Source organism: Cavia porcellus, unplaced genomic scaffold, assembly GCF_034190915.1.
Source record: "Cavia porcellus strain 051 isolate PalLab524CR breed Dunkin Hartley unplaced genomic scaffold, mCavPor4.1 scaffold_3, whole genome shotgun sequence".
Classification (NCBI taxonomy): domain Eukaryota; kingdom Metazoa; phylum Chordata; class Mammalia; order Rodentia; family Caviidae; genus Cavia; species Cavia porcellus.
Window position 1 is genome coordinate 34,719,177 of NW_026947486.1, and position 71,494 is coordinate 34,790,670.

Genomic DNA, 71,494 nt, shown 5'->3' on the forward strand with positions numbered 1-71,494 from the left:
CAAAACATAACAATGAAAATAACCTTTGCCTTGAAACAGAACATAAAAGGAAATCCCCCTTATTTGCTATATTGCATATGGTCATCCTCCCAAGAGATGCTCAGACCTCTGTCCCCAGTTGCTGACAGGAGTGGGGGGGATGTTTGATTCTCAGCCCATGCACTGGTAGGCTCACAGGAACAGTGATTTGTTCTCCTCCCAGCCAGTGTCAGGGGTGCTTACCAAGAGTGTGGGCCAATAGCCTTCTTGTGCAGCCACCTATGTCCGAACATGGAGGGGTCTCAGGTAGTTTCCATAATTTTCTTAAGCTCATCTATTTTTTTGTCTGTATTTGCTCTAGCATCACTAAACATGGTCTTCATCTGAGAGATTATTTATGATTTCATTTTTTCCAGAGCCTCATTCAGTTGTTTTGCTGTTACCACTTCAGGGAGACCAGATGGGAGGTTTTTGGATTGTTCCACCTCATTGACCCCTGTATTTGACTTTGAAGAACTTGATGTCTGGGGTAACATTTTGTTTAAGTATCTTTTCATTTTTTCTTTCTTTTTAAAATTTAATTCCTAGGGTTATGCTTGTAAATTGCTTATGGTGCGTTGCTTTACTGCTAGTATTTAGGATCCTGAGGTGATGGATACTTCTCTGAGGTATCATCCAGGTGTAATTGGTTGTTGGGTTTGAGTCTGTTGGAAGATCTTACCTCTTCAGTTTGTTGCAAATGAGAAGTTGTTGCTTGTTTGGCCCAGTCCTTGGTTCTTTTGTACTGTACCACGATATTTTCTGTGAACTTTGGGTAATCTCAATCATGGAGATTAACCAGGATAGGACAAACAGCACCTACCGGTGTAGTCCCTCCTATCTGCTGCTCCCTTCCACTACCAGGTCTCTTTGCAGAGACCTCTAGAGTCTCTAGCCATCACTGTCTCTCTGAGTCTGCAGGTTTGAACAGCTCCTCTCATATAGTAAGTCCTCTGTCAGAGAGAAGGTACCACCAGGTACCTCCTTTTTTTGTTGGAGCTTCTCTCTTTACTCTATGGGCTTCAATTCACACTTCAGATTCTCCCTGGGTCCAGTGGGCCCACTTCTCTCCTTCTTGTTTTCCTCATGATGCTATATTCTAGTGTTTGAATGAAGGCTGCTGTCGCTGCTGCTTATTGCTCCACTTATTGAAAATGTCTTTAAATTTAATCTCAAAATTGGTCTATGGATTTAATATAATCCCTCATCAAAATTACAATTAGTTTTTAAAAGGAAGATTTTATATTCTAAAATGCATATGAAATCACAGGGGATCATGAGCAGACAAACTTTGAGATAAAAAAACATTAGAATTAATATATCCTAAATTCAAAATTTACTTCAAAGACACAAGAATCAAAATAGTGTCACATAAGCATAAAGATAGTTATATAGTTCAATGGAATACAACTGAGATTCCAGAAACAAACCTTTGTATTTATGAGCAATTGATTTTTAACAAGGATGCAAGACAATTCAAAGGGAAATAAAAGTCTTTTCAACAAAGCTATGAGACATCTGCATTTCTTATGTTTGTCTTAATTAAAGAAAAAATTCAAAAAAATTAGGATATATAAATAGTAACTCTTTTCGATTTCCTATTAACTTGTTTTGAAGTCCTGTAGTACTCCCACGATCTTGTTTTGACTGATTAGACTCTGTTCCATTCTATATGATAGTATCAAGTTTGAAGAAATAGGCAACTACTTTGAAGACAATAAGATTCACTAAGATACCCATTCTGGTTTGACTATTGTCTTCTTTGGAAGTCCTGTAATGTTTACAATGCCTAAGTTTTATTGGTCTTGTTCTCTACTGTTTTGTTCAACTTTATAATATCTAATAAGATAGACAATTCTTTTTAAGGAAACAAGGGACAACGTTGATAACCATTGTTGATAAACTTGTACTCTGTTCTACACCATGTGCTATGTCTATCCTTGGTATTGACTGACAGCTTTGTTTTGCCATATTTGACTGTATTCTTCCCCCCCCCCAAAGAAAGTAATAAACACTAAGGAGTAATAAAATCCAAAATGTGTAAATTCTGTTGTAAAAAAGAGAGGGAAAAAAAAAAGAAAAAGAGCTCTAACGGATATAACAGCAAGTGTGTTTGGGGGTGTTAAATAGCTGACTTTATCAATGTTTTTGGAACATTGAACACAGCTGTTTGCAGTCTCCCTGTTTGAATGTCCACCTTGTGTTCTTTGATACTGTGATTTGAGGAACTATTTTCAAGAAGATAGTGTGTAATCTACTAGCAGGTGATTTCTTACTGTTATGTTTTTTTGTTTTGTTTTGTTTTGTTTTGTAGTTCTGTATTGCGTGTACCCTTACGCCGCTTTGGTTTGTTTTGTGTTTTTCTCTTTTTCCTCTTAAAAAAAAAAAAAAAAAAAAAAAAGCTATGAGACATCTGTCTGTCCATGTGGGAAAAAATGACATTAGACCTCCCTCTCACTCCAGATACAAAAAATCAACTAAAAATGGATCAAATCCATAAATGTAAGAGTTTAAAATATAAAATCCTTAGACAAAAATATACATAAATTCATATGACCTCAGATTTGGCAATAGATGTATATACAACCCCAAAGTGCAATAAATAAATAAATTTGATTAATCAAATTAAAAACTTCCTTAAACTGGTAGGGGAAAAATTGTGTCAACAGTACCCAGGAGCTCAGGAGAAGAAAGTGAATTTTTTGACATTAGCAGACCACAGAGGAGTAATATCCAGTCTGAGCCAGTGATTACAGAACTTGTCTTATGTCTAGAATGGTAAACAGAAATTACAAGAATGTGATAAGCTTTTAGCTGAAGGGTGTAGTACAATGGGTATCTTCTGGTGGGCATAGTTGTATTTAGCAAGTTTTGTTAGCATATTCACAGAAGTTTCAGTTTGATGACAAATCATATGTTTTAGCTGAGTTCGATGGCAGAGAGCAGAATGACCACAATTTTAATGAACAAAATACCTTCAGTTAGGTCAGGATTTCTGCTTCAAAATGACACTATCAAGAAACTGTAAATAGGACCCAGAGAATGAGAAAAAGTATTTGCAAGTCATTCACTTTGGGTCAGGGATATAGCTCAGTGGCACAGTGACTGCCTGGCAAGTGCAAGGTCCTGAGTTTGATTCTCAGTATCAAAAAGCTCATATACCTTATAAAAGACTTCTATACATAATTTATTCAGAATATGTATAAGTCAACAACATAACAACTATCTCAATTAAAAATGAGTGAATTATCTGAGTAGACACTTTTTTTAAGGAAGATATACAAATGGCCACTAGGCATATGAAAATTCTCTTAACATCATCAACCACAAGGAAATACAAACCTACACCATAGTGCAATACCAGTTGACATCCACTAGAATAACTATAATCATAGTTATAAAAATAGAAAATCAAGAGAAATGTAAACATCTCTACACAAAAATTGTTTCATGAATTTTCATAGCAATCTCATTCAAAATAGCAAAAATAGATGATTACAAAATGTTCATCAAAAAGATAAATGCATAAAACTATGTGGTATATATGTCTATACAATAGAATATTATGCAGCAATAAAAAGGAAGAAACTACTGACACACACTACAATGTGGATGAAACTCACAAATAAACACTATATGATAGAAACTAGTCACTAGGACACTAAATATTGTCTAATTCTACTTATATGGTATGCTCAGAATAGGTAAATCCCTTGAGAAAGAAAGTAGATTTGTAGTCAGCAGGGAATGGGGGAGGAATGAATGGAATGGGTAGTGTTATGGTTTATATATGAATGTCCCTTTAGAGCCTCATGAATCTATAAACTTCCATTTGGAAGGCAAATACACCATGGTAGCACTGTAGCTAACTTGTTGTAGGAGCTAATTCTGGTCAGAAGAAGCAGGAAGCATGACCTGGAAGGGTAGATCTCCCTTCCCAATTCCTCCCTTCTCTCCCTGCTTTCTGGTCACCACACTGTGAGCAGCTCTTTCTCTGCTATTTCCCTCTGCCATTCAGCCTGCCTTGCAGCCAGCAGACTATGGACTGAAAAGGTGAGCCAAAATAAATCTCTCCTCTAAATTGTGGGTGTTGCATATCATGTCCCAGTAATGAGAAATTGCCTAAGATAGATTTTGATATCGAAGACGAACGATCATTGCACTGATGCTATCTGACTAAGTGATTCAGAAGCCTTTGGAACGGATTCATGGAGGAGTCTGGGAAGCTTCAGAGATATCAGCTAGAGAAGTAGCCCAAGAATGCTGTCAGCCAAGCATGATGGGAAAATCAGATCTCAGGAGACCAGAATGCCAATAAAAAGGCAGACAGAAAAGAACAGGCTAAGAGGTTATATTTGGGAACAGGACTATTGGCAACTAGACTCCAGGTCAAATGTGTTTTGCTCTAACAGAAGAATCATCTGCATTTTGCTCATGCCTGAGACTTCAAGATGACTTAGATTAAGGATAGCAGACAAATTAATCTCATGAAGGAATTTCAAGGTTGCCTAATGTCTATGTTGTAGCATGCATACTGTTCATTATTTTCAGCAAGATTTACACTGAGAGGAACAAAAAGCCCATTTAATTTTTTTTTTAGCTTTTCCAGCAAGAAAAGGCCTAAAGGTTGGAGCATAGGAGAGCTTGGTTCCTAAAAAGATTAGCATTAAAAAGAAGGCAAGTATTCTGTATCAAGATGCATGTTAGGGTTCACAAAGTAGCCTTCAATGGCTGCCTGCAGAGTTAGGGGTGGCAGAATGCAAAAAGGACAGCCTGCATGCTGGAGAGTTGGAGGATCCAGGCAAAGGTTGAAGACCTGGAGCTCACTTTGGAGTCCCATGCAAGTCTATATTAGGGAGTCAGAGGGTCAGTACTGGAAGGCTGACAGTCTACACTAGAAGCTTGGAGACAGAGGTCCAAAGGTAATGGTGAGGACTGGCTTCCTCTGAAGAAGCAGAAAAAAAGACTTTTTTCTTTTCCTTTTTATTCCATCCAGGCTAAAAGCCTGTTGGTTGGTGCCACCCACGCTCAGTGTGAGTCTTCCTTCATCATTAAGTTCATCATTCAGACATACCCAGACTGTGGGTGAACCAACTGAATAGGCTTTTATCATTTAAATTGACAGTTAACCATCACACAAGAGGATAGAAAACAAATGTCTTGTAAGCATCTGCATGGCTAGCACCAGTAAGACCCCTCACTCTTCACAGACCCAAAGTTTCAAAAATAAAAGATTTTCCTTTGAGGAGAGAGCCCCAGGGCACCATGCTCCCAAAGGGCCAACTTGGGCATTGATTCCTCATGATTTGGTTCACAGTGTTAAGCTACCCAGACACTTAGAGACCTCTTCAGCCAGGATCCTCAAGGAGGATCCTGCTTAAGCTGGTGGCAGACCTTGGTGTCACATACTTATAATCCCAGTTACTTAGGAGGCAGAGGCAGGAGGATTACAAGTTCAAGACCAGTTTGGGCATTAGGGAAGCTTTAAAAATCAAAGTGGATATGGTGAGGCATGTCAGCACTCTGAGTGATTGAATTAGAAGGATCAGAAAAGCGAGCCTAATGGGCTGGGGATGTAGCTCAGTGGCACAAGCACCTGCCTGGCAAGTGCAAGGCCCTGAGTTTGATTCTCAGTTACAAAAATTCAAGCCTAGCCTAGGTGAATTAGATCCTATAATGAAATGAAATGAAATGATTGGGGAATGTACGAAGGCCCTGAGTATGAGTCCCCAATATAATTTTTAAAAAGAATAAGAAAAAAAGACCACTAACACTCTTCTGGCAATTATTACAGTATACAAATTATTCATATAACTCATTTTACTTGCACAGTGTCTCTAGGAAGTTGGCTCCCAGCCTTCACAGTGGACACCACTGGCTTTCCAGGCCTGGGTGACACCCCTGCTCCATTCATCTCTGCTGACCTGTGTGAGCTGGCATGACCCCCACAATACCCATCTGGGTACAGTGACTACAGTTGTCTGACTTTACCCAAGGGAGTCATGAAGGTGTCAGGAGAGCTTGCTGGCCTATATGTCTCCTAGCACAGCTGCTGGGAACATTCCTGTTCAAGGGCAGATTTTGCTGTATGCAGGGTGGCAGCATGAGAACCCAACATCTCTAATGAGCTCCCAGAGTACAGATACTCTTGTGTGGCAAGTATGTGCACAGTGGTCAGCTTTAGCAATCAGCTTACCTGGGAGGGAGTCTCAGGTACTGGGAACCGAGTCACCCAATGTGGGCTTAAAGGCTTGTAGGAGGAAGACCACTGCATCCCTCACCATCAGTGGCCCTGGGAAGCCCTTCTGCTGGGGTCATGATTCCTCTAAGAGAGCAAGTTTGTTCTGCATTGAGCAAAGGAAAAGTAAGGAATCACAGGCACAGTCTTGGGCCTTAGTGGCTGGTGGTGATAATTTCAGCTTGGAAATTTTAAAAAGCAAATTTCACTAATCATTCATTTTGGTCATAAAACTCCTTAATAAAGTAACTGTGGAGAATCCAAAGGCAAACCTGTGAGCTACTTGCCTTGTGGAATATGCCTGGGACATAGACTTGGCTGTGCTTTTTCAGGGCTTTTTCAGAGTTTTAAGTAGAACCATATTAAACTTCAGGGGAAAGGGCAGGCAAGGAAAGCAGAGGGCAGGTCCACCACCTGGGGCCTCACCCTGGGCTCTTAGCCAACCTGAGCACACACTCTTCACATTAACGTTGAGTGACTGAAAAAGTCTCAGGTGAGTGGCTTCCTTGGGGAAGAAGAGAGGGCAAGAGTTCCAAGGTTACCAGGTTATAGAGAGGGGAAATTTCTCAGACAAGGAAAAGACCAGCGTTAGGATCTGATTGGGGTACTCTCCTTTCATAGGTGCTTGCTGGCCTGGGTATGATGGCTAACTGGACATGCATGGTGTGAGAGAAGTTGTGCAGCTGTCTCTGTTGCCTCTTTAAACCTCTGGACCAAGAACATGCCCGGCTCCCAGGGGAGGTCCCACAGCATTTGTGAACATTATTTCCTGGGAGAGACTGGGGGGGATTTCTGATGGAATATCCTTCTTTAGCCCCAGATTCTTGACTTTCACATGAGTCCATTGCCCGTAGGAGTCTTCTGCTTGGCCACTTATGGGACAGGACCTGGGAATGTGCCCAGTTAGGAGAGGCAATCTGTCCTGCAGAGTGATTAAACTAGAGAAGACTTGCTGTGGGATAAGAAGAGGAGGCAGGATGCATCGCAAGTTCCTCCTCATTCTATGGACCACATGTGTTTCTGATGCAACTCAAATCAAACCCATTTGTCAAAATCTGTATTATAATCATCCTTGTGATGTCACGTTTGAGAAAGGCCACTGCCTTTCTGGTACATACTGTAGGTAATGAGATACTTGTGGTTGAATACGAAAAGATCTGTATTAAATCTCAGGTTCTGGCTTTTCCTGGACAGGAGAGGTCATTTAAGTTCCATAACTTCTGAGAGCTCTAGTTTTCTCATGTATATATAAAATTAACTTTGTCCAAGAGAATGCACTTGGACAGTAGTAGGTGCCTAATAAATGGTAGCCATCACTGCCGTCAACCTTAGCATTTGTTGAGTACCTCCTGTATTCCTTTTCCCATGCTTGGCTGGTATACAGAAGATGAAATCTCCTTCATCTCCTGGGGCTTTCATCTCCTGGAGTAGTGCTTTCTGCTCTAGGTTAGTATATCATGAGAGAGTTAAGGTGCACACAAATAATAAAAAATGCAAGTGACAGGCAGTACTGTCGGAATATGGAGCTCAAAGGAGGGAACAGAACCTGTGGTCTAGGGCTTTCGAGGAAAGCCACCCAGAAATAGGTGCTTAAATATTGCCTGGAAAGACTGATTCCAGTTTGAGGAGAGAGGGTGGAGAAAAAGGAGAACTTTCCTGGCTGTGTTCAGCCCAAGTCAGCACTGGAAACTGTGGATATCCTGGCCTCTTGTTGGACTCTGGGATGAAGCAGGCTCAGTCAAATCAGTTTAGGGGCTGCAGGTCCTGAGTTAGCCACTGGAGGGCAACAGAGCTTGAGAAATAGAGAAGCCACTAGAGAAAGGAACCGACTTCCTGGACTGTTCCAAGACCTAAAGGGAGGAGGGAAGAAAGGGAGGGAAAGAGAAGAGAAAGCAAAAGAATTAAGATGTGTTATGTGCAAGTACTAATTCCCTATGAGAAATACAATCATTATGCACTGCAAACATGTACTAATAAAAATATTAAGAGAGAGAGAGAGAGAGAGAGAGAGCACAAACTGGCCCTGGTGGTGCACACCTGCATTCCCAGCTCAGGCAGGCAGGAGGATTGCAATGAGCTTGAGACCAGCCAGCGCTCCATAGTGAGTTCAAAGCCAGCCTGAAATATATAATGAGAGTTTGTCTCAAAAAACCTAAAGAAAAGTTCCCTGAACCCTTCTTTTCTCCACCTCAAGACCCTATAACCTCTGCTCCCAAACCCTAAGCCTTCCTCAGAAACTCCAAAACTTCTTGCCTTACCTCTGCCCTGGCCAGGACATCAATCTTGAGAAGAAAGTCCATTTTCTACACTCTCACACTTCTAAGTGAGGCAGAGAGGGCCATGGCTTCTACTTTGTGTACTGGAGAGGTGCTGCGAGAGACAAATGTGAAGGTCTGGGCAGGGCCTGGAAAGGCAGACTAAGGGTTTAGGAAGAAACGAAGAAATCAGGCTGTTGCAGGGAAGTGCTCTGAGCCTAGGCCCTGGGGCCTTGCTGATGTAGGTGGAAAGGCAGATTGCCACACCAAAATGAAGGAAGTTGTGAGGGTGAGCCCTGGGGGAGGTCTTGATGTCAGTGATCTCAGCTGAGTTGGCTCAAGGCAGTGGGAAGATGGTGTGCCTGGGTGCTGTACACAGAATCTGCCAGTAGTTATCCTTCCAGCTGGATCCAGCCCCTTATCTTCAGGATATCCCCAAGGGCTCTCCAGCCCTCTCCCAACAGATTGGGGTTATCAGTGGAAAATACCCAGAACCTGACCCTTTAGCCTTAGAAGGGTAGTGCTTCTCCTCCATGTATTCCTGGTGTTTAGGATTGCCTGTGGTGTCCAGTGTGTTCACTAAGGAGCCACAAGTAGGTCTAGAAAACGATACTTTTCCCCATTGTCATCATCCTCCCTCAGATCTACCAGACTTCTGAGACAGGGAGCTAGGCTAAGGTCAGTGACCGATGGGCCCAGCTGCTGCTCCTCACACTCAAATTCCTAAGCACCTGGCAGTGATGAATGGCCAGGTGCCTCCTTGCACATTCCCGCAGATAATCAGAGTGAGGGAGCAACAGGTGGACTGAGTCAGATGCAGCAGCCTTCCCTTTTGCTGGGCCACAGAGACCAGATGGGGAACTGCTAGATGAGCTTGAGCCCCTATCAGTGAAACACAGGAGGACAGGGCTGTCTGATGATAAGTCTAGGGTCCAGTGTCAGTTCAAGCCTTGTCCACCTACTATATCCAGGGAGCCATTCTCTGGCTCTCAAGATGCTGTTACAGGCACTTTTCAAGGGTAGGGGTAGGTCATTCACCTGTACAGAGCCTGCAGGCTTTGGACAGATGTCTAGCAGTCCAGAGATAGGGTACAGGAGCATGAGGTAGGGATAAAAGAGGCACACCTATAGTCCCAGCACTTAGGAAGCTGAGGCAGGAAGATTGCCACAAGTTTGAGGCCAGCCTGGATTACACAGTGAGTTCAAGGCCAGCCTGAGATTCTATCAAGACCCTGTTGAGAGAGACAGAGATAGAAACAGACAGACTAGGCACATCTTAAAGAGCAGGGCCTCCTCTGCATTACTGGCATTTCCTTGCCATCAATCTGATCCAGAGCCAGGCTGGCACCTGGAAGATTAAGATGATCTCAGGGCAAACACCCATAAAGCAGGAATGCAGCTGGGGCAGAGACAGGCAGGGGCGGGGTAGTATGTGCTTGGACCTTTGACCTTTAGGACCATCCCTTATTTCCCCAGTCATGGTAATGGAACCAGATTTACAGACCTTACCAACCTGGGTTGATTAGACCTAGTTCTAGGGGCACAGCACAGTCAGCATGAAGAGTAGAAAGTGTTGCCCCCTCCCTGAGCTTGCCCTGGGACTGACCTGGAGATCGAGCTATTTGAGGAAAGCAAGGTATTTATGAAAGGAGGTAGGCAGCCTGGTCCCAACAGGGAGCCCGGCTGGTCACAGCTAGGAGGCAAGTTGGGGTAGAGGGTAGAATAAGAGGGAAACAGGGATTCAGATAGGGTGTGGGATGGGGTGAGAAGCTAACTGGGTAATAGGCATTTGCAAGCTGAGGTTGGTGGGTGTGGGACGCAACCATACTGTGCCTAGAGCCTGGCATTTCTCATCTCTAAAGTTGGTCTATCAATAATAACCTCAAGGATGCTGTGAAGATTAAGCAAAGGTAACATAGCTTCAGGTAAAATCACCCAATCACAATGTCTGACTCTGGGTTCAAGATGTGGAAGCTCTTCCTCTCCCTAATGGGAATGAATGCGTATATCTATGAGGCACATACAGGCAAAGGCAGTAGGTATTCTAGGAGACAGACAAAAGGCATGGGGTGACCAGAGATGAATGTTGCTAGGCTTTTTTGGGTGGTTCCAGCTGGCATTACCCTACCCCTTGGGTTAGGATTGTTTTTGTTTTGTTTTGAGTTAGGATTCTTGCTCCCTGACTCTTCAGTGTAGAGTTAGAACTAAAACTTCCTAGCTGTGTAAACTTGGGTGTATTACCTTACCACTCTGTGTCTCAGAGGATGAAGCAGGAGAGGTCAAGGACAAAAGCCACCAGAATAGAAAGGAAGTGTGCATATATATTCAGGCACCTGCATGGATGACAGTGCACATAACAGAATGTGGGGGATGAATCTCTGAATTCCAAGAGGGCAAACCCAGGTTTACTACTTGGAAGTGAAAAAGAATGAGAGTTCAGTGTGTATTCACACATGTGTGTGGGAATATACAAGAGGAGCTGAGGAATATGTGTGTGGCACACAAAGCTTGTAGGAACAGGTAAAAACATGTGTGACTGGGGAAAAGAGCGCTCTGTATGAGGCACTGTGGAAGAATAAGGGTTTCCATGTAGTAAGCTCTGCTGTGGGCTAGGTATGATGGCAGGCCCTTTATGGGCATTAGCTCATTTCCCCCTCACCACAGCTCTGTGGACAAGGAGCATCTCTAGCTTACAGAAAAGTTACCGATACACACTGAGATGAAATGACTCACCCTAGAAGACTCAGCTGGGCATTAGTGACACGCTGGTTCTGAAGTTTAATATACCTTTATTCCCCCTTAGTGTGGGCAGCTGAGCTGGGAAGGAGCTACTTGTAGCTAGGGGTGGGGTGGGGTATTGCTTCTTGCAAGCTACAGATGTTCTACATTCCTGGGCCCACAAGGTCCAAAATACTAATTTTGCAGTTGGTTTTCCTGCAGGCAAGGCTTGTTGGGGCTTCTCATTAGATCACCAACACTGATCCAGCTCATAGGCCAGCAGAGAGGCAGAGCTCAGGAAATGTTCATGGACTTGAATTTTGAGGAGGGTAGTATGTGGTGATAACAGTGACTTGAGAGTCTTAGAGGGCAGGAGTAACAGCCAGTAGGGTAGGAAAAGCTTGAATAAGAGAGGTTTCCATCTCCTCCCACTGATCCTGCCATCCTCTCAGGATGTCCCTTGGAAGATTATTTTTCCCTACCTTGGAGGCCTAACTTACTACACCTGAGGCCTGGCTAGGGTGGGTCAGGAGGTGGGAATTTAGACTTATGGGCCTGGCTGTGGCAGGAAGTAGGGCTGGCCTTGTTCCTAAGCGTCCTGTATCTAATGTGGGAAAACTGAGACAGAGGCTGTGCCAGGACTGACTGGGGTAACCAGCATGTGTCGTAGGTCTGGACATAGTAAGTCCCCTCTTCCTTTCCTCTGCTACCTAACACCCCTTCCTAGTTTGAGCTTTTGGCACATTCAGGAATTACTACTGTCTTCCCAGGTTCCAAGCCTCTTCTCCTTCATCTGGGCTGGGGCTGTCCTCCCCAAGGACAATGGACATGTTGGCCATGAAGAGGGAGAATCTGAGGCTGAATATGCAGTTGGCAAGAATGGCCCTCGCTGGTAAGGACTTTGGGCTATAGCCAGGAGCACAGATGACCTCTTCTAGATCTAGTAGCTTCTTGAAGGACTGAATGAAGCAGAGTCCTGGCCACTCTGAAAGCTGCTACTTTCTAGGCATGAGCCAGGTTTTAACCAGGAATGAATCAAATAAGCAGGTAAATAGTAGGGACTGGAAATGTTACAAATTGGTATAATATGGGGAATGAGCAAATACTTTGAGGACAGACACAACAGATGTAAGATCCTGCGTCTCAAATTAAACAGCTCAGTGACCTCACATATGTCATTTCTTCCCTCTGAGCCTTAGTTTCCTCCTTAAGTAAAATGGGCATAGAAGAACTCATCTTAAATAGTGGTGCAAAGAAAAACGTCTAACATGGTCCTCGACACATACTAGATTTCAATAAGCAGCAGATATTCAGGTTTTGATATTCTGGCATGCATGTCAGGGATTCCAGTCTGCTAACTGAACTACTCAAGCAGCCTTTTACTTTTCTTCTGTGATGCTACAGATTTAACTCAGGGCATCTTGCATGGCAGGAGTTCACTGTGCTACCAAGCTACACTCAAAGCACCCTTGTACCTTGTTCTTATATCTCCTTGCATAGCCCCCAGAGCAAGTGCAGCTGGGAGCAGAGAGGCCTGCACAGGTCTTGTTCCTCCCTATCTACACAAAGCCACCTCATTCTCAAACCCCTGTCTTTGAAGTAGGAGTGACTCAGCATATTCCTGTCTACTTTCTCCCAAATACAATCACAGAGATCATTAGAAGAAGCAGTGGAAACTCAGTAGTGCAACCTCCCCACTAAATGATAGAATGGATATGAAACTGCACATATAGTAGATCACTTAGGGAAGGTTGCTCACCTAATTATCATCATAAAGAAGCAACAGGAAAACTTTCTAAGCTTGGTCATTCCAAAGTCAATCCAAAACCCAGTTTTGTCTCTTAGTTATTTCCTATCCTCTGCACAACGGGCAAGGCTATGCCTGCTCCAACTCTCAGGGTCAAAGGTTTGTGCCAGGTTTGCGTGGGCCATGCCTTCCAATAGGAGCTCCGGATTTGTCCCAGGCTCTCGTAATGTTATGAAGCACCAGCAGAGGGAGACATTAGCACATGTGTACATTGGACCACGGAGAGTATGGGTCTGTGCTGTGGGGTAGAGCAAATTATAAGCAAAGAGGAAAGGAAGGAAGGGCAAAGAGAATGGGCTAAGGCTGAAAGACAAAGACCCAGATGGAGAGGCCAAGAGAGGCTGGAATCGGGCAATGTAGGGCCAGGATGCCCGTTTTTTTATTTTTTCGAAAGGCTCCTGTGCTGCACCTTTTCCTACCTGTGTTCTCTCATACCCATTTGCCTATCCCGGGGCCCTGCACAGGAAAAGACTAAATCTGTGTTCCCAGGGGTACCATAAAGCTCAAAGATGAGATGCTGAAGGCTTCGGTCTCTGGTGCAACTCACTTCCCCTTTGGAGGAGTACTTCTCCTGAGTCTCCACCATCCACTGTTACCGCTTTGGTTTTGAAATACTGAAGGCTCATTTTGAAGGTGAAAAGAGGAAATCTCAGCAGGGTCCTAGTGAGGCAAGACAGGGAGCAAACAGGCTTTCCTTACCCACCCAGTTCTGGAGGCTGCTGAGCCCCAACCACACACTGCTAACCATATTTATTCTGAAATGTAGAAAACGCATTTCGAAAGCGAAAGACAAAAAGCCCATCAGAGGCCTACTTGTGATGGGACAAGGAGCAGGCAGGTTGCCCTTATCCATCCAGCATAAGCCTTCTGAGTCATAGCCACCCACTGCTACTCCTGTTCTGTTCAGTGCAAATCGACAGAGCGTTTTGACACCCAAAGAAGAAAAGTCCATCAAAGCCCTAAGTGACTGGACTAAAAAAAGGCTGCCCTTGCCATGGAGGTGGGCATAGAGCAGGACTTCAGAGCTGCTCTTTGTATCGGCGCTTATGTGTAAGAGAATGGAAGTACTGTGCTTTCTTGGAGATACTTGGGACAAGGCTAGTCTGGCCCAGGTCACTGGACCAGGGTGCTGACCAGGCGTTCGGGGAGGAGAGGAGGCATCTCTTCAGAAATGCCAACTTCCCACGGGATGAGCGCTCTGGGAGCAGCACCAAGCGGGATCCAATCCTAACCGCAGGAGCCGCACTCTCAGATTGGTTCCCTTGCAAGAGCGGCGTCCTTAAGAGCTCCCTGAAACTCCTCCTCCTTCCTGCTGTGGGGGAGTGGTACGGGGCAAGGACCCCGTCACGGAGCTCGCTATTGGCTAGGAGAAGCAGGGTTGGCTTTGCGTTCGCCTGAACAGGGGAGTAGATAGCTTAGAGGTATCAGAGGGAGTCTATGCGTGCTGGACAGCAGTGGGAGGTGTGTGAGGTTTGTGCTGGCCACAGACCCTGGGGCTCAACCGCCAGGGAGCCGAGACTCGGCGACGTGACTGCCAGGCTACCGGGCCGAGACTTCAGAGACTTCGCAAACGAATGGGACTGGCTCGTTCAGCAGCGCCTCACCCCTCTTTTAAGTACACTGAACGGGGCCCGCGCTGAAGTAGAAGCTGCCGGGGAGAGGGGGGGCGGGGGGCACGCAGCCCGAAGTGCCAGTGTGGTCCGAAGGAACAGAGCCCGTGCCAGGGAGATCCAATCGGGAGCCTGGGGACCGAGCTCGCATTGTGGGGAGACCCCCACTTCTTCTCAGGGGCGCCAGTCCCAGGACGGTTGAGGCGTCGGGGCAGCCATCGTGTCCCCCGAGAGGAGACCCTGTTGGGGAGAGGGCGCGCAGTCCCAAGCAGTCTGGTGAGCCGAACGGAATCAGGCAGGTCACCCGGGGGCGCAGAGCCCCCGTCACGCTTCGTGCAGCGGTGAGGCCAGAGGAGCGAGCCCTCGGAGGCCGCAGCCCATGCCCAGGTTGGGGGCGCCTGCCCAGTGAATCCTCCTGGCCGGCCGGGCGGAGAAGAACGACACCGAAGCCGGCTGGAGGGGAGCACTTCAAGGCCAGCAGCTGCGGAGGATGGGCGCCTGAGTGGCTCCGAGCGCAGCGCGGCACTGGAAGGCGAGGCGAGCTTTGCTGAGTAGGCGCCAGGGGATCCCTAAGTGCAGCCAGCCCCCAGGAAGATGGCCCGGCCTGGGCAACGTTGGCTTGGCAAGTGGTTTGTGGCGATGGTCGTGTTGGCGCTGTGCCGGCTCGCCACGCCGCTGGCCAAGAACCTGGAGCCCGTGTCCTGGAGCTCCCTCAACCCGAAGTGAGTAACTTATCTGTTCCGGTCCCTAGGGGTGGGAGCCACTTCTTGGGGTGAGGCTGTGCGCCCCCCAAGTGCGAGTGGGGAGGTGTCGAAGGAGCGGCGCCCCATTTTGTCTCCTGCTTTTTCTACTGTTTTCTTCTAGGCAGGCGAGGTAGGGTGCGGCGGGGTCGGTGGGAGTACTTGGCTGGGTTGTGACCCCTTAGCTTCCCGGCCCTAGCCTCTGCACGTCTCAGATCAACTCGAGATGGTCGCACCAGGCAGAGCTAGGGAGTCCGGGTGCTCCAGAGCCCACCCAAATACTGGGCGGGGTCGAGAACACAGCCCCCTCCCGGGCCCCCAGGAACGTGGTGGTTTTGGTCTGAAGCAGCTCAGGGGTCGAGCTTGACCTGGGTGGGGGACGAGGTCGGAAAACTGGTTCTTCATTTGCTTAACTGTGCGGGGAACGTGGCGCGGGACCCGACGCCTTTGGGCGAGTAGCAGAGCCTGCATCTTTACTTCTGCTTCTCCTATTTTCATTTCTTTCTTCCCTGTTTGCTTCCCTGGCTTTGCTGTCTCTTCTTGCCACCACCCCCCTCCTTGCCGGGGCGGTGGAAAGGCGGGCGCCGCTCCCAGGCTCACAAAGGCGGCGGGTGGAGAGGGGCGGAGTGGGAGAAGGGTTGTGTGCTGAGGCGGGGGTGGGGTGGGGGGAGTGTTTCCAGCGCCCGTCGGGGGTCCAATGGAACCTGCAGCTGAGCTTCTTCGGGGGCACGCCAAGGCAAAGAGTGGCGGCAGAGCCCGTGAGAGAAGAGGGTGGAGAACTAAGGATTCCTGCCTAGGCAGGTTCCGTTGGTCCCCCACTCTGTGTCCCTCAGATTGGACGGTAGTGCTTAGCTTTCTCTGAGAGGTTTTTTTGGGGGAGAGAGGGGACAGCGATACAAAGAAGATTCTTCCCACTCCCCCTCCCGTCTCCAAACAACACATACACCTTTTAGGGCGGTGGCTCAGTGGTTTGTGGGCTGTTAGTGGGGAGTCGCTGGGCCTGTTGTGACCTCTGGACCTTTTCCTTTTTTGGCAGCTGGGAGTTGGGTTGGAACCCTGGCTAAAAGTCTTTCTTTACTCTTTTCTGGAGGTCCTAGGAGTATGCAGACAACCCTACTGGGGATCCCTGACCTGCCCCATGCATGCTATCCAATTCCCATAACTGAAATTTCTTCTTGGCCACCCTTGTGGGGATCTTCATAACTTCCCAGGGTCCTGCCTGCTTAGGCCTCTTGGGTCCCGAAGGTGGTGCATCTCTTGGCCCTGGAGTAGGAGAAGGCAGCTTTTAAAACCCTCTTTGGGTGGATATAGGGTGCTATTACAGGTGAGTGGAATGGCTAAACCAGGATCAGAGTGGATGGCTCTGCCTCCTGCCAAGAAAGGGACTAGCAGGAATTTCTCCCCTACCAAGAAGCTAAATTGGGTGCAGCACTCCTAACTGTAGGGTCTCAAAATGATCTGAGGCCCTTGCACAAATGAGCCGGTGTTGGGGGGCAGGTAGTGAAATGCCCCGTTCTCCCCTGTAAGAGTAAAGGCTGGAAATGCTTTTTTGAGCCAGTAGAGTTGGAATCTGCCTGGAGTAGCCCATCCTAGGGGCTCATGGGAGTGACCTAATTGCTCTCTCTGGTCTCTAACCAGCCATAGCATACAATTCCACAGCTGGAAAGGAGCCTTCCTGCAGAGTTGAGGGCACTGAGAGAAACAAGATCTATCTAAGCCTCCTCCTTTTTGTGTTCTGAGCCTTTAGTGTTCTGGACTAGTTTACATATTTGGGGAGGTTGTATCTTCTTTGCCTGTCCTTTTCAAGCCCAAATTCCATCCTGTAATCAAGCAGATCCTGGGAATGGTCTGGGATCTATCCTGGTACCACCCCAAGTTCCTTGTACTCTCAGGGGTCTGGAATGTAGCCGTTGTGTGTGTGTGTGTGTGTGTGTGTGTGTGTTGGCTAGGCTTGGAGTAGAGGACAGGAGGACAGGAGAGAAGTACTTCCCAGAGCTCTTCTGGAGCTCTGGGGGCTGTCTCTACCACCACACCCAACCTGCAGTCTGACACAGCCTTTCAACTAAACCTTCTCTCTGCCTGTCTGCCTCTGTCCTGCCTGAGAGACCCCTCTCAGGACCCTGTCGCTCACCCTCTTGCCTTCTCCTAGCCTCCATGAACTATGTTCACCTCCCCCCTCTGCCTGCTATGCTCACCTTCTCTCTTGCTTTCTCACACTCTCTCACTCTTATTCTGTCTCTGTCTGTCTCTCTCTCTCTCTCTCTCTCTCTCTCTCTCTCTCTCTCTGCCTCTTTTTCTCAAGTCCTTTTGTTTCTCGCACATGCCTGTAGTCTCCCTCACAGGCTCATTTTCTGTCTTCCCTCCCTTCATTCTCTCCTGGCTTTTGGTCTCTGCTCAGCCCTTTCAGGAGCTGGCACTCCACCCCCCCCACCCCCCAAAAAAACATCTCCCAGTACCTATAAACCTTGCTTAATTACTTCCGCCTTAGGAAAAAAAATCAAAATAAAGAATTGGGACTGGGAGTCTGCTTCCAGGTTCCAGGACACTCAGCCCCAGCCCTAACTGGGAAGGGAAGCCAGAAGGGCCAGCTCAGGTCTCCTGGCTCTCCCCCAAATTGGTGCAGGAGCCTTCTGCTGTGGTCATCCCTAGGTGGCAAGAGTCTCTGCCTGCTGAGCCCCTCCTGTCAAATGTGCCCCAAAAACCTGGGGTGGGAAGATAAGTTTGTCCAAATACAGTTTGGTGGCATCAGAGTATGTGCCTACACAACTGGATGGGGAACTGTGGATTAAATGGTCCCAGGGTGGCCTCCTCTCCTAGCCTTCCCCCCATCCCTTGGGAGCTTAGGGCAGCCAGCAGGCCTCACACTTGAGTCCTTAGCAAGTCCAGCTGCTGTAGTTTAGTCTCTTAGTCCTGTTCTGACCTCTTTCTGCCCCCCACACAGGTGTCCCCCCCCACCTCCAAGTGAGTGGGAATAGGCCTGTGATCACATTACTTACCTTCCCTGGGATGGGTAGGGGTTCAGCTCAGCATTTGGGATCCTTGACTGAAGCATGGGTGGGGGCAGCTGCTGACCCCAACTCATACTTGCCTGTTACAAGCAAAAGGGTTGGTCCCAGCCCCCTCACAGCTGTTCTAGCTCACAATCCTGGGGAGACCAGCTCAAGGGACCCTTTCCTGGGGTGGCTAGGGACATGACCCCATCTACTCTGTGGCTGACTGGCCACACGTAGGAGCCTGAGAGTAATGGGAACCCAGCCATTCCCGCTTCCCCTGCTTTCATGCCCCTACCCAGGGCAGCCAGGCCAAAATAAGAAGGGCCTTCCAGGCTGAGGAGGGGACTGAATTGAATGTTCCTTTTCTTCCCTTGGGCTTTTTGTTGCCTTACCAGCTCAGGTAAAGGGATGAGTGGGCCTTGGATACTATTGTTTGTCACTGTTTTCTTGGGAGTTAGTACTGTGGGGAGAGTGGGCCAACCAGAAGGCTGCTGGTTGCCATGGGAATATGAAATTTGGGGGAGAGTCCACCCTGTGGTTGTTAGGGGAGCTGAGATGGGGTCACATTTTGGGATCCTTGCCCCATGGATGATAGAAGCCCCTCCTGGGTGTGTTTTTATGATGGTGGTTTTGGATTAGGGTGCTGCAGCCAGAGGTGTAAGTACTTTCAGCTTCTACTTTTAAGTGATACTGTGGTTAGTATGCTAATAAGCAGGCAGCACCTTGTTACTTACAATGCATTCTCATATGATCTCATTGGATGTCCCCAACAGTCCTGGGAAGTAGGTATTTTTTCCATTTTCCAGATACTGAGGCATATACCCAAAAAAGGGAAGTGACTTGTCTGAGGTCAGTCTGTAACTTGTTTAAGGGAGCAAAACTGTTCTTTGTGTCATTTTTTGTATAGTATCCTGCTGCCTAGTAATTTAGGAAAGGCAGGAAGTCAAGGTGGTATTTGAGAAGAGGTGCTGGCCTCTGCTACCCTTGGGTTTCCCTCTCATCTCACAGGTGTATGTGGATTTGTCTTTGTGACTCAGGTCCTGATGGAGTGAGGTGAGCCATGTTCTGGCTTCCTCATTTAACTTTCTTAGACCCATATCCAGTGACTTGAGCCAGAGGCAGCTAACTCACTGCCTGGCACTCTCCTCTGAGCTCTGAGTAGCTACTTTGGTGTCTGTCTGGGTCAGGAATCTTTCCCTCTCAGGCACCTACCTCATGAAAAGTGTTAACCCCTGAGCGGACACTAGGTGAGTTCACCTAGGTGGGGAGGGCGACTTCCTCTGGGACTCTCCTGGCTTTGCTGCCTCCAACAGAGCTGTGTGTGTGCCAGGCCCCAGCTGCTGTACCTGCCCACCCACGCCTGGGCGGGCACTGCTGGGACACGCCAGGCCTGCTCCTGTTGCCTCAGGGGCTGGGTGGAGCTGGGGGAGTAAAAGAGGAGCCTTTAATTTGGGGGCTCCCCACCCAAACTGAACTGAGAGCAAGCTTGAGCTCTGGCTTGGGGTCTAGCCTCTCGTCTTACCACCCTGAGGGTTTAGGCACAGAAGTGAGGAAGTCACCAAAACAAGGCTGTGGCTAGAGTCTTCCACAAACTTGGATTTGCCTGACCTGAGATTAGGCTCCCCTTTCAGCCACTGTCTGACCACAATTTGTTAGGGCCTAAGAGGAAGGGGTGGAAGAAAGGTAGTGTAGACCTGGTGGGTCATGTGTAGCTTTTTGGGCTTTTGGTGCATGGTTGTTCTACCTGCAAGCTCTTGCCACTGTAGATAGTATGTGTAAGGCCAGAGATGAGCTCATCTGGACAAAGGATGCCAAAGGTGAGGACACTGACAGAGGCCCATTGGCTACCATCCCCAGATCCTGTAGGCTTTTCTATCTCAGGATCCTTTTGAGCAGTCAAGGTGGCACTTGTAATCTCAGGGTGGAGAGGAAGCAGCAGACCATAAAAAAGGAGCTAGAATAGCTCATAGGGCCTCCGCCAAGGCCTTTTACTCCCTGGGGTGGTTACCTAGGGGCCCAGGTCTATCAGAGGTTAGGGAGGGAAGGCTTCAGGGGTTACCATGGCAGTTTGCTGGGGGGGGGGATTCCTGCTGGGCCATGTAAATCCCCTTATTTTCCTTAAAAGAACTTTGTGGGGGGGGATGGCTCCAGAGAGAAAACCTTAGCTTGATAATGCGGGGGATAGCGGCTTTTTTAGAGGTCTCCAAGAGTTTAACTTAAAGACATTCCTTCTTCCTCCTTTCCTACCCTCTACTCTTAACCTGATAAGAAAAAGGAGACTTAGGATCCCCCTATAAAGTATAACTGGTACTGTACCTGTTTGGGGGCTTCACTCTTACGTGCTACATGCCCACCCCTTGTGATCCCTCACTTTCTTGGACTTACCATGGGCCAAGATAAAGTTTGCCCATTTGGGCAGAAATGCTAAGAAGGTACTAGTGTGAAGGATCAGGGTCAGGGATTACGTGTCTCATCAGGCTCCTCTCCTTTCCACACTTTAGGGGAAGGTGAGTTTCCCTTTGCCAGCTGCTATACAAATAAACTGATGCATATTTATGAAGTCTGTTCACCATGGTTGAAGAGACTCTGAGGGGTGTGGGGGCCATTGTCTTTTTTTCTTCCCCCTCATCATGTAGACATCTGGTTCTTTAGTGTCTCTGGGTTCAAGGTAAAAGAACCCTGACTAAAAAACATGTACCAATCCTTGTGCACTGGGCCAAGTGGTTAGAAAGGTCAGCTGGCCTGTTCCTCTTGCAGTGTTTCTCTGTAGCTACATGTCTTGTATGGAGTGTATGTAAGGATCAACCAATGGTTTATGCTTCCTTAGATCCCTAGGGAGTTATTATAAGATTTAGACCCTTAGCATTGGCTTTGAGCACCTCTCTTAAATGGGAGAATCCATCTGAACATTCATTCCCTCATCTAAATGACCTAGACTTAATAGAGCTCTACGTTCCTTTGGGCTTTACAATATTCTTCCTGCCATCTGTACAGAATCAATGGGAGAAATGGAAAATGAAAGCTTTGGTGACATTTGTGGGCTTTGTATGGTGCATAGGGTGGGAGTATTCCTTCTCAAATGTTTATTTGGACAACTATCCTGTGCCTGCTTCCTTTCTGGTTCCTATAGAGATGTAAAGTTATGTACTAAAAGATAGGTCATCCCATTCTGGCTTTTACTTTCCTGCACCTCAAAATGATAACACTCAGCTTCATAGAGTGTCACTCAACATGGAAGGAGGGCTGGTTTTCTTCATGTGCTTCACCCACATGGTGATTTCTCCTTGCCTAGTGGGGTTGTCAGTTCCCTTCTTTTGGTGAGGATCCTGATGAAGGCATTTGCCCAAAGCTCTTAGTGGGCTCTCATTGCTTGTCCCCACTGTCTCGTTGGCCCTCTTCCCAGATGATGGTAATAGCCTATGAACTGGTATTTTTTACCAACATAGCTGTGCAGTGCTGTCAACTTCACTGTCTGTAAGCACTGCCTTTACCGTTCCATTGTCCTTCTTGCTAGACGGTCTGAAATGAAACTGCTTACCGTGGTCCTTGACACCTTCATCTAGCCCTACCTGATCTCCACCTCTTTTCTTCCTCTCCTAGCCAAGCTAGACCAGCCACTGCTCTTTACTCTTATACTGTGTTAACATCTTATTTTTCACCCAAGGCCCAGTATTGCCCTCTTCTTTTTCTCTTCTTTTTCAGCACTGGGAATTGAGCCAAGGATCTTTGTAATGAGCTATACTCTAAGCTATTTTTTTATTTTGAGACAGAGTCTTGCTGAATTACCCAGGCTTGGCTTGAACCTGTGATCCTCCTGCCTCTGCCTCCCAGAATGCTGAGATTACAGACGTGCATGCACCCCCATGCCTGGCTATATCCTGCTCTTTCTATGGAACCATCTCTGACCATCCTGGTCAGATAGACCATCACCTTCCTCTCCCTGCCTCCAACCCCTACTGTTTGAAACATCATCCTCATACAGATTGCCTGGAGCTGTCTGTCACTAGAATGTGGTCCTTTTCTCAGTCAGATCAGACCATAAAATCCTTGGAAATGAGACTATATCTTCACTTTTTATTTCCCTTCAAAAAAGCAAGACTGAGATTATAGGAACTTAGTGTTAGTACCTGACATTCAGCCTCTTAACAAACTGTTTCTAAGAAGGATTCAGACATGTTGAGCACTTAATGTGTGCTAGGTGCTCTGCACATGCTACCTTACCTCCCTTTCACAACCCTGGCAGTAGGGGCTCTCACCACCCCAGTTGATAAGTGAGCAAACTAATTCCCAGAGGAGTCAGGCAGTTCAAACGCCACAGTGCTAGTGAGGGCATAGTCTAAGAGTCTGATTTCCAAACTTATGTTCTTCCTCCTACACACTACTGCCTTACTGTCAGCTTTAGGCAGACCAAGCTCTGAAATAGTGACCATACCTTCACTTTCTTACTGTTTGATTAGGCAAGGACAGTGTCTAGTGAATGGGTGGCTCAAGGCAGCTACTCCTTCCCTGCTTTTCCCCGGTGCCTGGACTTCTAGATTAGATCTGATTCAAAAAGCATTTGTCCATCTGCTCTCATGATTAGCAATAGGAGTTGTATGGAGGTCAGGGGGTGGAACATGAATAAGAAGAGTAGCTGAGGTTTTGTCTTATATGATCTATTATCTCTGGTTGGGCTGCTTTCCTCTTTCCCTTTCTTAGGAGTGAAACTGTTTGTTTAGGAATTCCAACTGTTGCATTATGGTGGTGAAGTGGGTTGCCAGGAGTATGGAGTTGTACCTAGCCAGAGACTATGGCCATCATCCGTTTAGCTTTAGGCAGTGCTTGTTCCTATCTCCCAATCATGTGCAAGATTAGCAAGAATGGGGGGGAAAAGGCACAGGTCCCAGGCAGATTGAGCTCCCAGGCTTTAACTGGGAGTTGCGGGGGTGGTGGCTAAAGCATGTGTAGGCTTGTTCTGTGTGTGCATGCGTGTGTGTGTGTGTGTGTGTGTGTGTGTGTGTGTGTGTGTGTCTACATGTAGGTAGGTAGCAATGCCCATAAAAGAATGTGAGTGTGTTGGGGGGTATGGGGACAGGGCCACCACCTCCAAGCAGCCTGGGCATTACACCTTGTTACTCAACTCATCTGGCCACGTCAGCTCCCTGCGGAAATGCCACATTAGGACAAAGGGCTCCCCCAAGTAGGCAGTGCCCCACCCTGTCAAGCACTTAGAGCCTGGCAACCTTGTCTATGGGCCACCCCTTCCACACCCTGCTGGCAGCATGGTTCTCTCTCTCCACCCTCATCTTGAGGATGGAGGAAGGGCACACAGCCTGCTCCTGCCATCTCCACCCAATAGGCCCAGCCTGGCCCTTACTGTCCACTCCCCTGGTTCTGGGATGGCCTGGGACCCCTCAATTCTGAGACTGACCATCTCCTCCCATCTGGGCAGGTTTCTGAGTGGGAAGGGCTTGGTGATCTATCCGAAGATTGGAGACAAGTTGGACATCATCTGCCCCCGAGCAGAAGCAGGGAGGCCCTACGAGTACTACAAGCTATACCTGGTGCGGCCAGAGCAGGCAGCTGCCTGCAGTACTGTGCTCGACCCTAATGTGCTGGTCACCTGCAACAGACCAGAGCAGGAAATCCGCTTTACCATCAAGTTCCAGGAGTTCAGCCCCAACTACATGGGCCTGGAGTTCAAAAAGTACCATGATTACTACATTACCTGTGAGTCCCCTTTCATCATGTGACACTCTCTTTCAGTGCTTAGCTCTCTCCCCTCCTGCAGCAGTGGAAGCTTCTGAGTGGTGTAGAGGTGGAGTGGTGTAGTGATACTACACACAATTAAGGTCCATGCCATTTGACTGGCATGCTCTCACTCCACATGGCCTTGGAATTCTGGCCCCAGAATTCACTGCATGAACCGCCCCCTGCTTGCCTTGGCTGCAAGGGTTGGGTGGGAGAGTCCTCCAATTCATGTTGTTTTCTCTCCTTTTGTTTGCCCACCTAAGAGCTAATCTTGAGAATGGAAGACTTGGCAGAGCCATTAGGATTTGTTGTGCCTTTTTCTTCTTGGGAAACTGAGGGTCCAGGCTTCTTGCCTTACTACACAGGAAGTTGGAGATAGGATTGGGACTCTAACCCAGTTCTTTTGACTCCTAATCTAGATTTCCTTCCAGTGTGTTTAAAAGCCTGTCTCACGATGCCTGTTCCCATTGCTTTAGCTCTGAGCAGCATGTCTCAGTGAGAAGGTGCACCTTAGCATTGCCCCAGGGAAAAGAGGGGCCAAGCCCTGATCATGGAAGGAGAGCAGTGCCTCTGGATGAAGGACTTGCCCTTGGCCTGGCTGAGCTGGGCTGCTCTCTTCTGAGCAGGAAGGAGGGAAGTAGAAAGGTTCATGGATAGGTAGGAACTGCTTGCCACTCTTTGCCCGAGTTCTGTCTCTGGTGTCTGAGGGAAGCTCTGGGGCTTCTGGATAATGCTGCAGACCATTCTACCTTCCCAACTTCTCTGACTGCTCTGGCCTCCTCCTACAGCAACATCCAATGGGAGCCTGGAGGGACTAGAGAACCGGGAGGGTGGTGTTTGCCGTACACGCACCATGAAGATCATCATGAAGGTTGGACAAGGTGAGTACTTAGTTTGAGCATCCTGTTAGGCCTGACAGTGGGTCCTGGGAGCAGAAGAGGGGCTGTATGATTAGAATAGCTGGAGACTGATGTGCAAGCCATTCTTGGCCACCCATTTCAGCAGTGTTCATCCCTCTCACCTGTCCTCTTCCTGCCTGCAGATCCTAATGCTGTGATGCCTGAACAGCTGACTACCAGCCAGCCCAGCAAGGAGGTGGACAACACTGTCAAGACAGCAACACAGGCCCCTGGTCGGGGCTCCCAGGGTGACTCTGACGGCAAACATGGTGAGCATATACAGGTGTTTCATAGAAAGAAGAAGCCATTGCTTACTTGTGTCTCTGAAGAAATGCAGGCTGGGCTGGACCTAAGGTCTGCCATATATCCCTAGAAAATATGGGTGGCAGCAGGGACCCTGACAGCATCTTCTACTCCAAAATGATGTTGTTTTTGGCTCTCAGTGTTGGCTGGATGATTATTTTGACCTTCCCCTTTCTCAGAGACTGTGAACCAGGAAGAGAAGAGTGGCCCAGGTGCAAGTGGGGGCAGCAGCAGTGACCCTGACAGCTTTTTCAACTCTAAGGTGGCATTGTTTGCAGCTGTGGGTGCTGGCTGCGTCATCTTCCTGCTCATCATCATCTTCCTGACGGTTCTACTACTAAAGCTGCGTAAGCGGCATCGCAAGCACACACAGCAGCGGGCAGCTGCCCTCTCACTGAGTACCCTGGCCAGTCCCAAGGGGGGTAGTGGCACCACAGGCACTGAGCCCAGTGACATCATCATCCCCTTACGGACTACAGAGAACAACTACTGCCCCCATTATGAGAAGGTGAGTGGGGACTATGGGCACCCTGTCTACATCGTCCAGGAGATGCCACCCCAGAGCCCAGCGAACATCTACTACAAAGTCTGAGTGCCCAGCGCAGCCTTGGGCCTGAGGGACAAACGGCCTGGACTGGACCTCTCCTTTTTCCCCCATTCCCCCCCCTGCCAGCTGTGCCCACCTTTGTATTTAGTTTTGTAGTTTCTTGGCTTTTATAATCCCTCTTTTCCCTGCCCCCTGGGCTTCAGAGGGGGTGCTTATACCCCCCAATCCCCATGCTCTTGTGCCTTCCCCCTCTGGCCAGGCCTCTGAGCTCTGTGGGGGCACCCTTTCTTGGAGGGCAGGGTTGGATGCTGATAGACAGCAGGCAGGGAGATGGCCCCCTGGCCCTGCCCCCTCCCTCATTCCCTTTCCTCTTTACCAGGACTGCTCATCTGCTATCATCACTGTTTTTAATGCTTTTGTGTTCATTTTTTTAGCTGTCAACTCATTTTTATCTGTTTTTTGAAGAAAAATGGAAAAATATACAAGGCAGCCCCTCCCTAGGCTTTTTAAGCCTGGCTTGACTCAGTATAAGAGGGCCTGGGGCAGGATGTGGCCAGCTAGGAAGCAGTGGATGGCACTGCTTTTATAGACTCCTTGGTATTTCAGATAGTGGGGGTGGGTAGGCCAGGCTCAAAAGGGAGAGTGCCACTAGGCAAGGTGTACCACCCTCCCTCTTTCTACAGAGCTGATCTCGGTTATTGGGTAGTGGCTGCCACCTTTCCACCAAAAAGAAAAAAATTCCTTCCTTATGGAATTCTTGGGCATCTCCTGCCTCCCTCACTCTCACGGTAATTAATGTCTTAATTGGCTGTTGCCTGGGGAACAGGAGAGCTGCTGCAGGCAGATGACCTCATGTAGGGTGGAGGAAAGTGAGGTGCCCAGGTGGCTATTTGCCCTGCAGAGCTGGGAGTTCCCCACCACCGCCCTGTTCTCTCTTTACCTTTGGCATCGTTTGGCCTGGTGGGAAAACAGGGGCCCAAGATGGAGATGTAAGCGGGTGCAAGGCCAGGTGGCCTGTTCCTTTTCTGGGCTTTAGCACAGATGAGTGCCCTCCCATGCCCACCTGACCCCCACTATCACTCCTCAACCCGAGTCATGGGCTGGGGCCTGGAAAGAGGAAGAGACTGCCCAGGATTGCCCGCTGTGCACTTTGACCCCGGCTCCTTGCCAGCACAGCTGCTAACAGACTGCCCCTGGAGTGTACCCTGAGGCACTCCCAGAGCAGCCATGGAAGGAGCTGGGCCTTACAACCATCCATCTCCGCACTGCCTCCTGGCCAGCTGCCCACCCTGGTGCCAGGTGGGAAAGAGAGCAGAACAGCCAGCCCCTTCCAGGTGGCAGTCGGAAGGGGTTTTTGTTTTGTTTTGTTTCTGTTGCCATTTGTGTAAATACTAGTCTTTTTGGAAAAAAATAATGTAAAGATGTTTTGTATAAACTCTGAATTATTTTCTTGTTGCTTTTTTCTTAGAAAAAAATGAGAACTAAAAAAAATTAACCACATGGAGACATGGGTGTAAAATGGTGTCATGATGTTGGGGGAGTATAAAAAATGTGTTTGTATGCATGCATGCGTGTGTGTGCACAGGACTGTGTGATATGTGCACAAATGACAGGTGATTGGGGCAGGCATGGGAAGAGGGTGGCTGTCCTAACAGAGTAAGATTTTCAAGTGCCCCATACTCCTCCTGCTGTTCCCCTCCCTGCCTAGGTTTTTCTGTCCTTTTTCCACTATCTTGGAGCTTAGGACCATTCTCCCTCATCCATCCTGTCATCTCTGTAATCACAGGCCATAGGCAGCCTAACTTGGCAGTAGGCTCAGCTAGAAAGAGTTGATGGGGGAGGGGATGTCTGTGAGCACTTGAGTGTGTCTACATATACTGCCACCACTTGGCTGGGGCTAGATCTGGAGCCTTCTTGAGGACCAGCCCTGCTCTGCCTTGCCTGAAGATGCTGGAAGTCCATAGAAATAACTTCCTAAGAGCTGAGTACCAGCCTTGGCCTACCAGGCACTGGGTTGGCTTCAGGCTGCCTAATTCATCTTTCAAATAGAATCATCTTCCCTCTCCTGTGTTCAGAGCTGGCCACACCAGAGCTAACTTGCAGTGGAAGCCCTCAGGTTGGGGCAGCCCTAAGCACCTCTTCCACAGGCTAACAAATAACTTGGTTGGTGAGGGCCTTGAAGAGGGGTTGGCCTTGATCCCATGGTAAAGCTACAGACTGGCAGTGTTATGGCTTCCTTGATTCAGCCAGGAGCAGCCTGTGGGTCTTGTAGGAGGACTCCCTATGGAGATGGTGAAGACAGATGTCAGGGGAGGAAGGAAGACAAGTGAAATCTCATCAGCTAAAACTGAGTAAGAAGGCCATAGAGGAAAGGAGGAGGAGGAAGGAAGGGGAGGGTAAGTAAGGAATCCAGAGCAGGAAGCCCTAGCAAATCAGCCACAGATCAGGCTGGGCTTTGTGGGAAGTGGGAAACACATGGAAAAGGAAGAGAGGAGAACTATGGGATTTGCAGGCAGAAAGAAGGGAGACTGAGTGAAAGCAAGGTTGGGCTGGGGTGCTCCTGGAGCCAGCTGGGGCAGAGGCTGTTTATTTGGTTTCTCATTAACCAAAGGAAGTGCCTGGATCAGATGGGGCCTCTGCTGTTTGACTGCCTGCCCAAAGTGAGGGCTTCAGGCTGGGGTCTCTAACCAGGGCTGCTTTGGACCAGATGAGTGCCTCCAACCGAGGTAGAGCTGGAGCGAGGCTGAGTGAGCCCCTCCTACACTTCCCCAACTGAATGCCTTTCAGTGTTTCCCACCAGGTTTAGGCTAGGTCGGGAATTCCTGGGGGCCCTGGAATTAAGCTATGGAATGTAAGGTAAAATTGGAAGGAGAAAGCTGAAAGAAGAATGAGGCAGTTCACCGGAGAGACCAGAGATCTGTGTTCAGCAGAGGCCCTCTGGCTACCCACACTATACTGATCACACTGTGGTGCTTAGTAACTCCTTTTGGAAAGTGTCCCTCACTGTGCTAGTGCTTGCCACTTTTATTAAACATTTTTAGACATGTTGTCTCATCAAGCTTTGTTAAATGTCCTGAGAGGGTCGCAGGTAGGAATTACTTGCCTCATTTGAATTGAGGGGACTGAGACCCCACCGGTAGCTTGCCTAAGTGCATGGGTGAGCAGGTACTCTAGGATTCCACCCCAGGCCTTTTGAACCATGAACAAATAGCAGTTTCTTGAGAGCAAGAGGCATGACTCTCCCTCTTTTTATTCCCCCACTTACCTCTTGCTTCCTTGCAGATCTGGAGGAACAGGAGCCCTCCCAACTCCCAGCTCCATTTCCTTTCCATCTGTCTGGGTCAGGGAGGAAGCAGGTTTAGCTAGCTGGTAGCAGGTGTGTGCACCTCTAGTGGTATGGTCCCAGATCTGCCCCACCCTCACTCACCTTCCTGTTCTCACTGGGCCCAAGGTCCTAGTGACTCAGGGATAGAGCTTCCCAGGGTGAGGGTGGGGCTGCCTGGCTTCCTCTGAAAGCAGTTTGCCCATACAGCCAAATTGAGCATATGCTAGCCAGGCCTCAGTTTTCCTGGAGGTACAGGCTTTATAAGGCTAGAAAGCCAAGGGTCATGTAACCTAGTACCAGTTGATTTTAAACTCCCAGAAGATCCCCCTGAGGTACAAGGGATATGGATGGTCTAGCACCATCAATACAGAGTCATAAAGGTGGGTTGAAGAACTCAGGTAACCCAACTGAGGCCATCCTAGGTTGGCCCGCTGAGCAAGTGGCCCTCTGGCCACCTAGTATCAATCACTCTCAGAAATCCAGCTTGCCTGCCTTCCTGGTCTCTTCTGTTTGGCCTAAGCATGTCACAGTTCCCGACACCCTAGCTGAATCAGCCCCAGCCTGTTGGGTGAGCAGATGGATGAGAACCCTCCTGGAGGAGGGTTCTTATCCATCTGCTGCTTGCCTCCTGTAAAGCTGGGCATTGGGTCTGGAAGGCTGGATCCCCAGCTGATGCTTGTTAGGTTGGCTCCCCATTTGAGAGACTGCTGAGGGGGAGACCAAGCTCCACCCAGAACAGGGGTCACAGAGCCCAAAATGAAAACAATTCAAGGGCATGGGGGAGACAGTGATTATAGGATCTGTTTCCAGAGGCTAATTATCCAGCAGGCAAATGGAAAGGAAAGAAGGGCAAGCTGGGGATTGGGAAAAATGAGAAATTTGTAAAAGGAGACAGGAAGGTAAAGATCTTTTCCTTAATTCAGGGGAAAAGACCTGGGCCAAGAGGCTACATGCTGAGGGCCTGTCTTTGCTCTGTCATGACTCCCCTTTTGATAGAGGCAAGCAGGTCCCTGCCTCATTGAGCCTTGATTTCCCTGACTGGTTGGTTGAGAGAGTGGTATTATTCGGAAAATATTTACCACACATTTGCTATGATCTGTGATCCGGATGCTAGAGTATTAGCATAGGTGAGGTCCCAGAAACCTCCTATTCTAGAAGTCTTGAGTGCGTGGCTAACTCAGTTCTGTGATGACTGGGTGGTGGGATTGTGAGAGGCAGAATGGAAGATACACAGATTAAAAACTTGGATTCTAAAGTTAGTCTTCATTTATTCATTAATTTTTTTCAAAAGACATTGAATGCCAGCACACAGTAAGCACCTGTTTTTTTTCTCCTGTGAATAATGATGTGTGGGGTGGCTTTAGAGCTTCTTGGCAGTTCTTCTTGCTTTAAAGAATGGACCCCAAGATCTAACTGTTCCTGTCATCACTGCCCAAAACTGACCTTTTGCAAGGTTTCTAAACATCTGCATAAAAAAGTTATCTGGCAGCTCTGGACCTGGCCCAGGTTCCTGGGCACCATATACCCAAGATCAACACTTTGCAAAGCCTGCAGGTGGAAGCTGCCAGTGCTAATAGAGATAGCCCTAGGCTGTCTCTGTGGCCCCATGGTTAGGCTCTCACAGCCTATCTAGAGGTGGGTAAGGACCTGGCTTCTGAGGGAAAGGACTTTCCCTTTCTCTGGCCAATTCCCAGGAAAAGGCTGTATGTGGCTTTTCAGTTCCAAGTTCCAGGAGAAACCCATGGAAATCTTGAAATCTGTTCCTGCACTCTGGCTGCATTCTGGAGGTCTTTCTTGGGGGAAAAGCTGGCTGGTGGCCTGGTTTCCCTGGCTTCCCTACCTGCTTAGTAGAATCCAAGAATTAGAGACCAAAAATGGCACAGCTGGGACTTGCCTGAGAACTCCTTTTCAGACCAAAGTGCTTATGAGGAAAATGAGGCTCAGGGACTAGAAAGGATTTACCCAAGGATACACAGAGCCAGGCCCAGGAATCAGCTTCCTGACAGGCCAGTGCAGGTTGCCTTTCTCATACACAATGGCTTTGTTCTTTCAGAATCTCTAGAAGAATGTGTGTGTAACATGCACACACACACACACACACACACACACACACACACATACACACATGCCATATTTATATTGACAAACTGTATGTTTAGACAAGGCAGTTACTAAAACCACATAGTATAACCCTGAGGAAACTATCATCCTGGGAGATTTAGACCTGGTGCAAAGCAGACATGGAAAATGTCCTAACAGTCTGCCCCCTTCCTGGGGGCCCTTTTCCTGCACATCTCAAATAGCTCTGAAGCCACTTATCCCATACAACAGCTTGGTGGCATCTGCAAGGTCTGGGCCCAGAACTGGGCACCTCAAAGCTTAGTGGTGGCTGAAAGGTTCAAGAGTTTCAGTCTCTACTGTGTGTGGCTGGCCAGCCTCCCTGAGATGCCTCAGGGCTACCGCCAACCCAGACTGCCTGGGCCCTTCCAGCAAGCCTGACAGCTAGCTGTCCTTGCCCTGTCTTCAGTCCCTCTGCAAACGCTAATAGCCATGGCAGTAACATGCTTTCACATGCAAATTGCTATGGAATTTTCAGCCCCTGCCTGTGCCCCAGCCCCCAAGGCCTCCCCCTGGGCAGATTCAGAGAAGAGAATGGAATCTTTCAAGCTGTTAGGGCGTTTAAAGACCTTGGAGTCCAGCCCCCTTGGTGGATGGATGGGAAAACTGAGGCCCAGAGAAGGAAGAAAGGAACTGCCCAACTGGCACGGAGAGTTCACTGGGACTGGCCCCTACCCAGGTCTTCTGACTTCCAGCCCATTGCTTCTTCAAACTCTCTCACAGCCTCCCCACCCCCACCTACCCTATCACAGTTCTTTACTATGGAATCCAGGATTTGTTCTTCTGACACAGATGCTCCTCCCAGGCAACCCTCAGTGGGGTCTGTGAGTGTGAAATCCAGAGAAGAAAAGGCCAGAGGTGTCCATGACTTAGGGGCTTTGACCAGGAAAGGAAGCCGTTCCCCTTTGAAACATGCAACAGGCAGTACTCGCGTCTTTCGCTGCACTCATCCCCTGACACTGGCCAAACTTCTCCTCTCCATAGCCCAGCAAGACTACTGCACTCTGCCAAGCTTCCCCTGAGTCCCAGCCTGATCAAATCTCCCCAAGTTTGTGCATTGCTCTGCTGCGGGCCACCACCAGCAAAGTCTGGGTCCAAGGAGGCTTTGGGAACCCTGGCCCTAGATGGAGCATGAAAAGCATCTCCTGTACCTTCAGTTCGGTTTAACAAAATGGGGGAATTTTCTAAAATGAACTTTACAAGGAAAAGAAAGGAAATGAAAATAAACAACAAAAAGGGAAAAGGAGACCAGATTACAGAGCACAGGTGTCTGCTCCCAGCTAGCTGAGGTCTTGCCACAGCTGGGCTCAAACTCAAAACTTCTGAGTTAGCCTTAAAATCTGCCTTCAGTTGTGCTCTGGAAACAGCACTTGACTCTTTCCACTTCTGACCACTCCCAGTGGTGCCAACTCTGATTGAAGCCACCTTCATCTCTTCCCTGAATGATGGTAGTAGCCTCCTAACTCCTTCCTCTGCTCCTATCCTGCCTCTTTGCAAAATACAGCCAAAACCATCCTTCCATAATTCAAACCTGATCCTATCCACTTATGTTTACCTTCTAAATTTCTCAATCTTGGGCTGTGGATGTAGGTCAGTGGCACAGCGCTTGCCTAGCATTCACAAGGCCATAGGCTCTGTCCCCAGCACCATACACACATAATGCGCGTGCACGCGCACACACACACACACAGAGTCAAATTTGTCAATAATTCTTTGACTGTTAGGCATGGCCTGGAGGGTCCTGCATGATCTGGCCCTTACCTAGCTCTTTCATCTCTCACCTCTCTACCGTAACACTCTAACACTACCAACTTAGCACAGTGCCAAACTGAAATAGACGCCCATAAGTCTCTGTGCCTTTCTGGGTACACTGTCATCAACTGGGAATGTCCCCTTCTCACTAACCTGGAAAACTATTGATCCTTCAGGGATGCATGTGACCCCAGTGCATGCAGCTCCACTCCCATTCTATATGCCTCAGTCTGTTTTCCTCACCAGACTGAACCTCTGGACAGTAGGGACTGGGCTTCCTTTCTGTGCCTCATCTAGAGGGACTCCCAGCACAAAGCCTAGTACAGGACAGTGTCAATAAATCTTCAAAATGTTGCTCTTGTCAAAGGGGCTTGGCTGTGCAGAGCCCATCCTCCCTGGCTCCCTCCCTGCCTTCCTCTGCTTGCTCACTTTACTCTCCAGGCACTCTGGAATGTCAATGTCTTGTTATGCTGCCCTTCAATAAACACTGATGTTTATTGAGTACTTATTATGGTCCAGGCACCTTGCTCAGCATTTCATGTGTGTGACTTCATTGACGCCTCCTGTTGCAGTGATATTTCACTTAGCTACCTATCTGAGCTAGGACTGTTTTACAGAGAAGGAAATGGAGGCTCAGAGAGGAAAAAAATACCCTGCCCACAGGAATGTGACTAGGAAGTTGTAGAGCAAGGATTTGAACTCAGGAAGCCTGAATCCAGGGTCCAAATGCTAGTGAGGAATACAGGGAGTGCCAACCTGGAAAGTGATGGGGATATGGCCTTTTAGCCTGTGCCCTTGAGGTTAGCCATGTGGCCACAGAAGTGGACTAGTGGCTAAGAGCCCAGAGAATGGGTGAGGCTATCAGTATTTCTAGCCCTGCTTTACCAGTTCCTAGTTAGGAATTCTCAAGCAAGTTACTTAGATACCTCTGTGTTGAGTTAGGGATATGGCTCAGTGGTTGAGACTTTGCCCAAGTGAAGCCATGGATTCCATCCCCAGGACCATGTTCATACATGTGTGTGCACATGTGCTCTTACACACACACACACACACACACACATGAACAAGCAACCCGTCTGCCTGTTTTTCATCCAAAAGATGACATTGAGTAGCAGCCATTTCATGAAATAACAGTGATGGTTAAGTACATGAACACACACCAAGCCCTTAGAAAAGCACCTGGTTCTGGTAACTATGCAGTAAATATCATTTTCTACCCTTTCAGTTCTGAGGCAGCCTTTGGTTCTCATCACTCAACCTTAGCATCCCAAGTGCTTCCCAGGCTGGGCTCTATATGGTCACTTGAATGGGAAGGCTGAACCATCAAGATTCTCTTTCTGCCCCTCAGCCTCAGCACTGTTGCTATGGCTTAAGGACGGCCCAGTGGGTGGTAGGCGTGGGTGGTAAGTAGCATGTGCTTCTGGCCTGAGGGGAGGAATACTAGGCCCATATGACCCTTGCATGGGCTTAGAATCAGGGTCCAGATTTGAAGCTCATACCTACCATTAATACTCAAATATGTCATCTCTTCTCTGGAGGCTTGGTTTTCTTCCTCATCTATTAAATGTAGATAGAATAATATTAGCCAAGACTTTGTAAAAAGAAGCAAAGGTACTTTCACATAAGGAGCCACCATTTCCCATCAGAATGCATGTTCCTTCAGGGCAGTGAAATGGGGCCTTGGTGAACAGCCCAAGAATAATGAATAAGCAAATGTTTCTCCCACTCACAGCCTATGCTCCTCCCAGCTAGACTCCTACAGCTAGAGATCTGTGCACACTTAGTCTAACAGTGCCTGGAAAACTTCTGAGAGGACACTAAGGACATGCTGCCATGTTCAGAAGAAGGCCACTAACAAACCTGGTATCCAGATACTGTCCATTCCTTTCTAGTGGGGTTGCTGGAGCTTCAGGTGCTATTTGAAAGAAAAATACTACATTGAGCAGCTCCTGTTTATACTCAGTCATGCTGGTAAAAATTAAACTGGTGAAGGCCACATAGGCAGTAAGATACATCAACAGCTTAAAAGTGGAGATCCTTGGAGCCAGCAGTTGTACTGTGGATGCAGCCCTGGACAAGAGACTTTAATCACCATCTTAGGGAGTGACAGTTTTTTTTTTTTTCAATTTTCAAAAAGTTGAAACATACTTTGAAAGCCACTGCCCCTAGATAGTTATCTTTTTTTTTCTTATTTTTGAGACAGGGTCTTGCTGAGTTGCCCAGGCTGAGATCATACTTACAATCCTCCTGTCGCAGCCTCCCAGAGTGCTGGGATTAGAAGTATGTGCCACCAGGCCTGAACCCATGGATAGTTTTTATAATCTATAACACACACACACACACACACACACACACACACACACCCCTCCAGTAACAATGAAGATTTTTTGATGTAGCATCTATTTACTGCCTCTTCCTTGAAGACCCTTCCTGCATTTGGAAACCTGAGGCAGGAGGATCACAAGTTTGAGGCTAGCTTGGACTATATAGTGAGAGTCTATCTCAAAAAAAGTCCTTCTTAATTCCCCTTCTGAGTTCCGAGTGTGTGTCTTTTGATTTAGCACACTGGATTACAACTGTGAGATTTTCTCCTCTCAGTGACTCAGTTTCTTCATCTGTAAAATAAGGATGTTGATACCACTTATAGTGGTGGGGTGTTAAAATGAACCCATGAGACTATGTAAAACCCTTGGCCAAAAGCCAGGCAGTCACAACCAATCTTATTTTTACAAGTACTGACTGAACATGAGATAGTAACTTGTTTGCCTCTGCAATTAAAATATGATCTCTTCATGGTTAGGGGCAACATTCTATTTTTTCACTTTGAATTTCCAATGCCCTGTACAAAGCTTGGCACATACTAAGAGCTGGATGAATTTTGTAAAAGAATAAAAACTTCATCCAATACCCTCAATGCAGAGAAGAGGCAGATGAAGTTCAAGAAAGGATGAGTCAAGAGTGGGACTAGAACTCAGGTTTCAAGTGTCAACTTATGACTTCCTTAGGAGTATGGGAGTAAGTGTGGAATTGGAAGCAACTTCCTAGATTCCTGAGGCTGGGCTGCCGGGGCTCTGTCCAGGATTTGAGTCTGGGATTCCTGTGAGCAGAATTCCAGACTGGAACAGTTATGCAGACCCATCTCACTATTCTTGCCCTCACCCCCTCTATCTTGGACTCTAGCCTGGCCCAGCCAAACAGGAAGATTCATTAACCATATAAATATACAGAGCCCAGGGCCCATGTGCAGCACGCAATTGAGCTGGGGTCTCAGCAGGGCCAGAGCCTGAGGCAGTGGTGCCGGCTAACGGCTGGTTGGAAGGGGGCCTGGAGAGGGGAGAGCTCAGGGAACAGCTAATGTGATGATTGATAGGGAGGTGAGTGAAGCCAGGCCAGCCCCAAGCTCTCTGAACCCCCATCTTTAGTCCTATTCTTAGTCAACGATCACTGTGCTTCCCTCCACAAAGGTCAGCTCTGATCCTCACATCAGCCATAGTTCCATACCCCTCTCTGAAATCTCTGACTCCTCAGTCTGAGTCCTTAAGCTTCAGAAGTCCAGACCCAAAGAGTGGGCGGCCTGAGGTGGGGGTGAGTTTATCCAGCCCCTGCCTGCTTATTATTATAAGGGCTATTTCTCTAATCAAAACTCCCCAATTACCCAAGGGCCCCTCTGATTAATATTCCATGATAACAGGAACAGGTCACATCTGGCTGCAGGAGCTGGAATTTGACACTCCAGGAGCCCCATGATTGGTCTGCAGGAAGAATAATAAACTTCCTTTCTCCCGCACCCCTACATTTCTTCCCAATTTCTTCCACCTCCCCTTTGCCAGCCCTGCATCTGCCCCTCTGTACTCCATCCAGCACCTTGCACTCTGCCCTCTGTTGAGGATGCCACCCCTCTAATCCCTTGGTCAACCCCTTAGTCACTATTGTCCCCTTCTTTGACAAACTGACTTCTTGGTATGGGAGTATTTTATACTGGGAAATGGGGGGCTGAACAGGAAAGGAAATTTCTGAGTGATTTTGGGTGCTGTAAATGTATCATCTCAACAAATCCTCCTTCTCTTTCTCCTCCTCCTCCCACAAGGAGGTGGGAGTGTCTCTGCTGATCAAGTGGATCTGGTGCTTCTGAGAAGGCACAGGGCTTCCTGAGGGCCTCAGTCTTTCAGTGACAGAGCTAAGATTTTAAACACAATACTTTTTGCTTCCAAGACTTGTCTTCCCACCCTGATTTGCAGAGGATCACTTTGGTCCTGTATGCTTGAATTAAGATGGGATCCATGATATGGCACAAAGTCAGAGCCTGAAACACCCAGACTTCCAGGCTGCAATTGTATTATAGGTAGGTTTTTAGGCAAGAATGGAAACCTTTTCCCATAGCCCAGAGAGGATACAAGACATTGTGGCATTCCCCAGGGGAGGCAGTACTAAATAAGGACTTGGCCCCAGGTCTTCTGATGCTCAGGCAAAATCTTCCATTGACCATCATGTGGATGGCACTAAGTGAGAGAAGTCTCCCTCACACCTGCATACAATGCAGGGAGCTTCCATCCATGCTCTCCTTTGGCTTAACCAGAAGACACTCCAGCAGGGCCTGCTGCCTGTGTTCATTCGGTCTTCAGCCGGGAACCTGCTTGGGTAGAGGTGAGGATGGCAAAGAGGGGTTGTGGGGCTGCTGGTGGTGGCCAGAAAAATTTGTCTTCGGTCAGTCCCACCCTGTGCTTCTCAGCCTTGTGGCCAAATTCCCTTCCCTCACCATGCATCTCAGCAGTGGAAGAGGTTGGGACCTTGAGCTTCAGGGACACAGTCCTCCACAGCTCCTTTCCTCCATAACAGCATGGGACTCAGACTCCATCAAGGCCAGCAACTTAGTTAGACACCATTTGGTTTACTGAGAGGCAGTGAAGTGTCCACCTCCTTAACTCCACCACCTGGTATGTTCCTCAGCCTCTCACCTGCCTCCCTGGTATGCCCCTTTGCTGAGTTCTAGTCAGAAATACATCTGCCAGTAGTGGTGGCACACATCTATGATCCTGGAACTCAAGAGGCTGAGGCAGGAGGACTGCTGTGAATTCAAGGTCAGCCTGGGCTATACAATGAGTTCAAGACCAGCCTGGACTACATAGTGAGACCCTGTCTCAAAAAGAAAGCAAGAAAGCAAGAAAACAAGGAAGCAAGCAAGAAGCATTCTGTAGCCATCTCCTTACTCATAGCTAGGTAAACTGAGGGCTATGAGAGAGGAGGCTAAGGCTTGACTCAGTCCATGGCTCCTGGCTCCAAACATATTTCTGGCTATAACATGGAGCTGATCAGGCCTCATGGTCCACCTCTTGGTAAGGTCTGCTTCCCACTACATTTCATACAGAGTCAGGAGGCACAATTTTGTCAGCATTGGTAGAGGTCCACACAGGCCTTGCAAGACCTCCAGCTCTGTAGAGGGAAGCAGAGGCCCATGTCTCTCCCACACCTTCTGTCTCATTTTCTTCCTGTTGTTGCTCTTGTTCTCTGGGTCCTCACAGCCTCTCATTCTAACCCCTACCTCTGCCCCCTAGTCCTGCCATTACTCCTGGTTGCCCCTCTAGTTAATCTTCTACACAACAAAGCTCTGCTGACCTGCTTCAACTCAACTCTGCATCCTGGTAAGTTACTTAACTTTTTTGGACCTCAGCTTCCTCATCTGCAAAGTGTAGGATAAAAGCCATAGCCAGCTAATAGTTTACAAGTGTTCACAGAGAGCATGCATGTGAAGCACTTAGACTTAGGCCTGGAGTAGGTGTTCAATATTCTCCTCTAACCTAGTACTAATGAAACAGGCAGACAACAAGGCAGTAGTGACTGTGCTAAGCACCTCAGATGAGCAGTAGTTAACTTAAATTCCCTGGAAATTTTATGTGGTATCACTGCTTTGGTTTTCATTTCATAGATGACTATCTGAGGCACAATGATATTTTGCAACTTGCCAAACTTGCTTTCCTAATAAGTTGCAGAGCAAGTACTGACCTCACATTGTTGGACTTCAGATGTGGCCTCTCAATCACTCTAGAAACAATCTCTAACAGCCCAGTATTTATAAGATAAAGTGAACATTTTATAAATTGCCACTCAAGGCTCCCCCACCTTATTCCTCACACTACAATGCATGTGGAGAACTCAGTACTTCTAGGATACCAAGGGTGCTTGCTTGCTTCTGATACAATGATTAAGCAGTTCCTTCTGCTTGGAGTGATCTCCCCCTTAAAAGGCCCTGACACACCCACACACAAAGCCTGCCTCTCCTGGTGATTGTTTCGTATTTATCTCCAAAACTGATGGGTTCAAAGGAAGTCATTAGAGAGGCAAGGTTTGTAGGTGTAAGTGTGGGACCTTTGGGGACAGGTTTAGAGGGTCACTTCAAATGTGGCCAGCCTTGTGAAGCTCGATATATTCTTGATCCCTGGGCCTGCAGTTTTTATCCATTTCTCCACCTACAACTGTCCTTTTTTACTTTATTTTTTTTTTTGTCTTTTTCATTTTTATCGGTACCAGGGATCGAACTCAGGACTGCCTGCTTGCAAGGCAGGCGCTTATGCCACTGAGCTAAATCCCCAGCCCCTTACTCTTCTCTGCGCCTCAATTTCTCCTGCCCTGACACCAAGGCCCTGAAAGATCTTGTCTCTAAACACTTTGCATTTAAAAATATAAAGTAGAGTTAGCAAGAAAGGCTGCTTTCCTGGAAAATCAGACACATGTGAGAGGTATGTAGATTTTGCTTTCTACCCTCTCCTCACCCCATGTCTTCTGAACTTGAGTTTGAATAGCTCCATGTGACCCCTGAGAAGATTGCATGCCTGGGCTCCTCACAAGTGAGAATAGTAAAATCAGTATTTTTCACGCTGCTGTTGATATAGTTTCATTGTCATGCTGGAGGATTGACTGCAACAGACAATTGATCCAACTGCCCAATTATTGTCAGAAAGCAGAATTTAAGATCAACTACCCAGATCATCAGCATTGGCAGACAGCCCCCATCATTCAGCTGGTTTTTCTCCAACAATTTAATACAGCAGGTCAAATCATTCAGTTACCTACGGGTACAATTTGCCACTAATTCATCTTGGAGGGTTCACCAGGAAGCTATATTGTCTAAATTAGATGTTCTAGGGGTGTTTTATTGAGAGTTTTTAAATAGCCACAGTGGCAATTGGTAACGCCTGCTTTGAAAGTATTCCAGACAGAAATGCAGGCCTGGCTTCATGGAGGAGAACTTTGCACACAAAGGTGAGTCACAACTATTTTCAGGGGACAGACTTCCTTGACTGTAGGTGCCCCTCCAGTCTCCTCTGTGAGAATCACTCTTAGGCCTTCTTGATCCCGTTCAGACCTCCTTTTGTCTGTCTGGCTGGCTCGCTAAGCAAAGGGATCTGTACTGGATAACCAACTCTGAATTTAGACAGCCTGGGTTCTTGCTCCAGAAAACTAAGCCCTCAAATGCCCATTGGCCCAGCCTTACTGATAGCTCAGTTGGGAGAAATAGTGTTGGAGATGAACTATCTTCCAAGCAGACTTTCTGGTCTATCTCCTCAATTCTCCTATAATCCTTAGTTGACAGAAGCTCATTAGAGGGCTGGGCACCAGAAAGCTACCCCATGGCCTTTTGGCAGGCAGGAGAGCATAGTGGTTATAAATTTGGGCTCTGGTAACAGAGATACTTAGGTTTGTGTCTAACAACTTACAGCCTCTGTGGCCTTGGGCAAAGATTTTTACCTGATCTCAGTTTGCTCATCTATAAAATGGTGATAACAACAGTGCTTACATCCTGGGTTTATTTGGGGGATTCAGTCCCTTGCATTCTGTACATGATGTATTGTTTTTTTTGGAAGGTAGCCATAGGTCCTTATAGTAGATGGGTTGGAGGAAGCATCATAAGAAAGTCAATCTCATTACAGGGATGTCATTACATTAGGAACACAGTGACTGCTTCACCTGGGGTTCTTTTTGTGAAGGACAAAAAAGAGGTGTAATTCCTTTTCTGACTAGTGGAAGCTATGCTTCTCTGCACTCATTGGCTTATTTTTATGTTATATATGTCTTTTTTTTGTTACAGATATCTTGAAGCTTATAATTGATGGTGTTTCCCTGTTTTATGTGGCTACCAGGGGAGCTGAAAGCCAAATGCAGGCTCTCCTAACCATGGAATTTTGCAGACAGCGTGTGTGTGTGTGTGTGTGTGTGTGTGTGTGTGTGTGTGTGTGTGTGTTGTGTGTGTATAGTACCCCCAGATTTATTATTTTTCTGCCTTACTTTTATTTCGATTTCTCTCAAGTACACATTTTATAATTTTAGATTTTATAGCATTTGTTCAGTTGTCCCAAATCCTTTGATGATGAATAACATGTGACATGAAAGAGTGCTGTAAGAGCCACAATCACCTAGCAAATGTTTACCATCATCAGTGCCTACCAAAGACTAGTTGATTTACTCTCACAACAACTGTATGAAGAAGGGACCAGTATTATCATCTCTCTTTTTCAGGTCAGAGAGTTGAGGTTCAGTAGGGTTAAGTCACATGTGTCAGGCCATGCAGCTTGGTAGATCTGGAATGCACCTCCCTCAGCTGCACTGCCTTGAATGGCTATAGAATAAGTAAGGATCTAAGAAGGTATCTAGAATGCATGTGTCCTGACAACAAATGAGACAGATATAAGCAGGCACAATAAGTCTAGATGACAGACAATGAAGACATGGTTGATTTTTCCATATGATAACCACAGTTGCCTCATGGAGATGATATAATTGTAGCCCAAGGCCAAATTGGTGTCTTAACTGTGCAACTCTTCTGCCAGGAAATATTCTTTGTGCCACAAGGCTTTTGCAAATGGAGATATTCAGAAGCTATTTATTCATACTTCTGTGGACCCGTATTCCTTCACTTGGGCATCCGTTGTACAACTATTATGTGTCTGGGCACTGGGAACACAGAGATAACTAAGATGGTGTGAGTTTGCCTTCAAGGAACTCTGCCTTCCTGTGTGAGGCAGACAAGAAGACTGCGAATCAAGATACAGATGTGCTAGAATCCAGGTCTTGTGTGTTTGGGGAGGGCAGAGCACCAAAGCAGTCAAGGGTGGGAAGCAAGTCAGAGGCAGCCAGGAAGTACTTTATGTCTTTGCCTTATTGGGAAAGGTTTCCAAAAGGGAACTGAGCAGAGATTAGAGGCTGCTGAAGAGTTTGCTGCAATGCCAAGATGTTGGGGAGCAGAGAGAACCACACAGGCAAAGGGACAGAGGCACCAAGCCCGGCATGTGGGAGAAGAAGCTACAAGTAGCCCCTTGAGAGTAGAGGACAAAGAGTGTGTTGGTGGCCTAAGAGATGAAGTTGGGTGTTGGGGTGAGGAGGCCAAATCACGAAAGCCCAAGGCACTGGGAGTGTATTACACAGCCGATTGGGCCCCAGAAATGCCTGAGCAGGGTGAGACCTGGTTCACTGTGAATTTGGGAAAGTTCTCTACACTGTCAGGGCACTGTGGAGGGTGGAGGAAAGGAGAGCAGTCAGGAGGCAGTTTCCACCCCCATAATGCTCCTGCCCTGTCTAAGCTACTATCATACATGTTGCTCCTTTAACAAATATCTATTGTGCGCCATCTTAGTTGGTTTTGCTATAACAAAATACCATGAGAATCTGGGGAGCTGAAACCATGTGAGGTGAGGTCCAGCCCACCAGCACTAGCCAGTGGAGAGCTTAAGACCATTCTTCTCAGTGGTTAGGTGACTGCCCAGCTTCCTGAAACACTGAACTAGGCTTGGTGGGAGATTTTTCGAGACTGATTGGACCATGCCCAGTGACCTTCTTTCAATCCAGGGAGCTGAGGCCACATGAGGTGAGTTCCAGCATGCCAACCCTAGCTCGGGGACAGCTTTGGACCATCATCACCACCAATGTTCAGAAGCCTGTCCAGATTCCTGAAATGCCAGTGGTAGCCCAGGAAGTCCTGTGGATCTGACTGGGCCATGCTCAGCAACTTCCATTCAGTCCCAGGAGTTGAGGGTGCAGGAGGTGATTTCCAGCACACCCAAGGGATGCTTTGGAACATCACTTGAAACATGGAAATATAGGAAAGTGACAAGACAAAAGACCAAAATGCGATCTCAAAACTCAAGCCTATCCCAAGAAAGCCTAGGAGCCATGTACATAGAAGAAAATATAAGCCATACACCTGAAATGTCTGAAATAATATCAACTGAAATAAAGAAGCAACTCCAGGAAGCTATAAAAGAACTCAAATCAGAAATAATCTCCCAGGTAAAAGAAGAAATGATAAAAGTAATGAAAGAAATGCTGAGCGCATCTAAAGAAGACACAGTTTAAAAATTAGAGGAACAATGCAAAAAGACGGAATCCCTGAATGAACAGTATAAGAAACAAACAGAATGCATGAAGCAGATTCAGAGAGCTATACAGGAAATCAAAAATTCCATTGAAAATTGGCAAAACCACCTCAGTGAAAGCAAACATAGAATTTCAGACCCCGAAGAAAAGACTGCAGCTAGTGAACAGGAAAGGAAAGATCTTTTAAAAATAACAAGAAATCAAGAAAAAACAATTCAGCAGTTGCAAAATGATACAAAGAAAAACAACATTATACTCATAGGGATAAATGAAAAAGAAGGGGACAGCACAAATGATAACGAGAGGTGATTTACAGGAGTAATAGCTGAAAATTTCCCAAACATGGGAATGGAAACTGACATACAGATCAGTGAAGCATATAGAATTCCAAATATATGTAACCAAAATAAAACTACACCCAGACATATAATAATCACCTTCCCAGAAATTCAATATAAGAATAGAATATTAAAAGCTGTTAGAGAGAAAAGACAGATCACCTGTAAAGGAAAACCTATCAGAATCACAGCAGTCTTCTTAACACAAACAATGAAGTCAAGAAGAGTGTAGAGGGAAGTATTTCAGATCCTAAAGGAAAAGAACTTCCAACCCAGACTGATGAACCCTGCAAAACTGCCCTTCAAAATGGATGGAGAAATAAGATACTTCCATGACAAAGAATAGCTGAAGAACTTCATGATCACCAAACCAACCCTGCAAAGAATACTGAAAGACATTCTGGATACACATAGGAAAAAAACCACTAAGCAAGGCAGACAATTAAACAGACTGGAAAGGTAAAGATGCAACAGCAGAAAGATAACATGTCAACAAGAAACCAATATGTAACAGTTATAACCATTAATGTAAATGGCCTCACTTCACCAATTAAAGAAATAGACTGGAAGAATGAATCAAGAAACAACATCCAACCATATGCTGTCTACAAAAACTCATCTAACCCAAAAGGATACTCACAGACTGAAAGTCAAAGGATGGAAAACAATACTTCATGCAACAGGAACTGAAAAAAAAAAAAAAAAAGACGGGTAGCTATTCTGTTTGCAGACAATGTGAAGTCCAAAACAAGAATGATCCTAAGAGATAAAGAAGGTCACTACATACTGGTTAGGGGAAAACTTCAACAGGAAGAGATAACAATCTTAAATATATAGGCACCAAATTTCAGAGCACCCAGTTATACAAAGTATTAATAGAAATGAAAAACAGAATTAGCAATAACATAATTATAACTTAAAACACCATTGACAGCAAGGGACAAATCAATCAGACAGAAAATCAGCAAAGAAATAACAGAACTGAATCACACCTGTGAACAAATGGACTTGATAGACAAATAACAGAGTGTTCCATCCAACAACATCAGAAAATACATTCTTCTCAGCAGTACATGGGACATTCTCTAAAATACACTATATACTAGCCCACAGAACATATTTAAATAAATACAAAAGAATTGAAATTATCTCATGCATGCTATCAGATCATGAAACTAGAAATTAATGATAAAAGAAACTGCAAAAACCTCATAAGCACATGGAAATTGATTAATACACTCTTGAGCAATCAGTGGGTCACAGGGGGAAATTAAAGAAGAAATTAAACAATACCTACAAGCCAACGAAAATACAAATACAACTGACCACAATCTGTGGGATGCAATGAAAGCTGTTCTCAGAGGAAAATTTATTGCACTGAGTTCCCACACCAGGAAAACAGAATTAATATAAATAAACAGCCTGATCCTATACCTCAAGCATCTAGAAAAAGAAGAGCAAGTAAAGCCCAAAGCCGAAAGAAGGTACGAAATTATAAAAGTCAGAGCAGAAAATAAAGCAAATAGAGACTAAGAAAACAATCCAATGAATCAATGAATCAGAGAGTTGGTTCTTTGAAAGAATAAATAAAATAAAGAATTATCAAATTGAGATATTTATAAATAAATGGATGCAACCTGAGACCATACTTATAAGCAAAATAAATCAAACTCACATGTATAAATACTGTATAGTCTCCCTAGTGTAAGAAATGGTAAGAGTATATGAGATTTTATGGTAATCATGATTCCCCATTACATTGCTTTGAACCCTTATAAAGTTTTCATTCGTTAGTTGGAATGGTTTTATTCTGTTTTGTTTGATTTTATTATGTATGATGGTATCAGCAGCTATTTTGAAGAAAACAAGACATTATAATAGCCAGTGCTGATTTAATATCATCTTGCTTTGAAGTCCTACTGTGCTTTTGTTCTTCTACTTCCATAGGTTCTACCATGTTGTGTCTTATTGGATTTTAATATGTGTGATAGTATAAACAAATTTTTTTATGGAAAAGGAGATAATAGAGTAGCCATTGTTCATTTTGTGTTATTTGGTTCTGAATGCCCTGTAATACTTTCATTCTCTTGAATGGTTTTATACTACTTTGTTATGTTTGATACTATTGTATGTGAAGGTATGCTTAACTATTTCAAAGAAAGAGACATTATGGTAGCTACTGTTAATATCCAGTTGTTTTGTGGTGAAATGCTATGTTGCTTACATTGTTATGTTCTGATCTGATTTTTCTGTCCTCTTTTGTTTTATTCTCTTTAAAATAAAAATTTAAAAAAGAATTTCAACATATTAAAAAATACCATGAATTAGGGGCTTATAAAAACAGAAATTTATTTCTTTCAGTTGTGAAGAGTGGAAGTTCAAGATGGAGATGTTGGTGAGTTCAATATCTGATGAAGGTGGTCTCCTTCCTAATTCCTCACATTGGTCTCTGGTATCCCTCTTTTTAAGGGCACCAACATTTATCAGGTCTCAACAACCCTACCTCTTAATACCATTACTTTGTAGGTTAGGAATGCAGTGTATGAATTTTGAAAAGGGTTAGGCATTCAGAGCACACTTAGCAAGCACCTATTAAGTTTAAGGCACTGTGTTAGGTGCTAGAGATAGTGCAATAAGTAATACAAGCAGAGTTGCCTGCCCATGAAGAGCTAATAGTCTAGTAGAGGTAGATTCACAATGAACAGGAAACGTAATTAATAATTTATATATTATATTAAAAGGTTACAAGAGCTACAGCTGAAGAGAAAATCAAGTACAATAAGAAGAATTGGGATTATAAGAGTGGAACTGGCTTGAGATGTTATAGAAATGGTGACCTTGAAGCAAAAACTTGACGATAGAAAGCAGAGATGCTGTAGGGACTCATGTTTGACTTCTAGATTTTCACAGTCTAAAGCAGCAGAGAGGATCTGACCCTCCTGGGTTCGCGCTTTGGTACCTTGGGCAAGAAACCGCCTCTGGGAGCCTCCCCTTTCTTCTGCGCTCCCTACTGCTCAGGGCTGCAGTGAGATGATGAACATGACAGTACTTTGTAGGAGGACAGACAGGGCAGCGAGTTGGAGCAATTATCATGCATCTTCTCTCTGGCATCTCTTCCTGGGCCTCTTGCAGCCTCAAGGCTCTTTGTAGTTGAGGGGCAAGCAGGGAAGGCAGTGGGAGAGTTGCTGATAGTCTCGACTAGACCACAAGTTGGACTTGTGGCCTTATGACCATCACCTTTGTCATGCGTACCACTGGTCATGAACCCACAGTGTAGCAGAGCTAGAAGGGAACCCTGGTAAAGGCTTCAGTTCAATCCCTCTGCAACAGATGGGGATGCTGAGGTCCAGAGAAATGCATCTAGCACTGAAGTCTAGGTATTCTGCCTCTCAAGTATGTCACAGTTGAGTACAGAGGCAGAATTGACCTGGAGTGACTAATTTGACTTATTTATTTATTTATTTATTTAGTATTTATTTATTATTTGTAGCACTGGAGAGAGAACCCAGAGTCTTCATATTGAGCTAAATACCCGGCCCACACTTCAGTATTTTCATTTTGAGACAGGGTCCAGCCAAGTCACCAAGTTACATAGGCTGGGTTCTAACTTGTTGTCCTCTTGCCTCATCCTCCTAGAGTGCTAGGATTACAGATGTATGCCACTGCATCTAGCTACCCAGATGAATTTATTAATAGTTATACCCCACCTTGGTCTTTTTCTCCACCAAAGTAGAGTGCACTGCTCAAAACTGCAATAATCGGTAAAATTTTGTGTTCTTCCACAGAATTTTCATTTGTTACCTCCTTGGACTGCTCAGCAAGCCTGTGAAGTATTAGAACTACCACAAATCACATTGCTATAGAAACTGAATCACAGAATGATCAGGATATCTGTCCAAGCTCCCACATTAGTCAGCTGACCACTCTTGGTACTTTTATTCATTTGTCTTTGTATTTAGCTGATAGGTTTTACAGGTGTCAAATGGGTAAGTATAAGTGTGTGCATGGCTGTGTCTATCTTGGGTAGCTCCTGGCTATCTCTCAACTGCTCTTTCATTCTGTACATACAGGATGCCAGGGGAAAAGACAAGCTACCTACATGATCACTCGGTAGGCCCCTTTTGGATATCTGGATGCCTGTGGTTCAGAATAGCTGTGCCCAGATGCCTTTGTCCTTCCATACAGGAAGAAGACCACATTGAGCAAGAGCATACACAGGTCCAACAAGGATGTGAACCCCTCAGCTTGCTGACAGGTGGCGGTTCTCCAGCTGTGATCTCTGGGCCAGTAGCATTAAAATCACCTAGGAACTTGTCAAAAATGCACATTCTTGGGCCTCACCCCAGTACTGTTGAATCAGGGATCTGGGATGGAGCCCAACAATTGGTACTTCAGCAAGCCCTTCATGGGTGTCCAATGCATGCTCAAGTGTGAATGTGAGACACATCCAGGAAAGTCTCTTAATATGCTGGAGCATATGCTTCTGTGTGTGTGTGTGTGTGTGTGTGTGTGTGTGTGTGCATGTGCTAAGAGCATAGTACTTCACAGTTTCCAAAGGGTTTTCTCATTTGGCACTTTCTCCAGTGCACCTGACAAAAGAGATTCCACCCACTTCTCAGTGAATAAACTGACAGCCAGAGAGGTGAGGTCATTCATAAGCTCCTTCCTGATGAATGCCAAGTGTAACCATATTCTCTGGCACATAATGCCTGACCTAGATTCCCCTTAACCCCTAATCCATAGCAACCTCTCAGCAAGGAGATGGGCTAGAGAAGTGACCAGCCTCAGTTCCCATCCCACTCCCATCAGCAACACCTGTAGAACAAGTTCTATCTTCTCCAGGTGAGTTCCCCTGGTAAGGGAGAAGAGCGGCATCTAAGGAAGGAAGGTGTGCTAGGAGCCCAAGGATTCTTTCTTAGGACATACCTCCAAGCAGAGGCAGAGCAGCAGAATATGCAGGATTAGAGTCCCCTCTCTGCCTTCTCAATTTGTTATAGAACCTCCTCTGTGGCTGATCCAGGACATATGAGCCAGCCACACTGGAGGGGCCTTCAGGCTGACTCCTGACTCTTGCTCAGGTCTGTCTTCTAACCCAGCCTCAAGGCCTCCTCTCAGGCCCCTGCTAAGGAAGTGAGGGGACTGTCCTTATAGCTACACCACCTCCAGACATAAGACATACACACATCCAACAGACTATAAAGATAAGACCATCTTGGCACACATCTGGTCTAGCGATCCCAACACTGAACTTTGTGGAATTTGGGTGAATCTGCTGGAGTATTACCAGGAGCCATGAGTTATTTGAAAGTTGAACTTTTTATGTTCTTATTTCAGTGGCAAATACAATGTTTTTACACGTATAAAATAGCAGTAATTCTTAATTGAAGTCATTTTTATAGCTTGTAGATTGGGGGTGTTTCTTAAGTAGGGGAGATTTGGGGGTGGTTGTGCTCATCCATAGTATTTTTCAGAGGCTGGCTTCTATAAGTATTTCTGTCCTATAAAGGGAAAATCTATGTAGTCTTCCCTAAACTTGGGAAGGACTCATTCATCCCTTTTAGGTTTTCCCAGACAACATGGAGGCCCAGAGAAGGCCAGGAACTTGCTCAAGGTTTTCCAGCAAGTGCAGAGAAGAGCTGATACTGAGAGGCTGAGCTCTTGCAGCCTGGTGCAGGCTCCTCTGTCATACTCTGCAAGGCGTTTTACTCTGTTTTCTGGTGCTATAACAGAATAGATGAGACTAAGTGATTTAAATGAACAGAAGAAGCTGGATATTGTGGGACATGCCTGTAATCCTAGAACTCTGAAAGCCTGAGCCCAAAGGATTGAAAGTTTTCGCCCAGCCTGGACAACTTGGTGACTTAGTGAGACCTTTTCTCAAAAGAAAAAGTACAAAAGGTAAAGGGTTTAGCTCAGTGTGAAGGCCTTGGGCTCAGTCACCAGTACCACAACAAAATGAAAACAAAAAGAGAAATTTACCTGGATCTTGGCTTAGAAGCTGAGAAAACTACAAGCACAGTACCGCACCTGGCAAGGGGCTTTGTGTTATCACATACCATAGTGGAAGGTAAAGGACAAGAAATGGTGACAGTGAGAGAGCAAAAGAGGGGCCAAACTTGCTTTTGTAGGAACCCACTCTCACTAAAATAACCTGCTCCCATGATAACTTGTAAATCCACTCATGAGGGCAGTTGCACGTCATCTAGTCACTTCCCATTGGGTCCCACTTCCCAGCACTGATGCACTGGGGACTGTTTGGAACACATAAACTTTAACAGATGCTCAAACCATTGAAAGAGCCAGGTTCAGGCCAGCCCAGAGGCAGTAGGGTAGCAGAGATGTGTGCCTCTGATGTATCAATTTGTCTGTCTTCTTCCTGTTTATTGAGACTGCATGGACTCATCTGGCTCTAAAGAAAACTAGGCATCCAAAGGGTAAATCAGGGAGGAAGAATCAAAAGCTTCATGTCTTGGTGATGATACTGTCTCCAGTCTGTGACAGATTCACAGATGAGTAAGGTCCAGTCTCTGACTTGTCCAAGCTCCCAGACTGTCTGAGGTGAGGAGCAGATATAAAAAAATAATGACAATACTTCCCCATTCTCTACAATGGACTTTTATATCCCTAAGGACAGCCAACATTTACTGAAGATTTACTATATGCCAATCATTTTACACATGAGATATCAAGATGGCATTGAGGAAGGCATGGTCACATTTTATGACCATGGGGAAAATGATACCCAGTAAAATGATTCTGGGTGGCAAAGCCCAGTATGTGGATTCCTGGTTCTTGAATATACTTTTTCTTCCTACTCCCTGGTTTCTGTTGGTCCTAACAGTAACCCTAGGAAAGAGGCAGGATAGGTCACACAAACACACACACACACTCCACCCACACAACCTTTTCACGGGACAGGAAGCTGCTGCTCAGAGAGGGGGAGTATTTGGACCATAGGGTACAAAGCTAGGAAGCACCTATTTGCTTCTGGACAGGGTGTCTGTTCGCTAGCCCCGTAACATCCCATCAAAGGCCCAAGTCTAGAAGATATATGAGGACTTGGGATCATGCCAGGAAGAAATTTGTCAAAAATCAGTGGCAGTTGGTTATGGTGGTACGTGCTTGTAATCCCATCACTCAGGAAGGCTGAGGCAGAAGGATGACAAGTTCAAGTCCAACCTGCGAAATTTAATTACTTAGCAAGATTCTGTCTCAAAATGAAAAAAAAAATGGTGATGTAGCTCAGTGTGAAGGCCCTGGGTTCAATCCCCAGTGCCATCACACAAACAAACAAACAAAAACACAAATGAATATTTCCAGTCAGTGGTTTTCCATGTAATAGTAATTTCCATCAACTGTGGGGAAATGTTTTGCAGCCTTTGAACATTTTTGTCTATTTTCTAGATTTACAAATGAGAATCCATTTTATTCTCCCCACACTGTTTTCTCAGTAATGTTGTTATGAAGTTTGAATTTTTAATCCATCTGTCATTCCAAGTAAATTACCCTAAGAAGCAAGTAAACTGATACTAAGATGTTTCTATCTGCTGGCTTCAGCTTCCATAAGTTTGTGCAACCCAAGATGAATGTATAATTTTTAAGTACAATATAATCTGCTTTTCAACTTATTTACCTGTACTTTATTTATTTTCATTATTTTATTTTAAAGAGGATAAAACAGAATAAAACCAATCACAACAAGCAAGTATAAATGATACAAGACTTCAAAACATTATGGAATCAACAATAGCTTGATGTTTTCAAAATAGTTGCAGATAACTTCAGACATAGTAAAAATCAAACAGAACAGAGTAGAACAGAAATAATAAAAACAAGACAATGTATACAATAAAGGACTTCAAAACAAGCCTATAGTAAATCCAAAATTGCTACCATAATATATCTTGCTATCTTTTGTTCCTGCCATCAGATTTAACATAATCAAACAAAACAAAAGAGAATAAAAGTCAACCTAACAAAACAATGAAAATGATATAGGACTTCAAAACAAGACCATAGAGAATCAACAACGGCTGCAACCCTCAGAAGGAGCTCTCCCCTAGATATCATACTGTGTACCACTATCCTCTGAACCTGTGATCATATCACTGGCCATAGACCTGCAATGTTAGTGAAATTCCTAATCACCACAGGCATCCAATTGCATTTCACCTCCATAGCTACCATCACAGCCTGTGTTTCTGCAGATAAACCAGCCACTTGTGTGTATGGCGGGGGAAGGATGATACTTCTTGTTTGCCAGCCAGCATGCCCAAGGGGGCTGAAGTCCGGCTATCCCTAGTCCAGTGGTGGCCTGTACATGGCACTGGTTCCCTGACTGGGCTTGCTTCCTGATGTGGCCTTCTCTTTCTCCCCAGTCTGCTAATGGCACTGACTCTTGGGGAGAGCTTGGGTCTGGTTATTCCCTGTCTGGCAGTTATTTAGATATTTATTTATTGGTACTGGGATTGAACTCAGGGCCTTCTCAGCTTCACACTGAGCTGCGTCCCCAGCCCTACCCTTTTAGTTTAAATTTTGAGCCAGGGTCTTGTCAAGTCACTCAATTGCCTAGGCTGTGCTCAAACTTGTGATGGTCTTGCCTCAGCCTCCCAGAGTGCTAAGATTATAGGTGTGCCACACCACAGCCAATTTACTTTTAAATTGTTTAAACTGTTTTTTGCCAGTGATGTCAACTTAAGCCCATGTTCTTACTACTTTCAATTATATCATTTTCTGATGGAAACAGTTTTATGTTTAGTATCTTTCCAATTGTGTTGTGGTAAACACTTGCTGCTATTGCAAGTGCCCTGTCTTAGTGCTGGAGACAGGCTTAGAGTGAGCTTCTGAGGAGGTGGAGAAGTATTTGAAATGCTGGTGAAGAAAATGCCAGTTGATGTAACTTCCATATACAAAGAACACTAGGTTGAGTGAGAGGTGAGGGAAGCCTCTGAGGTCACTGAAAAAAGTGTAGGCATTGTATTCATTACATCTCACTTACTGCCACCCCAGTGTTTGTTCGTGTGGTCTGAGGGTTGGGACTTCCAACCCTGCCTCTCTTCCAGACTGATGTTGGCCTCTTTTGTTGGTGGCAGTAGTAAGAATTCCAGACCCAAAGTAGTTGCTCCCTGGCCTGGCACACAATGACCCAATAAAATCTAAATGACTTTCCCAAATAAATCTAAACAGGCAGGAGAGGGCTTTTGATAAGTTAAAGAGAATCTCCCCAAATTAAAAAACAAACTTTTGATATGCACAAGGTACTGAAAATGCTTGAATGTGACAAATTTGCTGAAACATCTTATTTGATACAGTTGATGCACTAAAATCACCGATATCTATCAGGAATACTTCCTCTCTAGTGCTTCATTCAGAACAAACTTTTTCTTGCATCACTTCAGTTAAAGTCAAATAGAACAGTTGTGAAACCTAGATTCCTGTCTCTTCTCCCTAGAGGTGCCAGAACCTCTGCTGTTTCCATGACAGAATTTAATTCATCCAAGCCTCATTCTTCCTTCCTTCACATGTGTGCACTGCAATACCCTTCTCCGATGAGAGCCTCTGGTTTCAGAATTCAGAAAAGAGTCACTCTTGGATCAGCCAAGGTCAAATCAATCCTAAAGCCATTGCAGATCCAAAGTAGAGTTCTTCTTGTATGGCTTTTTCTGGATTTTCCAAAATTTGCACAATCACTTTACGCAGTTGGGTTTTTGTAGCTATTCAGCGGTATTGTGCCTGAGGATTCAAACAACCACAAACTGAAAATGTTTGAAAAAGAACTGCATCTGTACTGAACACATACAGGTTTGTTCTTCTTGTCATTTCCTAAACACTAGAGTATAACAACTATTTACAGAGTGTTTACATTGTATTAGGTATAAGTAACTTAGAGATGATTTCAAGTAGATAAGAGGATGTGTATAGGCTCTATGCAAATATTATACTATTTTATAGAACTGACAAGAGCGTCTGCAGAGTTTGATATCCATGGGGCTGTCCTACAATAATCCTCCATGGATAGTGATGGATGACTGTACCATTTTTGTGATGAACAAACATGAACCCTATGATAATCAGTATGAACACATATACTCAAAATACAGAACCAAACCCTGAAGAGCACTTTGAGGTTGGGTCTGTAGATCCCTGTGCTGAGCTGTCTGGTGCTATTAAGATTTATGCTTTCATCTAGCTTCTGGGCTTCCCCCACTTTCCCATGCTGGATTTGTTTGCCAAGAACACCAAGGAAGAAGGTGTAGGATCCATCTCAGTCTCAGAGGAATAATTACTCTAGCAGCACATATAGTAAATTGAGACTAGGTTTGGAATAAGACAGTAAGAACAATTACTCAGTACTTGTTTTCTGAGTACCAGCTATGTGCCAGATGTGGGGGGGGGGGGGCTCAGTAAGGGAGAATTACGTCCCTTGAGAGGCAGGGAGACATATAGGCATGAGTCAAGGCATTTGAGCCAGAAAGAATCAGTTCAAATTATGACTCCACCACTTAGTGACCCTGTGACTTTGAATGTCAACTTTTAACTTCCTGGAGACTCAGCCTCATCATCTATAAGATGTAGACATGGTTTATTACACTATCACTATACTATGTATTGAGAATCTGCTAAGGTGTCAAACATATATGTGTGCTTGACATACAGATTCTCACTGCACCTTCATAGCAACCCTATGAGGTGAGTACTTCTAGACCCACTCAATAAATGGGAAAATAGAAGTTCCACTTAACAATTTTCCCAGAAACTCACAGCAATCAAACAATGATATAAGAATTTGAGGATAGGCAGTATAGTCCTTGTATCTTTCCTCTATAATGCTCTTTTATAGGGTGTCTTAGTTACTTGTTGCTGAGACAAAATATCTAATACCCAAAATTAAGGTAGGAAAATTTTATCTATCTTACAGTTTGTAGAGGTTTCAGTCCATAATTGGCTAGCTCCAAGGCAGGGTGGCACATGGAGGTGGAAACACCAAAGTGGGGAGAGAGAGACAAGCATCTTTCTGCCCTTTATATTGTATAGTCCACAGGGATTATGGTGGTGCCAATCCAGTCAGTGGACTGATCTAGCATTCACCCATTCTTAATCCCAGCACCCTTAATTCCAGCATTGCACCATGAATCAATCATACACTCTAGATTCAGCAATCTCCATAAAACCCTATGGCCACATGAGGCTCTGAGGTGACATCTAGACACAAACCATAACATAGAAGCTCTCACCCATGAGCTGGTGTGATCAGTCAGTGGAGTGTCTATATTGGTCTACTCAGTACCAGACCTAGCACACAATACCTGCTCAAAACCAGCTTCCCAGTCACTTAAAGGTATGCCAGTTCAGGGAGAAGAGTAGCAGACAAGGGAGGGGCTGTGTTCAGCCCTAGAAAGTGTTCCCACCCCCAAACCTAAACATCTCTCTGTCAGGGATCACCTTCTCTGCCTCCCAATTCTCTTCCCCTCAAGCAGGCCAAGAATCCTGCTTCTCTGCCCCTCTCTCAGTTCAGGGAACACCTCTTTTGCCCCTTCCTTATAGGCTGTCTGGGCCAGTGCGTCTCACTCTCCCTCGCAAGGCATTAAAAATTGAAACCTCCTTTGAAGAGAAAATACCTTAATAAAAGCTCTATCCATTTTTCATAAAAGAATCAGGAGAGGGATGGTGAAGAGAGGAGAGGCAGGATGGGGAGACAAGTTAGTGAAGTGAGCAGTAAGGGTCTTGGGGATTCCCTGGTGGGGGCTCAGAGGAAGAAGAGCCAGCAACTGCTACTCCTCCTTTACCTGCAGCTCCAATGGCCCCACAGACCTCTTCTTTTCTTACTTCCTGTTAGCAGGAACCAGGCTGGGGCAGTCAGGCAAGAGAGGAGGCTTCTTGTTTGAGACAACCTCCACTTTCTCTGCAGGGAAGGCCTCAGATGAGCTGGGCTTCACTCCTTCAGAGGAAGGAAAAACTACACCAAAGCAGATGAGGCCTGTCATTTGAGCCCTGGCTATCTGTTTGGCCCTCACTGAGATTGGGAGGGGCAGTACCTAGCCAGAACCTTGGCCTGGACACTCAACAGGGAGCTGAGCTTCTGGAGAAAGTCTCACAGGGAGATTGGAACATGAGGGACCCAAAAGGACTAAGTTCCAAATCCTGGCTCAGACAGGGCGCGGGAGTGCACAAGTAATCCCAACACTGAGGAGGCTGAGGCAAGAGGATACTTGTGAGTTCAAGGCCAGCATGGGCTGCATAGTGAGACCTGTCTCAAAAAAACAAAAAAGAAGGGAAGAAAGAAATAAAGAGGAAAGAATGAAAGAAAGGAAAGAAAGAAAAGAAAAGAAAAGAAAAGAAAAGAAAAGAAAAGAAAAGAAAAGAAAAGAAAAGAAAAGAAAAGAAAAAGAACATAGACCCTGGCTCGTGTTCTCTGGACTCTGAAGTCTTTTCTAATCACAGGATACAATTATATTCACTCCATTCTTTATGTTCCCCACTGCTATAAAGATAGATCCATCCAGGAAAGAGATGCCACATACTGGCCCTGGCAGGTGAGACTTGTGCCTAGGTCTAACAGAATGGTTCCATCTCTGTCACAGAGCTGTTTGTGCACATGGTTGTCTACATGTGCCAATGTGTGTACGTGCATGCATGCATGTGTGTGTGCATGTGTGTGTATATGTGTGTATGAGGCAGGATGTGGATGGGGGCCCCTGCTCAACAGTACATGTTCCTGCCACTCTCTGTCTCTCCCTGGGCACATGCCAGAGTGCAGATGGAGTAGGTAAGGAGGTGAGTTGTGAGGGGAAAGGAAATGCAGAGCAGGACCCAGAGAACTGAGCCAATCTTGAGTCCAGAAGCCAGGCAGTTCTGAATGGGTCTGCCCTAGCACAGGGCTGCTCCATGAGGGCTTTAGGGAGTGGAATTTGCTTCATGGTGCCCAAAACTGAGGAAGGTAGTAGGGTGCATGCATATGTATATAGGAGTGGTGAGCTTCTCATGGTCAAGAGAGGCTTTGGGGGACATTTCTGGGGTGGTCACAGGGAGAAGGCTGGGAGGCTCATTGATAGAGATTCTCCTGATTTGGGAGACTAGCTTTCAATCAAATCCCTAACTGAGTGTCAATAGAGTATCTTCCCCACCCCTCTCCAGCCATGGGGGATGTTAAGTCCCCAGAGATCAGGCTCCAGATAGTTGGAATGGTGATAGCGGTCCTAACTCTGGTGGAGGATTTTGGACTAGACTTGGGGATTCTGACTGGGCTTTGCTCCTAAGTGTGCTCCAAAACTGTGTCCTTTCTCATTGTTCTTTCATTCAGCTGTCCATCCATTTGTCCATCTATCCAACCTATGTTTCCTGAACCTGGAGTTTTGCACCAGAGATTTTCTTAGTACACTGGACAAGCAGTGATTCTTAAGGCTGCTGACCATAGTGTATTCATGGCTTCCCTTCTTTAGGACCTCACAATCCAGACTTTTCCAGGACCCTGTAAGGCAGGTGGTAGCTCCATAGGCCAAGGAGTCAGGAGATGCAGATCCTGGCTTTCTTTCACCTGTGGCCAGGGGAAACTTACCATCCCTGCCAGGCCTTATGTTTTCCTAGTTCTATTGGGAGAGATTGCATTGAGAGGGGCTTAGGGGCCCTGTTTTCTTCAAATGGCTGCTCCCTCTGAACACATCAGCGGAGACCAGCTTTTCCTTTGGTCAGTGGCTCTTGGGGGACTTTGGATAACTGATGGCATCTCTTTAAGGTCAGTTTCTTCACCCTGAGCAACTACTTTAAAGATGACAACATGTGATGTATCAACTATTGCTATCCTCTTATTATTTTGATAGGAAATTTTATCTTTTTTCCATAAAATAAAAAAAGCATTAGAAAATTTCCGTGTAGCTGATGTTATAGCGCAGTAGTAAAGAGCTTGACCCTAGCTAGTACTGAGAGAGGGAGGGAGGGAGGGAGGGAGAGAGAGAGAGAGAGAGAGAGAAGGAAGAGAAGGAGAAGGGAAGGAAAAGGAAGACAAACGGGAGAAGAAGAAGGAAAAGAGATACAAGAAAAGGAAAAGAAAAAGCAAATGTTATTCTTTAGCTCTTTGGGAGCATTATTGCAGGCTCTCATGTATACATAAGTTCTGGCACAGTGTCTGAGGGTCTCAAACAGGATGGGGCCATCTTAGTCTGTTTTGTGCTGCTATAACAGGATACCAAGCCTGGGAAGTTTGCAAAGAAACCAGTGATTTATTTCCTATAGTTCTGGAGGCTAGGAAGTTTAAGATCCAGGGGCCTGCCCTCGATGAGGGTCTTCTTATTGTTCCATGCCAAACCAGAAGGTAGAAAGGCAAGATGGCATGTGAGAGAAACTGAGAGAGGAGACTGAACTCATATCAGGAATCTTCTCTAAGGATAACTAAGCCAACCTGATAACAGTATTTGCCCATTCACAGGAACAGAAAGCACACATGGTCTGATCACCTTTTAAAATCCCACCCCTGGACACTGTTGCATTAGGGATTGTTTTCAACACATAAACTTTGGGGACACATTCACACCATAGCAGGGCTTAGGTTAGTGATAGGATCCCTGACAGTGTCCCCAGTCCCAAGGATAGGCTTAGTTCCTTGGCACACTGAGGCAGGAGACTGAGTTAATGTTATGGCCAGAGGTATTTGTGATTGAGGGCTCTGGTCTAGGTCTTGAGGAAATCAAGTAAAGGAGTCAGAGAGAGAGAGAGAGAGATCATGTCAGGCATGGCCCCTGCTTATCTTCTCACTGCCACCTCAGTCCTATGTCGGAAACCTCAGGTCAAGGCAATGGGGTGTTTGCATCATTCCTACTCCATTGGCCCTCCCAGAGATGACTACAGTGAAATGCCAGAGCTAGAGACTAGCTGCAGGCCTTTGGCCTTTGTGGTAAAGTGTGGCACGCTGTTGGGGAGTGAAGGGGTATGCCAAGAGGCTGACAGCCAGGAGCTTTAATTCCTTCCTCATTCCTCAACCTTCCTGCTCTCATGCCACCTCCAAGCTCAGAGAAAAGAGTGACCTCTTTCTCTTAAATCCAACCAGCCCATCCCCTGGATCACCCTCTACTGGCTCCCTGCCCTCAGCCTACAAATAATTTCTCTGGTTTTTCCCATCTGAAAAATCCTTCTCCTCTACCCTGCTAGCCCTTCAGCTCCCACCTCCTGCTTTGCCCGCTCTCCCAGGGCTAGTGTCATCCTCAAACCAGTCATCTGTACTATCTGTCTCCTGACCTAGCCTGCTTCCCACACCCTGCTGTCACTTCCAAACGCAGTGATGTCTGGGTGGCTGAACGTCATCTCCTCCCCTCTGGCTGTAGACCTTGACAACCCCCTCCTGGTGTCCTGACACACATTCCTGGCCTCTTCTCAGCCTCTCCTTGAGGGCCCCTTTCTGGACTTCCTCAGTGCCAGGCACCCAGACCACCTGTCTCTCAGCTAGTTTTCCTCTGGCTTCTTCAGGCTTTCCTTTGTACCCTTCCCTTACCCTTGCCATGTTTCCTACTGGGAAACTTCTCTTCTTGTGGCCTCTGCCTGCTCTGTGTGTGAAGGAAGAATGGGAAGATGAGGCTTGACCGGGGAAGGGGGCTTCTTTCTCCTGTCCAGAGAAATGAGGGCTGAATATTCCAGAGGAAACACCTTCAGTCAACCTCTCTGTTGGAGTTTTCAGCACCCCTTTTTCTTGTCTGCCCCCTCCCCTTTTAGGTATCCCTTCTCCTTGGTTTTTACCTGCCAATTATCTTTGAATGCTTACTGTTAAGCATTTTGTTATGCTGCACAGTCCAGCAAGGAGGAGTCAAGTGAAATGGGAGCTTTGCAAGCAAGATGGACTCAGAAAGGCATGGATGGGAGAAACAGGCAGGACAATGCTGGACCCTGGGAGCCATGGGCAGGATGCAGGGTTTCCTTCTGAGTAAGGTAAGAAGCTGATGAGGTTTTAAAGCAAGCAAGTAACTGGATCATATTTGTATTTTTAAAAGAAAAATTTTCTAGTTTTCTAGTTAACAGTAGGCTGTGGCAGAGGGGGAGCTGCAATAGGATACCGTTTAGGAGTCTCCTTGATAATCCAGAAGAGCAAGTGGGGAGGTATGGCAGCTTGGACAGGATGATGGAGAAGGCTGTGGAGAGTGTGTGTATTCAATATATTTTGCGGGTAGAGAAGCTGGACTTGCTGCTGGATTAGACATAAAAGATGAAAAAATAAAGATTTAAAGAAAATTCCTAGATTTGGGGCTGCAGCAACAGGATGCATAGTGATCCCATTTACTGAGCTGGGGAGCCCTGGGGGAAAAAAGGCTGGGGGTGGGCCTATAACGCAGCTTTGGCTATAGTAAATCTGAGAGCCATTAGGTATCCCTTTGGTGTTATTATGTTGTCTGGAGCTCAGTGGGATGTGCAAGGCAAGAGATAAAAAGGTGGCTGGTATTGCCTTTAGTTTTCACTTTAGGGCCTTTAAACTTGCTCTTCCCTCTGCCCAACACTCTATCTTCTGAATTTCAGGCAGCTGGCTCCTTGTCTTCATGCAAGTTGAAGCTCACATATGATCTCAATCTAAATATACCTTCTACCTCCTGCACTGGCACCCTATATCCCTGTACTCCTGCTTTACTTCCATCTCACTGCTCATCATTAGCTAAAGTCATCTTATTCACTTAGTCAATTACATTCTTTCACTATATTACAAGTTCCTTGGAGGCAGTCATTGTTTTAGTTTCTGATCATTGCTGTATCCCTAGGACCTACAATAAGACCTGGCACACAGGAGATGCTCATTGAATCTGTGTGGGCCTAATGATTGAGCACTGAACAATGTATTAGTTTCCTTAATGTTGGCAATGATTTCATGGGAGTGGTCACTATTACTCTTGGTCTTCAGAATAAGAAATTGAAGTTTTGGGAACTTGCTGAAAGTCCAAGGCCACATGGTTAAGGAGCAATGTAGCTAAGAATTAATACTGGGTTTATTTAGTTCCAAAACCCATACCACTAACCATTTGACTCTGCTACGAAGTGGTAGCGCTGGAGATCAACTGTGCCACATCCTTGCTGAGACCTTTCAAACGTTCTTCAGCACTTTTCTCACTCAAAACTGGGGATAATAATTATCCCTTAGAGGACTGTTCTGAGGATTCCATGTGGAGACCCAGGCAAAGAGCTTCATCTGCACTGTCACTGTATACATGCCTAAGGGACTAATAAACTCTTTGGGCCTCAGTCTTTTTATCTGAATGATGGGCAGGGATTGGGGAGGGTGAAGAATGTAGAACACTTTTCTAGACTGTCTTTCCAGCTATCTCATTCCAAGAATCCTTGACTTCCAATGTTGGTAAGGCTAAATTGAGTTTAAATGTTCCAAATTGTGAGGATTGTGAACACAGGGGGCTCTGCTTTGGTCATCAAAGCTCCAGCTCTGTGGATGTGGGAGGCCTCTTTGAAGCTTGAGGGAGGTAAATTGGGGACAAATGAAAGGAAGTCCTTCTTCACCCCAACTTAATGAGCTTATGGCTTTCATTACACACAGGAGTGGTGCAGGCAGGAAACAGGAATGGTTTTGGATGAAATGATAAATGCCAGAGACACGGATGGCTCTGAGGCAGGAGCTGGCAATGCTGACCTCTAAGGTCAATGGGAGGGAAGTGGCCTTAGGGCCCAATCAGAGACCAGCTCTAGGCCTCCAGAGCAGCAGTTCTGGGTGGTGGGAATTAGAGGTGGGGAAGTCACCAAGATCATCTACCTGTGCTTTCTCCCCTCTGCTCCATGAGCTTAACCCCTGGCTGAGTGTGGGGGAGGTTGGATGAAGCAGTGGTAGGAACTGCAGAAGGAAAGCAGGGGACTGACACTGCAGTCCCCACAGATACCCACCTCCTCAGGAAGGCTCAGTTTGGCTGTTAGGAATACCTGGCACATGATCTCTCTGTCCTTGTGCCTCTCCCTCACCCACATCTGGTGACAGCAGCTGTTCAGAAGGACTGTATGCCTTCTATACTCCACAGGGCAGTGGATTTGTAGCCTTGGGAAGTTGGTGGGGTACACCTCTTATGTCCTCTTGACTGTATCAAAGCCCCTCTATTTCTACCATTTCTGTCATCCTTCTTCCAAAAGCCAGTTTTGCAGGGTCTTGCTTTCAGCTGACTGTCAACTAAGGTGTTAGCTGTCAACTAAGGTGTTAACTGATATCTAAGGTGTTAGCTGATAACTAAGGTGTTAGCTGACAACTAAGGTGTTAGTTGATAAAGTTTAATACTCCCCAATGATATGTGAATTTTAATAGGAGATTGTTGAAAAGGAATGGCTTTCAAGATTCAAATGACATATGCTATACTGGTGGAATTTCAGCAATGGTGTTGACTATAGCTGGAGGTGTGGGGAGTCTCCTCTAAATCATGCCATTTAAGTAATCACTTGTTCATAATGTCACACACACACACAAACATGCATGCACATGCTCACACCTAAACATACACACACACATATCACTTTTGCAAAAAGTTTCTGAATTGTGTCTATACAGGTATACATTTTTGTGATGTACAATGATAACAATAAACACATAGAACTGCAGTGACAGGCACTGTTCTAAACATTTTACATACTTTAACTTAATTCCATCTTCTTAACAACCTTGTACAATAGGTACTAGTATTATTTCGATTTTACAATTGAAAGGTCCAAGACTCAGAGAGATGAAAAGACTCAAGACCAGCCACACAGCTGGCATACATTGGAGTCAGGCTCTTTAGATATCTTGCCCATTCCTCACCTGGTCATATATACACTTGGACCATTCATGGTGGCACAGAAGTGTCTTGTGGTGTGCAGGAGTGTTTTTGTTTGCAGACTCAAACTCCAGGGCCAGACAGAGTCCTTTTGGGGCAGAATTTGGTACAAGGGGTGGAGCATTCTGTGACTGGTATGCATGTGAGTGAGACTGTGGGTCTGCTGTAGGTTGTGGGAGGATCTTTGATAGGGGTGTAGCCAGATACCATGGGGACTGATGCAGACCTGGTGGTGTGCTAGAATCTGTGTGTGTACATGCTCATCATATACTGAAGTCCCACTGTTCTTGCTACTTTGGGACTTGGCCTACTGCCTTTAGGAGTTGTCCCTATTAGAAGCTTATCTTCTATCAGAGTCTACTCCCAAACCACAAGAATAAGCCTTGACTACCAGGGAAGAAGGTAACCTCAACACCCAGTAGGGTCTAACAGGGGAGAAAAGAGTGGGGTGAGAATAAAGGGCAGGTGTGTAGGAAGGTGGCAGAAGAGGTATATCTTAATTTGTAGGGCTTCTACCAAGTAGGAGCAAAGATGCTGTGTATCTCTCTGTGTGTGTGTGTGTGTGTGTGTGTGTGTGTGTGTGTGTGTGTGTCTTCCTTCTCCCTAGGAGAGGGGAAGCTGGATAACAAAGTTTGAAAAGGGGGCTGAAGCCTTAATGGCCTTTTCTTAAGGGCAACTGAGGTACTGCAGACTCATTCTGTAGGTCAGAGACACCTGATTGCATGAAATTGTCACAAGAGTGGCTCAGTCTCTAGTGTGAGGAAGAGGAAGGAGGGGCAGGCCAGACTGGGTATGGAGGAGGTCAGTAGGTAGGCTGCAGGGCCTTGGTCAGAGATCATACAGTACCCTTGGCTGGGGCGTGGCTATTTGTAGGAAAGGAGAGAAGAGCCTGATATCTAGAGACAGTGACCACAGAGTGAAAATTGCAGGGCCCACAGGAGCAACAGGAGCCAGTGGCCTGGTTTTCTGCCTCTTGGTCCTTACTGGGAACATCCAACAATGGATTTTGGAGCCTGGAGTTAGAAGAAACTTGTGAGCTGGAGTCAGTATTTTTATTTTTTTCCTTCTTCACATAATTTTTACCTACTACAAAAGCAATTCATGCTTAATAAATAAAACATGGAAAATGTATACATACAAAAAGATGACAGCAATAATTTGCATAGCTCTGCCAAAGATAACCGTTATTAACATTTTGGTATATTTCCTCCTTCTGGTCCTTTTTCCTTTATGTGTTTACTGTCTGAGTTTTACAAGGCTTTCATTAATGTATATAGCAATTTTTTCTGACATGAAATGTAACCCACAAGTTCTTTTCATCAAAAGTATTCAGCATGATGGGCAAACTAGAATTTACTTATTTACTCTACTCCCTATTGTTATAATGAGTACCTTTATGGCCAGTGAGATAAAGATTTAGAGGCTATCTGTCTCTCTGGGCCACCTTCCCTCTTGGGGCACTTCCTGGGCTTCGGTGTTGGAAACTTTGTCAGAGAAAGAGGGTATCATCATCTCCCTCTCCATGCAGTGGGGGAAATGGGCCCTGGTGCCAGTGGCTTTTTCACGGCAGTATCAGTACTCTCTCCACTGTGTGTTCTTTGCTTTCATGCCCTTCAGTGTCTCTCTGACTCCAATCTCCTTTCTTTCCTATTTTCCTCTAGAGCTCCCCACCATACCTCTTCTGTTCCCTGCCTCCTCTGGTCCTCTTCACCTTGGCACTGCTATGGATCAGGCAGTCAGTGGACCTTGAGCATTTCTCAGTTGGCCTGGGCCTTCTGTCTCACACTTGTTCTGCGTGGCAGGGGTGAGGAACTCCAATAGAGACCTGCCCAGGATGTGAGAGCCCCACGGTAGTTCTGGTACCCTATGGCTACAGTAACACAAGGTTTTCCTGGTACCAGATGTAGACAACTGGGCAGGTCATTAGTTGGAAACTGAGGATCTAGGAAAGGACAGAGTAGGTTGAGTATTTCTTGGGTTCATCCTGAAGAGTTGAACTTTCTCAAGAAGGGGTGGCTCATATAGAGAAGAGCCATTGGATCAGAGAGTCTGGATCTAAGTTCAGGCCAGGATCTCTGGACAGCTTCCAATTATTCTAAATGAAATACAAACTAAGGTGAGTATGTGTTTCCATAGCACATTTTGTTCCTCAAGATGAACAAGGTTGTGACTTCAAAAAAAGACAAAGAAGGCTTGTTCTGGAGGGCATCTGGTCTCTCCTCTTGTTTCAGGCAGGACTCATCCCCCAACCTCTCTCTCTCTCTCTCTCTCTCTCTCTCTCTCTCTCTCTCTCACACACACACACACACACACACACACACACACACACACACACACACCAGTCCCCAGATGCTGGGAAATGACCAATAATGTAATGATGTTGCGTGGCTGCGAAGGTAACACTAGTAAAACTCAAGGATGTGCTCTTGGGATACTGCTTTAGGAACCACTGTCCTGCAAATCACTGATCAGTGCTTTCTGCCCCTTTCAAAGTTCTCTGAGCTGAGCAGAAGTTGCTCAGCTGGAAGCCAGGCTGGAGGCTTCTGTGGGGAGGGAGCAAGAGTGGCAGCGTCTGCTGCTCAGCAGCCCCTCGAAGTGCCTAAGGACTTGCGTGTGTGGAGCAACTCAGAGATGCATTGGAGAGGATTAGATAATTGACCTCATAATTGACCTAATTAGTGAGTGGCTGTGTGGAGAGCCCTTGGGGACACTGGGCCTGCAGGTGGCAGAAAGGCCAGACAGAAATGCATAGAGGCCATGAGAACTGAAACCTGGTTATCTGCCAGCAAAGGGGGCAGGGAGGAAAGACAGGGAGAGAGGCAGGACTTGGGGACACCAAACAGAGAGGAGTAGGGTTGATGGACGTCACTAAAGGGAGAGGGGGGTCAGAAGAGACATTAAGGAAAGAAGAATATTGGCTGAGGGCTTATGAGGGGAAGGGCCAAGATCTGGGAACATGGCAGGGAGAGGAGCAGGGCCTAGGGGGACTTGTGAGGAGGAAATGACTCCTTGGGACACAGTGTGGAAGGTTAGAAAAGGGTTGGAAAAGACCATTAGGGCAGAGAGACAGAGGCTGGGGGTTCTGGTGAGGGAAAGGGAATTGTTAGGGTAATGGGACAGCAGCTGAGTGAAACTTGGGAAGGGAAAGGCAGACCAGAGGCTGGGGGTTCTCTGGAGCTCTAGGTCAGTGATAGAACCAAAGAACATGGCCCTAGTGCCCACATCTGCATGGTGTGCGTACACGTGTGTGTGTGTGTGTGTGTGTGTGTGTGTGTGCATGGTCAGTCTAAAACCATTTGGGACTGTGAGTAGCCTAACAGTGTCTTGAAGGCAGGAGAGGTGGCTGGGTAGCTTTAGTAATGGGGACTGGAACTCTTGTATCCCAAAGAACTTGTCTCTTGGGGCTTCTTCTCCAGGATGCATTTTTTCAACAAATGTTCCTTGTGTGCCTACGAGATGTCAGGATATATTTTAGAAGCTGGGACACAGCAGTGATTAGATCTGACAGAAGCCCTCATGAAGCTAAAGTTGAGTGTGGAGAGATAATCACCAATCAGTTATGTAGGGTGTTGAAATCTGAGAAATGCTATGGAGAGAAGGTTGGGAAGAACAATGAGTGCCACAGTGTAGTAGGTAGTAATAGGCACAGGTCTTGATGAGGCTCAGTGAGAAGGTAATACGAGACCTATGAGGAAATACCTGCAGGATAAAATGAAAGGAGTCAAGTGTTTATGTGGTGAAAAAGCCCCTCAGACAGAAAGTGCAGCAAGTACGAAGCCCTGAGGCAGAAAAGTATCTGGTGTGCTGCAGGAACGGCAAGGTGGCCTGCACAGCTCAAGGGCAGTGGGCAAGTGGAGAGCTATAGGAGAGGAGGCCAGAGAAGTAATGTTAGAAGATGTTGTGGGGTGAAGAGCGTATCCTATACTGCTAAGGTAAGGGACTGTGGAAAGGACAGTGCTTTTTACTGAGTGAGATAGAAGCTGCTGCAGGGTGGAATGACAGGACCTGATTTTGTTTTAATAGCTCCTCTGACTGTTATGTGAAATCAAGATGTAAGCCAGAGGACAGTGAGGAGGCCTGGTGGGAATCTGGGTGAAACAGGAAGAGGATTTAGCATGGGTGGGTATGGAGAGGTATTCAGCAGGACCCACCATTGCCAGCTTCTTATGTTTGTCTGGCTCTCAATAGGGCTCCTCAGGGTAGAATGAAAGCCTTATCTAAGTAGAAAACATAGTCCATTCCAGGAGTTGAGGTTCATCAGGACTCTAGCCTCTTTGCTTAAAGGCTATGTCCAGTGCTGCTCTATGGGAAGTTGCGTGTGTCCACGATGTGAGCCTTGTCACTTTGTGAGCAAGCACTTTACAAGAGAAATAGCACCTTCAGTTCTTGTCCTTGTAGTGGTGGTAGAGTGGTTGGAAACACTAAAGAGACACAAGGACAGGCCATCTAAGGAAGAGCCTGTCCCTGGCCCTGGAGTCAGCTGCTATAAAGAGGGCATGGAGGCAAAGGGATTTTGAAGGTGACTTGGAACACAGGAAGACTTTCTGGATGATGGGCTTTAGGACACACTGGTCAACACACACATGCCCAGAAGCACACAGTGCCACATGTGCACACAAGTTGACATGGATATTCACAACCACATGGTATGCTTACACTGACACTCAAGTGTTGTGCTCACCAAGACATGCACATGCACTGCATTGCCTTGTTCCCCATACATTCTTTAGTCCCACCTTCATCTTCTAGGAGCCCCATTCTCACCATCCCCACAACAACCAAGCCACATTCCTCAAATTCACTGTGAGTTTTCATATTCTGGACTTCGGTTTTTGCTCAGGTTCTCTCTACCAGCAATGGTCTTCTCCTCTGCCAGTTAGTGCTCTCCTGATGTGGCCCTGAGCACATTGAATGGTTATTATCTGTATCTGTCCCTTTCCTCTTTGTACTGGAAACTCCTTGGGGCTTGTCTGACTTGTCCCATAGATCAGAGCCTGGCATATACTAAGTGCTTGATAAATTGTGGGAATGAAAATTCAGACCTTTAAGGAGTAGAGGGTCCAAGGGCTGAAGGAAAGACAGACTCAAGGTAAGGTGGCTTGAGCAGCTTGTGCCTCCTGCTCTACATGGTGGCAGTGATGGTACCCCTGGACCACTTGGAGCCCCTATAGCTCTGTGATGCCTGGGGGTTGGCCTCTCTCTCTCCCCAGATCTGGGGGCACTTCTTGGGGCTGATGGTGGGGGCTCTGGAGAGAAGGGGATGGGAGAATGAATAGATTAATGTAGGGATTAATTGAAGGACTTGTTGGCCAGGTGGCACGTGCTACAGGCAGTGGTTCTAATGGTTTAATCAGATTACAGGCTTCAGCACATGGTGGATCTCAGCAGCATCCAGCTCAGCCTCCAGGGTGATTCAGTGCCAGAGTTCTCTGGAATGGAACCCATGTCCTGTGATCAGAACCCACTCTGAAACCCAGCATGTTGAATCTTCACTGTGGAAACCTTCTGCCTAGCTAGTCAAGCAGAGGCCAGATACACTGAATGAGCTCCCTTGGAGGTCATGAAATGTGCAGTGGAGACAAAACAGGTTCAAAGCTAAACTCCAGCACTACTTTAGCTCGTAGCCAAGGGCAAGTCATGAGGCCTCTCTGAATCTCAGTTTTCTCATTTGTAAAAGGGAACGGTAACACCACCCTTGAAGCAGTGGTAAAATGGAAAAATGTGTTGAGTGAAAATGCTTTGTAAGTGTTCCTTATTGCTGGTGGAGTCAGTCAACCCTTTCTTCTTCTGGCTGGGGCCAGAGGTGAAGAACTCAGAAAAAAAAAATGAAAAACAACAGTGGCGGCAATAACTAGCAGCCATTTCGACAACCACTCTGTGTGTGGCACTTGAAAATGAAGGAAGCACTTTCTATTCTGGGAGCTTATTTCACACTGAAGGCAGCCCCAGTGGCAGGCAGATATGGGTGAGCAGTAGGTGAAGATAAGTAAGGCAATGGGAGAAGAGGTTGATCTTGGCCTATGACCTGAACTGTGCCTACAGAAGGAATCCTGTCCATTCCAATGCTTGCGGATGGGTAGGTACTAAGTAAGCTGGGAGCCTCCAGACTGAGTTGTAGGCCCCCAGGCTCCCAGAGTCAGAGGGAGTACTCAGGGTTGCTCCTCCTTCTTCCTGCAGAGACCATGCTAGGCTGAGCTGGACTATGGTCCTGGGTTCAATGAAGGTAAGATCTCTGCCCTAAGTACCATGATTCTGAGGCCCAGGAACCTCAGGCCCCAGGGCTGGGGCTGGGTGCAGCCTGAGCTGTACCCACACAAGTCTCCCTGCAGGTGGGATAGGGCTTGGGCTATCCTGGGAATAGGCAGTAGGCAGTCTGACCAAAAGAACAGCCCAAGCATGGGCCCACTTCTCCCTTCAGATATGGTACCTGTGGAGGTAAGGTTTCAAGGTAGAAAGAGGCTGTTTGCTAAGATTCCCCTCTAGCTCACCTCTCAGTTTCAGACATTTTGGACCCCTCCCCAAATAAAAGCAAGCAGGAGGCAGAGGCATTGAAGTGGCTGCTGACAAGTCGGAACAGCTTAACAAATTACTTTTAATAAACTACTTGAGGGGAGAAGAGGGGGAACCGGAAGCCAGCCTGCTCCCAAAGCAGCACCTCTGTCTGGGCCCATGCAGTGCAATGGGCTATTCTTTAGGCAAGTCTGCCTACCTGCCTACACTCTGAGCCCTGCCTTCCAGTTTTACTCCAGGCTCACGGAGGAATTGGTGGCTCGATGGGTACAGGCAGTTAGGGTGGCTGATGGATACAGGTGGGCATTGGCTGGAGAAAAGAGATGGAGATGGTCTGCATGTGGGGGTTGGGTGGTGGGATATTTGGGCCTCTCAGTGTTCTTTACAGATCATGTGCAGGAAAAAGTATATAGGGACCCAAATATGCAGTCAGTGGGTCCTGACATGTCAGACACTGAGTGTTAGCTTTCACGGGCACTAGCTCCATTCATCCTATTAAACTATGTCATACTACAGGTAGAAAAATGTAGGTTCAGAGAAGTAAAATGACTTGCTCAAAATCACACACAGGAAATGGAAATGGAAAGGCTGAATTCAAGCATCAATCTTGCCAACTCCAAGGCCTTCAGAGTAACTACAACTGTTTTGAATAAAGAAGAAACAAGAAGCTCCACAGGAGGGGGTTGCTGGGAATACAGCTCAGTGGCACAGTACCTGCTGTAAAGCAGAATGTCATGAGTTCAATTCCCAGTAACAACAAAAAAGTAGAAAAGGCTCCATGGGACAAGCAGGTGAGAAAGCATCTCAACTACTCTCCAGGCCACTGGGTCTTGATTTCTTGCCCCTATAAGAGGCAGGAGCTGAACTGGAGGATCCTACTTGCTCTGATGGTGGAGGATTACTCAAATCTATGTCTCCTCCTTGCTGTGGACAGTCTGCCTGCCAGCCAGGACAGGGGCCAGGGGAGAGGCATGCCTGGGAGATCTGAAGATACCCCAGGATGACTGAGGTGTGTTGGGGGATTGTTCCTGAGGGAGTCAGGCCCATGATACCTGACCAGGTGCAGTTTTGAGCAAGACTTGGCAAGAGGAGACAGGTCTGAGGCGAGCGAGCTTTGGCTCTTAATCACTGCTCCCTCCCTCCTGCACACCCTGCCACCCTCCCAGGAGCTGGGAACCATGGGGGGCTGGGAATGGGAAAAGTCTGTCTGCCATAGCCCCTCCTGGTCCTGCCCCATATACTCTGGGGGAAGCTCATTAGCTTGAGGGGAGCCCTAGCCCTCCCCTTACAGCTTGTCACACAATTAGCCACCCTCTCTGTACAAGTTGCTGTGTAATTATTGGGTCTTGGCGGGCTTGGGGCCATATAATTAGCCTGCCCCAGCCTCCAACCAGCTCTCAGGGTCATTAGTGGGCCTACTAGGGTGGGTGGGCGGGCAAAGCATCTGCATGACAATGTATACATTGTGGTGCCTTTGCCTGCACCCAGGGCACAGGGGCAGCTGGTACCATTGTATGGCCCAGTTCCTAGGCACATCTGCCCTGTACCAACCCCCACTCTAGCCAGTCGATCACAGGTTACAAATCCTTTGCCACCCTCTTTTACTGTGACTCTGGCAATACGTACTCTGCTCATCCCCATTTCACAGATGAGGCAACTGAGTTTTCATGAAGAGGACAGGACTCCCCTAAAATAATTCACCTCAGAAGCGATAGGAGCCAGAACTGCCAAACGGATTTGTCTCACTTGGTCACTTTATGCCTGTAGTGAGCCTAGAGATAGTGATACATGAGAGTGAGGGTTTGGTGTTGAGCTGGGTTTGCCTGGAGGACCCTTGCGCCCTCCCAAAGTCCTTCTTCCTGGCCCTGAGGCCCTCTGCCAGCCTGTTCCAGGCCATCACCCAGAATCTTCTCAACCTCCCCTTTCAAGGGACCTCAGAATTCTCCTTAAGCCAGAAATATGGACAAGTGCTCCTCTAAGCTTCTGGACTTCCAAGGGAAATGCTGCCAAGACACTTTGGCATCTCTGCCTGCTTGAAAATACTCTCAAGCAGAGTATATGGGGCAGGACCAGGAGGGGTTATGGCAGACAGCCATGGTTCCACCTTTTCCCTAGTGGTACTGTCTCTTATCTTTGTCTTGGCTTCTTTAAAATCTGTTTCAGATGTCTAGGGCTCATGGCTGGACCCTTTCATCTAGCCATTGCATCCTTGAAGGGCCAGCAGGGGCATCTCTGGCTTCACAGAGATATTCCTTTATGAAGATGCTGTCCTCTTCTGCCCTACAGGATCCTTCTTCCAAACTGCCTTACTCATGTCCAAAAAGGCCATTTACATTACCTACCTAATCAACTGCCTTGAGACCTGCACTATGCCTCTGTTATGATCCCTGGTCTGGAGGTGGGAGAGATGGGACAAATGCTTCTGGCGTGTTTTAGCCTGCCTCAAAATGCCTTGGGA

General features: G+C 46.4%; 1 protein-coding gene across 1 annotated transcript; it reads left to right on the forward strand.

Moving 5' to 3' along the window:
- Positions 1-14,431: 14,431 nt before the first annotated feature.
- Efnb1 (ephrin B1) lies at positions 14,432-27,362 on the forward strand. The gene is made up of 5 exons (XM_003462742.5): positions 14,432-15,368; positions 23,811-24,088; positions 24,898-24,990; positions 25,152-25,277; positions 25,491-27,362. The coding sequence occupies exons 1-5, from the start codon at positions 15,241-15,243 to the stop codon at positions 25,901-25,903; spliced, it is 1,038 nt and encodes a 345-aa protein (XP_003462790.1). The 5' UTR covers positions 14,432-15,240; the 3' UTR covers positions 25,904-27,362.
- Positions 27,363-71,494: the final 44,132 nt, after the last annotated feature.

Bases quoted from the DNA above. Each gene is read 5' to 3' on its own strand.
- Efnb1 (XM_003462742.5), top strand. From the start codon at position 15,241: ATGGCCCGGCCTGGGCAACGTTGGCTTGGCAAGTGGTTTGTGGCGATG. The intron at 24,991-25,151 runs GTGAGTACTTAG...TCCTGCCTGCAG, and splicing joins CATCATGAAGGTTGGACAAG to ATCCTAATGCTGTGATGCCT. The intron at 25,278-25,490 runs GTGAGCATATAC...CCCCTTTCTCAG, and splicing joins TGACTCTGACGGCAAACATG to AGACTGTGAACCAGGAAGAG.